Source organism: Cornus florida, unplaced genomic scaffold (genome assembly GCF_030987335.1).
Source record: "Cornus florida cultivar Cherokee Brave unplaced genomic scaffold, ASM3098733v1 CherokeeBrave_3.0.0_Hap2_Chr01, whole genome shotgun sequence".
Taxonomy (NCBI): Eukaryota; Viridiplantae; Streptophyta; class Magnoliopsida; order Cornales; family Cornaceae; genus Cornus; species Cornus florida.
The window spans coordinates 3,752,663-3,824,751 of NW_026775571.1; the positions used below are offsets into that span (position 1 = coordinate 3,752,663).

A 72,089-nucleotide genomic window follows, 5' to 3' on the forward strand; every position below is an offset into this window, starting at 1 on the left:
CACGATACACCTATCCACAAGGTCGCCACATTATAGGTCCACTTTAACTTTTTTAGTAGTAGGAACTGCAACCTTAGTTAAACACCCCCATACTTTTAAGAATTTATAGGAAGGTTTTCGATTTTTCCATAATTTATATGGTGTCACGTTAGTTTTCTTAAGAGGTTTTTTTATTGAGAACATAATTTGCGGAAAGCAAAACTTATCCCCACAAATTTTGAGTGAAATCAGAACTTATCAACATAGCATTCATCATTTCTTTGTGAATGATATCATGTTCTAAACAAATATCAGCACATGGTGTTTTGTATTCACCACCTCTAGTTGGCACAAATTTAAGATAATATAATATACTACATAATATCATATTATAAAATTAAAATAATTCAACCAATATTGAATTATATAAATAATTCAATAATTTACTTATATAACGTCCTTCAATTTCACATAATATTGAACACATCAATATTTAGCATATTATCATATAATAATGTATGTAACATTATTTTATTATATCTCAATTATTAGTATAATCTCTACATGTTTATATCTTAAATAGAAACATATAATAAAATTTACGCAAGGAATAAATTGTCTTAAGATTGTTGGTAAATATATACTTCATATGACATTTAAGATATAACTAACCTTATACTAATATGCCATGAGATAATTAATAATATAAATAAAGAACCTGGGCCGAGGCTAGTATTGGATATTGTGTCCTTAGGACAATTTAAGCCCTGCATGGTGCTAATGGGTATGGCATTTGTCTCCCGGGATACAACAGTCTATATACACCAGTAGCAGCACTACAAATTCGTGGATACGGCAAACTTCTTCTGTGTAATACTCTCTCTGACTCAAAAATGCATCTATACTATATAAAAGCTGAATTGGGTGTAATTCGAACCAAATGGTTCGGACCAATCTTAATATGGCTCGATAAAATTGGATTAGAGTCTAAGTGGCTCAGACCACTTGACCTATGGTTTGAACCCACTTGGGTTTGGTTCAAGTGTAGAGAGGAAGAGAGAATGAATTGAATTGAACGAATTGCAAATGGCAACCTAATGGGGTATTTATAAAAATAGAAGTGTCTTTTCGGATTGGATATGTCTCTTCATCATTGGACACAACCATTTATATGGGTCTTTTCATTACTGAACACAATCATTTATATGTGTCTCTTCATCATTAAACACAACCATTTATATGTGTCTCTTCATCATTAGACACAACCACTTCAATTGGTTGCAATGGTTGTTCACCGCTAGACACATCCATTTCAGTAGGTTGCAATGATTCACATGGTGTCTATTCGCCACTAGACACATCCACTCTAATAGGTTATGTCTATTCGTTTTAAGTTGCATATTTTTATCCCATAATCAACAAGTAATCACACATGTTCAACCAAAGACATTTATTGATGACTAATCAAACAATTTTCATTCACAATTTCTAACATTAAGCCACTTAATGATGCCCCAATGATAGCCTTCTTCACCATCTCACTACTATAGCATACACTTTAGCATCAATGAGAGAATTATTTGGAAAATAGTTTGTTTTATTTATAAACATGAAACAGGAGGAGTGACTTGTCTTCAATCACAAAGTGCTAGCCATGTTTGACGAAAAGAGAAGTGCGAAATGCAACCATCTCTGAATCCAAAATCCCCATCTATTTTTGATCCCAACTCACCCAACATATTTTTGAGACTTGTTTGGAGCCTGACCACCATAACTTAAATCATTTTAGTTCTCAACTATTTGCAAGCACCCAAAGGAGGTTTAGAATAACTAGTAAAACTTGCAAAATGAGTTCATAATAACCTCCGTAGCCTGTTAACCTCTCTAATACAGACATTCAAAATCTCATTTACCTTGATTAATTTGTCAAACTTTAACCCCTGAAATAGACCCCTCAACCGCTACACTCACACTTGCATATTATAATCTTATAGATGTTTATTCTTTTAAAATTCATAAAGCTCCTTTCATGTTTAAAATTAAATCAATATTCGTCAAAGAAATTAAAATAAATGTACACATTTCCTTGCTTATATTTCTTTGAAAATAAAAATACAGTATACCATTTATATTTTATAAAAATTTATTATAAATTAAGTACTACAATTCTGAATGTTATGTATTTTTGTCATTTTGGCAAGAAATTCATATACCTACATTTACTTCCACGCCGACTTAAACCGTGGACTTGGAAGGGGTACCACTAAATTACAATCTTTGATGGTATATTATATAAACATCATATATAACAGCATAAAAACTGCAAATTTGAGTAAAAGTTACAGCAAATTTGAATTTTTTAACTCTCTCACTCGCACTTCAATTTCTCTCCCACTATTCTATATTTACTCACCAATGTATAAAGTCAGCCCGCCAGCCCCAGTTGGAGTGATATCCACTATTCCAAGTGAAGTGATCTACACCCACCCTCTCTATGTACCAGAGAGATTATCCTTCTCTCGAGGAGCACATGTGAAAAGAAAAAATATTTTTTATTCAGCTATCTCAATACATCATCTAAATTTCCCAGAATATTATCTTTTTAAAATTGTTATTTCCTTTCAAATTCAGATTAATTAGAATATAAGTATATGTGACAAATGAAACCTAGGATGAGCACTCTACCCTAGTCCCACCACACTCGTAAGCTTAGTTGTGAAGGTAGAAGCCACAAGAACGACCACCACCACACTTGTATGCTCAGTTGTGAATGTAGAACCACAACAATAATTGAGGTTTATACACTAGTATCACAAGACAAGTGCAAAGTCGTCTATATGCATCCATGACACTCACCTTCTAATGGGAAAATCAATTAGACTAATAATCTAGACTCTCACTGATCTGCTAAGCAACATCATGTAAAAATGTTCATCAATTGAACCTCACTTCTTGGCATCACAATATAAAGAGAGGCAGAAAAACAAACACTCTTAGACTTGGTGCAAAAAGAAATGCGTCTTCTCTATGAATTATCAAAACTGTTTGGTATTTCTTTCGTTCAGCAAAACATAATGGACATTGATATATTAGATCATTTGAAATTTCTGTCAAATGTCGACTAATCTAAAAACATAGCAAAAGGGAGGGAAGTGTGTTCCCATTACAGTACAGATACGACTGAGAAAGAATAAGAAGTGCTCTCCCCACAAAAGCACACCGAAAAGCACCCTTCTCCGCAGTAACAAGTGAACTTCCGAATAACTAAATCTCACTTCCTCGTACAAAAAAGATTTCCCTACTCCTCTCGTGTTTGCATGTTCTCTGTTTTGATGATGTGAAATATTAAGTGATGAAAGTAGACAACCATTACTTTTAGTCAAGGGACCAGTGTATGGATGCATTGCAGCTTCCAACTTGTTAAGGTTGAGATTTCTCCCGCATTTTTGCCTTAGCAAAAAATACTCCCGCCAACAGACCTACAAAAGACAGTTCAAGCCTCTGCTCTTGAGTTTTCTCAAAGAACCCAACATTTGGAAGTAGTTAGAAGGACAGAACTTACCGAAGAAAATGCTTGCAGAGTTCTCTAAACTGGTAGGGACTTTGAAAAGAAGGATGCCGGCAACAGAGAGAGGTATCTTATTTAGTGATCCCACAAGGCTGCAGATAGGAAAGCATGAACAAGAAACAAAAGAATTCAAATACGTTAAACCTATGAAAAATTAATTTAATACGCAAAATATAGTGACAACTTCCACCATCATCTACTAAAACACAGCCAAGCTCTAGTGCACCAAACTCATAGCTTACCCAGTACCCAGCCAGAGTCCCAATATAACATTCTACCCAATCCCCAATGAATTATAAATTTCAGCTTTTGCTATGAATTACTGCAATACTAAAATAAACCAAGGAAAAACCAAAAAAAAAAAAACAAATTCATGCCTGGGATTGGGCCATCTAAATGAAATTGGGACTGGCACAAGTTGCAACTGCTGAAAATAAACATAGAAACCACACACCATAGTTTGAACCATTTAGCATATATACTTACCTGTATGTAGTTGGCCCAGTTTGACGAAGAAACCACATAGATGTGAAGCTGATTGCCATGCCCAAAAATCCACTGAATGTCACCACGAACCAGAAGATAGGCATCCTCAAAAGTGGTCTGCCATTCATAATATAATGCATGAATCAATAAGATATATCGAAAATGAAGAGAAAATAAGAGGGATTAAGCACAAGAAATGGGTGACAATGTTTAGCAGCAGATACAGCTAATAGAACATTTAATGTAAGTAGAAAGAAATTCAAGAAAAACCATTGTGATGTCTTCAGCAAGAATTAAGACAAAAAGATTGCAATTTACATAGCAGGGAAAGCTTATAATGTGGGGAAAAGAATGCACTAGGATGAAAAATGGAGATTTAAGGAGAAGAAAATACCAACTCAGAGAAAGAGTAGTTGAAGTGCGGAGGAGGAAGACGAGGTGATGTGATATGCATAATCCAAAAGGTGGGGTATAATGTACGGCTTATTCAAATCTGAAAATGTTTTACAGTTGAAAAATCGGGGCCCGGGGGGGGGGGGGGGGGGGGGGGGGGGGGGGGGCGGTGGTTGTGGGTGTTAGAGTATGGGTATATATATATACATGAAAGTGGTGGAATTCTGATGCAAATCAGACTTTATTTTATCACTATTTTCTCCTCTCACTTCTTTTCCTCCTCATCTTTTTCTTCTCCTTTCTCCCAACCCTAGAAACACAGTTTCACAATCTCAACTTGGTATCAGAGTAGTGTATTGAGCCCAGAATTCATCCATATCAAGTTGCAGAACATCAGATGAGGTTGACATCAGCGATCCAACATTGATGGCATGCTGATGTTAGCAGATACCGTTCAAGAACTATACAGCTGAGATCACCTGAATTTTCTGGGATTTGTGGTGGTGTTTTTGATTCATTTTGAAGCTATTTGAGGTGCTTTTAATTTTCAAAACTTTCTATACTTTGGCCCGTTGGTTTCAATCTGATTTTTTAATTATTATTATTATTATTATTTTTGTTGTGGGGGGGGGGGGGGGGGAGGGGAAGTGGTGGTTAGTTTCTTTTGTTGGTTAAGATCAACCAGATTCATCTGAACCTTGCCAACCAGTTTTTGCACTCTATTTTTGAAGTTACTGATCCAATTTTGAACCTGTTCTTTGCTTTAGGTCCAAATTTTTATTTTTTTACCCATGGATAACAATAAACAACAAACCCTCGAGGATGACAATATGCCCAACTGGATTACTTCAAACAAATTGAATGGTGTTAATTACTTTGCTTGGGCCCATGTTGTGCAAGTTTTCCTGTGTGCTCGAAGAAAATTTAAGTATTTGACTGGAAATCACCCTGATAACACAAAGGTTGGGGAGTATGACGATCGAATGTGTGAGGATTCTATTGTTATGGGATGGTTTTAGCATAGCAACCCCATATTGCCACTATAGTTGAATTTTGTGATCCTTCTTTGAAGATTTGGGATTCTCTTGCAGATGCATTGTAACAACCATGCCGCTATCTTACCTTCCAAAAAAAAAAAACCATGCCGCTATCTTTAATGCTAGCAATCCTGTTTTCCACAAGCGCACCAAGCATATAAACGTTGACTCGCATTTTATTTGAGATTTGTTGTTGCGAAAACAGATTGTTACTCCCGATATTTGCTCAGAATATCAGTTGAAGGATACTCTTACAAAATTGGGATTCTTGTGGTTCATTTCAGCGATTGTGTTTCAAGCTAGGCATGTTTAATCTATAATTGCTAACCCCAAGGGGTTGGCACAAGTGGGTAAGAACTTGGCCCTGGTGCTTCAAGAAGCATCGGATCTAAGGTTCAAATCCTCTTGGGTGCAAACAATTCCTTGGGGGGTGCGCGAGTATCAACTAGGAAAAAAAATTTGTATTTGTTAATAGCATGAGCTTTGTATAGTATTGTTTAATGGCCAAGGGAATTTATGTAATCTTGCTATCTCATATATATGAGAGTGGCGTAGAATTCCTGATGTTGATCAGATTCTATTTTACAATTATTTTTTCTCATCTCTACTTCTTCTCCACCTCTTATCCTCCTTTCTCCAATCCTAACAAAATTCACAATCTCAACTGCACTCAAATAATGATATCAAAATATCTAGCAAAAGCTATATTCAACTGAACATAACATAAGCCAAGGTTGCATCTCGGTATTGGAAACTCTCCGGAGTTGGAGACCTTTTCTTATAAAAGTACGGTGTAGTTCTTATGAGTTGGGACAGTTGAAAACTTGATGGGTTGAAGTTGTGTGCTTTTATCTATTTATACAAATAGTTAAAAAAGGAAAACCTGCATTTGGTATGTCTTGAAATGTTCTAGAAGTTGTTTTTCATATCTATGCTAAAAGTTATATATATGTATACACGTATGTATATATAAAGGGCTAGGACAATGCACGAGGCCCCACCATTACGGGGTCTAGGGAGGGTCGAGGTACATAGCCTTACCTCCACATGCGGAGAGGCTGTTTCCTTGATTCTAACATGTGACCTTCAGGTCACAATATAGCAAGCTAACCATTGCATCAAGACCCACTCTCATATGTGTAACATATATGTATGTATATAATAAAAATGAGACAAATGGACTAGGTCCATTGAAGTCATTGGAATTGACATCCACATTGAAATCATTGAAAGAGCATACACCGATACATCACAAAATAAATTTGGAAAAGGAGAATGACAGCAAAGAATTTATTTTGCAGGATACTCTTAAGCATCAATTTAAATGAGTTACCATATAGAAGAAAAAGAAAGCCAGAAAACTCACGTTCTAGAGAGATAGTCCACCTCGTTAAACATAAAAATAAGAATAATTCCAAGGGGCAATGAGAGGGTGTTATTGAGTAAGACCATTGAGAACTCGTTCAAGTTTCCAGATTTCGTGACTTGCTTTGCTGTATCCATGACTCTACGTAGTGTTAACTGAAACAGAAAGTTTTGATGATAAAAAAGACATCAGCCACATTGAGGTGAAAACATTAAAGAGATTGAACAACAAGAAGGTAACGAATATCTGAGACAGCTGGTAAACAGATATACCCAACTAAGAGAAATCAGCATACAAGGATTCATTATAGTACCCCAAAAGCAAAGTGACTCCCATGGATCTGTTGAGTACCCCCTCTTTCATTGGAGGTGGATCCCAGTTGAAGGGAAAAAATAAAGCAAGTGAAATAAAAAGATGTCAATTATATTAGTGGATCCACTTAATTGCTTGAATTACTTGAATAGTGGGGCTGGTGAGTAGAGGTGGCAATATTTGACACGACACGCTAACACGACATGAACACGACACGAGATAAGCGAGTTAGGGTTTGGACTAATCGTGTTCGTGTCATAATCGCGTCGACACGGATTGACCCGCAAACTAAACATGTCGTGTTCGTGTCTGACCCTGTAAACACGATTATGACACGATTAACCCGATTAACTAAACGTGTCGTGTTCGTGTCAAAAATGACCCATTTAGCAAAACGTGTAGAATAAATATGTCGTATTCGTGTAAAAAATGACTTAAACGTGTCTTTTTGTGTCGTGTCAAGTCTTGATCCATTTATTAAACAGGTTATGCGTGTCGTGTCGTGTTACATGTATAATAATTGTGTCGTGTTCGTGTCAAGGGTCTTAGACACGATTAATAATCGTGTCGTGTTTGTGTCAACCCTAATCGTGTCCGTGTCGTAATCGTGTCGACACAAACACGACACGCCAATACGAATTGCCACCCCTACTGGTGAGAAGCATCAAATGCAAGATTTATATTGGGGAGGTAAGTGTAGAAAGACTGGCATGGCCACATTGCCCAGTAACTTCTAAGTCCATCCTCTGTGGTTACTCTCCTATGAGAAGCAAACAAAAATTTTGACTACCTGAAGGCCCGTTTTATACCCCATTTGGAATCAAATTTTTGGAAGGAAATCTAGCTACAAAGCTACAAGTACATGGTTTTGGATTGATTAAACTATCTAGTGGTTTGTTTGGGAAATACCATCCCATTTGCTTGTCTTTATGCTTGATTTATATTGCAATCACACACTGGTGTCAAAGTGGTATCCAGTTGAGCCCTCAATGACGGCTGGCTGAGCGCTGAAGAACTGAGGCCAGTATGCATATACACATAGGAACAAGGAGTCATATAAACTGGAAGCTAATTAAATTGTAATGCACAAACAATTGCACCTAAATATGTACTACAATAATATGGATAGATATATACACACCAACTTGAGTGAGAGTGTTGGAATATTCGAATATTCGGGTAATTAGTGCTTGGGGTATTTTTGTAATTGTTGCTTATTCAATAATATAAATAGATGGGGTGTAGAGATGAGAAATTACTCTCTTTCTATGACTTCTCTCTTCTTCTCTTTCTATCTCAAACCCTAATCTTTCCAAGCCTAGTAACATTTTCAACTATGCTACACTATGAACTTCAAGTATCAAAGTGCCACATAAGGAGGCTCTTCCGAAGGCAGTTTTGAGTTGCTCGTATTGTAGCTTCTTTTGAGTACTATAATATTCAAATAGTAGTTATTTTCAAATAATTGCTCCTGTGGAGAGAGCACTTTCAGATTGGCATCGTCTACGGCTGTGTCTACCACAAGAAAAGAAACACCAAATCTACAAATGTCTTCCCAGTTTAATAGCTTCAAGCAAAACTTAAAGTGTGTTGAGACCTAAGGTTCAAACCAATTACAATTAATTCATTGCCATCTTGTAAATCGAAATATAGTCTCTGATTTCCTTAATTCACTTACAGCTGGTAAGCAACAAATTTGATACGGTTGAGTCAAATTTAAATGTTGTAAAGAAAACAAGGGACAATTTTTGGAACATGAAAATCTCCACCACTCAATGCAAGGTATACATTGAAAATAATATACATATTGCATGACAATTTAAGGAAAGCAAAATTGGAAGAAGAAGAAAAAAAAAAAAAAAGCATTTATCGCTGTGCTCAATGATAGAATAGGCAACTATTATAAGCCAAGCCATAAAAGACTGACAAAGAAGAAATGGAATCCTATAGCTTCGTGTATAAATGAAATCGAAATAACCAACCAAAATACTCACAGAGTATGACGCTGTTAAGAAACAATTAAAAATCTGCCACATATAACCAATAGCATGGAAAGATAGATCTGTGATTCCTCCGGAGATCGCTGAAATAATCTGCATAATAGAAACATAATGCTTCATCAACCTTCCCCAATCAATTATCAGTCAAAGAAAAGAGGTAAACTTTATGTGTGCATGTGTGATAGATTAAAATATAAAGCTTCAAAGAGTACGTGGTAACAAAGGATTTGGATTTCTTATTAAGTAAAAAATGAATGGAAGTTGTTAGTGAAATTTTACAAACACTCTTCGGAGAAGTATGTATGTTGTCAGGGGCTTATTTGTTATTACTTATATAATATTGGGGCTTATGTGTAATTTCTGAAACTTGTTAGTATAAATAGAATGTGGTGAAAGGATGAAAGTATTCTTTTCATTCTTTCTCTCTTTCCTCATCTCTCTCTCTCTTTTTCTCTCATCCTCTTTCTTCTCTTTTTCTTCTTCTTCTTATACTTTATTCTTGATTTGATTCTCTCTTAAAGTCAACATGGTATCAAAGCATGGTTCATTGGTTTGTAAAGCTCTAGGTGTGTAGTTAGACCCCAAGGGCAAGTTTGTGTAAACCCTAGTGGGTGTGAAGGGTTTTGAAGAGATTCCAAGATGGAATTTGTTTACAAGGAAGTAGTGTTAATCACACCCACACGTACCGTGGACTTTTTGGATCTGTTTTTGATCTGTTGCAGTCTCGATTGGTGTTTTTTACGTGTTCGCGTGGTTCTGCAATAGCGGCTTTTTCTTCACTGCTCACGATTCTGGTATGGTCAACTTTGTTGCTTTCTAGGGTTTGTGTGGTGACTGCGTGGTCTCTATTTTATGCATCTTTATAGTTGAAGTTTGCGTATTAGAGAGGTGGTTCTCTACGTATTTTGTTGTTGCTTTTGTTTATGAGGATTGTATACCCAGAAACTGTTTGATAAAAATGTCTGGCTCAGAGGTGACTTTAAAAAAAGTTGGGTCTTCTCCTAGTCTAACTCCAGTATTGGGAGGTAGTAGTGATCACCATCCAAGGCCTTTCTATTACGACTGTTAGGCAGGATGAGACGAACTATATAGAGTGGGTTCAATCTGCTCGTAAGCATATCACTGGTCGTAGGATGATTGACCATATCAAAGGGACTGTCACGTATCCCTTTAAGAGTGATCATGAATTCAAAGAGTGGAGTGCAAATAATGCACTAGGTATAACGTGGTTGTTGTAGTTAATGCAGCCACAGATCAGCAAAGGGTTTCTGTTTGTGAAAACAGCTAAAGAGTTACGGACGATTATGGAAGAGATGTATTCCTCGGTTGGTAATTTTGCAAAACTGTATGAACTCCAACAACAGATTTCAAGATTCAAGTAGGAAGACCAAACTCTTGCCACATACTACCACACTCTACGTGGTAAATGGGAAGAGTTAGATCACTACTAAGACTACATACTTGTGTGTGCAGCTGATGTTAAAGCATTCATGCTATGGTAGAAAGGAATCGAATCTATGAGTTCTTAGGTGGTTTGCATCCAAGATACGAGTATGCTAGGGTACAAGTGTTAGGCAGGTATCCAATCCTTACTTTTGTTAGAGATGTGATTTCGTATATCCAAGATTAGGAGAGTATAATGAAGGCTATGTCTGCACCTGTATACACTAAGCCTAAGCCAGAAGTACCATTATCTGAGAGGTCTGCTCTTGCCACACAACAATGGAACAAACCTAATCCTCTAAAAGGAGGGAAGCAGGATGACAAGAGCAAGTTAAGGCATGATCACTGTGGGCGTACGCGCCACACTAGGGAAACATGCTGGAATCTACACAGTCGCCCTACTCTAGCTCCTACTCATGCAAATGCTAGGTCAAGGTCTGGTCCATTTAGAGGGTTATCTACGGCACATACTGCAAAGCGCGAGACTACTTCTACTGGTCAAGCTTCCCCAAGGCCACCGAGTTCTTTATCCGGGGCTGAACTTAATGCTTTCTGACATCTACTAGCACAACATGCCTCCATTTCCACCTCTATTTTCACTCGGACAGGTTTTTCTCATTCGGCACATCAGGTTTCCACATTATCTAGTGGGCTACCCTAGATTATTGACCCAGGAGCCACTGATCACATAACTGGTATGGCATTTGATTTTTCTTCAGAGTTTATGTTCTATTAAGAATAAGGTTAGAGTGGCTGATGGCACCTTCACCTCCATTGCGGGGAAGGGCATTGTTTCTGCCTCTTTGTTCTTCATGTCCCAAAGTTTACCAATAACCTCCTTTCTGTCAGTCACATTACAAAAGGCTTGAATTGTAATGTAACCTTTTTCCATCTCACTGTGTGTTCAGGACTTGGACAGGAGGAAGACGATTGGAAGTGGATGTGAGAAAAATGGTATGTTGTCTTTGTCGTTCTCTGTATGGCCTCAAGCAGTCTCCTCGAGCTTGGTCTGATCGCTTTGGCACTGCCATGCTCAAGTTTGGTTTCCATCAAAGTGCAGCTGATCATACCTTGTTTTTACGTCATTCAGGCGGTAAAACAGTTGCTATCATTGTGTACGTCGATGATATTGTTCTTACCGGCGATGATACTACCGGAATTGCTAAGGTTAAAAGCTATTATGGCCGTCAGTTTGAGATTATGGATCTTGGTCCCCTACGGTACTTCTTGGGCATTGAGGTGGCTCGCTCCAAGGCTGGCATTTTCATCTCTCAACGCAAATATGTTCTTGACTTGCTTTCTGCTTCTGGTCAGCTTGGCGCTCGTCCTGCTGATACTCCGATTGAGCAAAATCATCTGTTGGCTGATTCTGAGGGGGAGTTGTTGTCAGATGTTGGTCAGTATCAACGACTTGTGGGGACGCTCATCTATTTATCCATGACTCGACCTGACATTGCTTATACCGTGAGTGTTGTGAGTCAATTCATGCACTCTCCTCGTACTCCTCACCTTGATGCAACTATTCAGATCCTTTGCTACTTAAAAAGGTGTTCGGGCCGTGGTATTTTGTTTGCCAATCATGGTCACTTACGTGTTGAGACTTGGACAGATGCTGATTATGCAGGATCAATTTCAGATAGGAGGTCAACTTCGGGTTATTGAACCACAATTGGTGGTAACTTGGTTACTTGGCGTAGTAAGAAGCGGGATGTTGTCTCTCGATCTAGTGCAGAGGCAGAGTATAGGGCTATGGCTCTTGGGGTATGTGAGTTGCTATGGTTGAAAACCTTGATGACAGACTTGTGCCTTCCAATGTCGCTTCCATTCTCACTCTACTGCAACAACAAGTCTGCCATTAACATAGCAGCAAATCCCGTTCAGCATGACAGGACTAAGCATATAAAGGTTGACCGCCACTTCATTCGAGAGAAGATCATCTCTGGTCAAATTTGCACTCCATTTGTCACAAGGTTTCAACAGCTTGCAGACATTCTTACAAATAGCGTCAGCAAGATTGTGTTTGAGAATGCATTGTCCAAGTTGAGCGTTTCAGATATCCACGCACCAACTTGAGCGGGAGTGTTAGCATATATGATATTCACGATTTATGGAATGACTAACCATAATAGCACAGATTTGATTATGCATATGTTAACATATATGATAGCCACGATTTATGGAACGACTTACCATATTAGCAGATATTTGATTATGCTATAGAATATGCTTTAGAATATGTTGTGATTTGATTTTGATTTAGTTTCCTTTCTTGTAATATGAGCATGTGCTCTTTTTATCTATAAATACTAGAGCTGTGAATGAGTGATTCATCTCATTCAAGCTTTTACACAATTCTCTCCTTTTTCTTCTTTTTATTTCTATTGTTACCATAGCAAATCATAATAATATGTACATTCTATGCAAATTGTTGGTGAAATTAACAGTAATTTGCATTCCATTTGGATTATTGTAACACCAGAGAATGTAAATATGTTATTTGTATATTCTTAATAAGTAATCCTCCTAGATAAGCTGAGCTTTAGTCCCCTAAATCCTATTCAACTTTAACCCCTACCCCCCACCCCCTCCTCAAAATCGACAAGAACACATCTTGAAAAACAAATTTTGCTTGAATGAATACTTTCTTCTTGTCAGAACTTCAAGGTGGACCTCTCTCACTATGTCACATTTCATGAGACCATAATATAACATCCAGATTATATTTTTAACCCAAAAAATAATATAGAAGACTGCTTTTATAAAATAACAAACAATATACAAAGACAAGGTATCAAATTTAATCAAATACGCAGCAGATGAGAAGACCGGTTAAGTGACCATGCCTGTTTAAAACTGCTAAAAGGGTTCAAAATAGACAGAAAGTATCTTCCAAAATTTGTATGTTTAGCCATTCAACATACCATTAAGAAAAGGGAAGCCCAGACTCTGTTGTCGTGGTACTTATGAAATAAATACATTTCACCAACAGCAGTAATCACATTTGTAACATTCTTCAAGACTGTGACCATAGCAACATTAATGTACTTCAGACTGCAGCCAAAAAAAAAAATGGATCATAGTTAAGTAACATTCTAAAATGGGAGTGCTGTAAGCTGTTCTGAGAAATTAAGGGACATTAAGGGCACGGACAAGCATAAAACTTGGACACATAATGCAGCACACAAGTTGTTCAACACCCTCCATTAGATGTGACTGAACAAGACAACAAGAGATCAACTGGGAAAAGCTAAACTCAGATAACTCAGTAAATGTTCACACCGGTATTAGAAAACTTCAACTATCAAACGGAACAGAAATAATTAAGATTCTCCAAGATTATCCCAACCATAGTGATATTCTGCATTCACCTACATATCACCAACGGGATGCATAGTCCTAATACTCTGGCTTTCACATCTGCACAAGATAACAAAAGGCTAAAACACCAAATCCCCCAGTGAGAGATTTGGTCCTGAGCAGCTCTATTGGTCTCAATATAAAAGGGGTTATGCATTATGCTCCCCATTAATGAAGGGTATATGGAGGAGCAAATTAGATACAGACCTAACCTTTGGCATTATTTGCACAAAGTGACTACTCTTACGATTAAAATCCACATTCTCATGCTTGACAGCTTTTACCACTACACTAGGCAATGGCAAGTGCAATTTTGAAGCATTTAAGCAGTCTATCAAATTTTCTTAACAAAAGTCAATTATAAACAACCCTTGCATCTAGGCTTCTTGGGGCAGTAAACCGTTGGACTTCAAATTCCAAGGTCTTATCTATCCAAAATCCATGATTGCATGACTGGTGCTAATGGTCTGAATTCAGCACAGAAATCATTGGTGGATGTACCCCAGTAAGCTAGTTAACCAGATGTCTAAAATAATAATAATAAGGTTATGTCAAATTTCACATAAATGAGCATTTTGGTTTTAACTTTCAATTAGACCACAAATCAGCTTTTCATCTAAAAATGTGTGAAATGTCATTTATGCCCTTACTTATCTAATATATTTTAATAGCAAATATCAAATTTTTTAAAAGACGAAAGTGCCCATAATGAAAAACCAACTGTATACTTCATCGACTTCACCAGCCCAATCTTCTTTCTAATCCTCATATACCTCTCTGCTCTGATCTGATTCACCTCATCTTTCATCTCCTATGTCCGTCCTCCTTAACAACCCCCAATTAAAACCCCACCACCAAAACCATAGTAACTTCTTTCTCTCTCTAAAATTGGTTTTTGCCAAAGTTAGGGTTAAAAGGTTGCGTTTGCAGCCGGAGATGGAGCAGCCGTGCCGCCATGGGCCGCCGGCTGCAATGGTCACCAGTGTTGGTTCCGATGTCCTCTAGATTTACAAGGCGAGCGGCGTCGATGGGAGGAGACGGCAGTGTAGAGGAGACCGGAGAGGACACCTATGTTGGCTCCGATGTCCTTGAAGACGGAGTCTATGCTCGATCTGAGACCTTCCATTGATGATGGCAAAGAGCAGCAGACGGGACGACGGCGAGGACCAGCAACTACTCCAAATATGACAACGACCAGCGACGATTCCAACGATGGGGCCAAAAATCAACAAATGGGATTAGACTTCTTCCCTCCTCTCGCTGGCCATCTCACCACCCTCAAAAACCCAGATAACACCACCTCCTTCTTCATACACTGCAATATTGCCGAAGTACAGTTCATTTATGCCGTGGCGCCAAGTATTACAGTGGCCAACATCGCACACCCACACCGTCATTTTTTTTTATAAGCAAGTTCATATATTTATGATTTCTGCAGATTGGGTCACTTGTACATAGACTTCCTGTAGCAGAATTAGGGATTAAATTGTGTGAGGATAGATTCGAAATTGAAAGCACAAAAAAATCTATATAATTGAGAGACAGAGAATTCAGAGGAGCGCATGGGATATAGGGTTCAGTGCAGAAAACCCCCCCTATAATATATGTTTTGTGCACAAATTGTCCCGCCTTTTTGAAAATGTGCATTTCAATCCATAAAATTCAAAAAAGGTGAAAATAAGTCCCTCTAACCACTTTTTGGCAAAAAATAAATATTAAAACCCAATTTCCTATTTTGCCCCTAACAGAATGTGCATAACCCCAACCCCCTAACCCATTTCCTTACGCCCCCTCTTTTTTATTTTTTGTGTCATTGTATCCAACAATTTATTTTTTTTATTAAAAAAAAAAAAAAAAAAAAAAAAAGCACATTTTATTTGTTTGTGTCAAAAATTGTATTCATTCATTAATTTTTTTGGAAAGTTTTTTTTTATGGAAAGGAAAGAAAAGTTACGGGTGTATTATATAGTTTTGGAGTGTTTGGTTTGAATTTTATTATATTGGATTTTGGGTCTATTTGGTTTAGCTTATTCCATTCTTAGGCAAAACGAGGTTTATTTTATTGAGTATATTACAATGACAACCCCTAAGGTTTGCCTTATTGACAACCAAATACAACTTGATCTACAAATACAACTTGCCCTATTTTTTAACTATGACACCCCTCACGTTTGCCAAAGTTAGCAAAGACATTATTAGCATATATGATACCACGATTTATGAAATGACTTACCATAATAGTAGAGATTTGACTATGCATATGTTAGCATATATGATAGCCACAATTTATGGAATGACTTACCATAATAGCAGAAATTTGACTATGCTTTAGAATATGTTGTGATTTGATTTAGATTTGATTTAGTTTTCTTTCTTATAATATGAGCATGTGCTCTTTTTATCTATATATACTAGAGTTGTGAATGAGTAATTCATCTCATTCAAGCCTTTAGAGCATCTCCAATGCTCTTTCATTTTGGGCTCTCAAACTCATAATTTGAGAGAGGGAAAAAAAAGGCTCTCCAATGGCCTTTCATTTGGCCTCTCAAAATTTGAAAATCTCAAATTTTCTCTCAAATGCAAGAGTTGCCAATTTTTTTTTGACCAAGTCTCTTTAATGGCCCTATGACGCCGTTTCTTCCTCTCATCTACAACGACCCTTTCCCTCTCATCTGCAACGTCTTCCTATCTCCCTCAATCACCTTTGTTGCTTTCTTTGTCTCTCAATATCGCTATCTCTGTCGTCTCTCTCTCCCTCTCATCTGCAACGACTAGTTGTGGCTTCCGCCATTGCCGGATTCTGAACTTCGGCGGTGGATTCAACGATCTGGGCCCACTGGAGGACTCCAGGGTGCTGCTCAGCCGTGGTTCTGGGTGGTCCGATCGTGGCTCCCTCCGCCGTTGCCGTGGTTCTGGGTTGTGGCATGAGCTCTGGTGAAGAGGGCGGCGGTGATGATGATCAAAAATCGACCGGAGATCGGATGAATATGATGAAATAGCAACGCCGATATGGGTTTTGATATAGGTAATAAGTTTTGAACTTTGGATTCTTGCAGACAGATAGATAAACTGAAATATATGGGTTTTGAACTCTGATTCTTCTAAATTTTGTAGTCTGTAGTTGCAGATAGAGAAAGAGGGGGGCAAGTTCTCAGAGTTAAGAATGAGATGGAGGCAATTGGGGAGGCTGAAATGATTTGCCCTAAAAAAATATATATTTTTAATAATAATATAATCATATATATATATATAATATATATAAATTTCCGAAAAAGAAAAAAATTTATATAAAAAAATTAATTCACAAATAGTGGTAAAAAAATTATAAATTTTTTTTTTTTTTTTTTTTTTTTGTCCTTTTTTGACCAGGTATTTTAGATTTTTGCTTCTTTTTAATTAAGTTTAATTTTAGTTTCCTTCTAATGTCTATAACTTAACTTGGAATGTGCCTAATATTAATATTACTGATGCAAATATGAATGGTGGGAATGGTAATTGAAAAAGAATGGTGGTTGTATCAAAAAATATCATTTTGTATGAAAAGCACCATTGGAGCAGAATTGCTAAAATGTAGCATTTTAACACTGTAGCACCTGTCAAAATATAGATTTGGCATCCGAATTTAGCTTTTAGCATTGGAGATGCTCTTACATAATTCTCTCATTTTTCTTCTTTTTATATTTCTACTTGGTATCAGAGCCAACACCTTTCCACACCTTTCAGCAGCCTTGCTACTTGTGCGACAGCCACCTTAGGTTGTTTGTGACATCGTGTAACGTTCCCTTCATATGTTTTTCTGTGTTGCTGTTTTGTGATCGAAAACAGATTTTTTTAAGTTTTACAATTTCTTTTTTACTCTTCTAGGGTTGGGTAAATTGGGATAGTTGGTCTCCAACACCTAAAAGGGCTTGGGTAAAAAAACAAATTAATCTACAAAGAGCTTCCGAATATTAAGGAGGAGGCTGTCTGGCTATATGTAAGCGCACAGCGCTCGTTAAAAAAGGTATGTATTTGGATTTTTCGAGAATGGTCTGAGGAGACAATGTTATTTATTTATTTATTTGATAAGTAATAATAAATTAAAAAGGCGTTCAATAAGGGAACGCGTCCCATAAACATTAGAGAAACCGGGGTCTAAGGCCCCAAAGAATCTAAAAAAGAAATTAAGTTATCAGAAGAGGAACAAAAACTCCTCTTCACATAACTAAAAAGAGAATGAATAATAAAAAGTTTCAATGTCGTTATAGACGACTCTTTCCCTTCAAACATTTTACTATTTCTTTCCTTCAAGATGCACCACCAAACACAATGTGTGACAGATCTCCAATAATCACGAACACTCCTACTCACACAACAACCTCTCCAGGCATGAATCAACTCCTTAGTAGAACGTGGCATTACCCAACACATGCCAAACAAGCCAAGAATAAGATTCCAACAATCATGCGCTACAGAGTAATGCATTAGGAGATGATTAACTGACTCCCCATCCTGCTTGCATAGGCAACACCAATTAGCAAAATAATTTTCCCTTTTCCTCAAATTATCGATTGTCAGAATCTTCCCTCAAACAGCGGTCCATACAAAGAATGCCACCCTAGTAGGAGCCTTAAAGCACCATATGGTCTTCCATGGGAAATCATAGGATACAAAATTAGACAAACATAAGAACAAAGATCTTACTTCAAAGCGACCGTGAGAAGAGGGAATCTATGTCAAATTGTCATAACCTCTGCTAATTCCTTCCTGCCGATACAATTGGTCCAATAAAATGCTCACCTCTTCCAACTTCCAGTCCTGAAATGAACGCCAAAAATGAACATTCCACGTAATCCCACTATTATCAAGCTGATAACAGTCAATTATGATGGCATGTATATCAACTGCAATACTGTATAATCTGGGAAATGTACGACATAAAGGTTGATCCCCACACCAAAGATCTTCCCAAAAGCGAATGCAACTTCCATCACGAACTCTGAATCTGATATGAGAGGAAAAGGCATCACATCCCTCCCGAATGGATTTCCAAGCCCCAACTCCTCCCGCAATAGAAACCGGACGTGTAGTCCATCTGCCGACATCTTCCCCATACCGACAAGAGATTAATCTACGCCAAGGGCGATGTCTTTCCTTCCCGTATCTCCACAACCATTTGCCCAAAAGAGCTTGATTAAAAGGAATCAATCATCTAATACCAAGACCACCCAACTTTATAGGCTTGCATACTTGCTTCCATCTAACAAGGTGATACTTGAAATCTTCTCCCCTTCCGCCCCAAAGGAAATTCCTTTGAATTTTTTCAATTCTATCAGTAACGGAGCATGGAATTTGGAACATAGAAAGAAAATATGTGGGAAGGCTTGATAAAGTGTTCTTGATAAGAATTACTTTGCCCCCCTTAGACAAATATTGTTTCTTCCATCCTGCCAACCTCTTTGCATATGTGGGAAGGCTTGATAAAGTGCTCAAGATTGGAAGAGGAGATAATGTTATTGTTTATGATTTGAGGGGACCCTTTGATTTATTAACAGAATTTGTGGTGTTTTTGGAGTTTTTTTATTGTCGTGTGACAGATTATGGCAGATTCAGGGTCCTCGACAGTTAATTCTCTTAGTTCAAGTTCTGTGGATGGTGGTGCTATTTTTCCCACCAACTCATCAAAAAATCCAGGACTTCAAATCACCACAATGAAGTTGGATGGTTCTAACTATTTGATTTGGGCACAATCTGCCAAGATGTTCATTGGTGGCAAAGGTAAGATTGGCTATATTACTGATTCTGAGAAAGAGCCAGTTGAGTCAGAGAAGGCATATCCATAGTGGTTTACAGATAACGCTATGGTTATGTCTTGGCTAGTTAATTCGATGCAACCAAACATAGCTGTTGGCTATATGTTTATGAAGACTGCTAAGCAGATTTGGGATTCAATTCAACGCACTTATTCTAAGAGGCAGAATAATACACGAATTTTCCAGTTGGGGCGAGATATCAACAGGATTTCTTAGGGTGACTTGACAACTTTAGGTTACATCGCCAAGCTTTGTGCTATTTGAAGGAGATGTCATATTATGATTCCTTCCACTGTTGGAAGGATCCAAATGATGCAGTTTTATATGCAGGGATTGTGGAGAAGAATCAAGTGTTTCAGTTTCTTGCCGGGTTGAACGACAAGTTTAAGTATGCTCGTGTTCATTAATTGAGCTTATCTTCATTCCCTACTCTTGAGGATGCATACTCCTATGTGTTGTCAGATGATTCAGTTTCTTGCCGGGTTAAACGACAAGTTTGAGTATGCTCGTGTTCATTAATTGAGCTTATCTTCATTCCCTACTCTTGAGGATGCATACTCCTATGTGTTGTCAGATGAGAGTCGTCAGACTCATCCGTTAGGTGTTGCTTCTGTTGATCGTTCTGCTATGGCAGTTCGGGTCCCCAACCTTTCAGGAACTGCACCGTCCCAATCAGTTCAGAGCTCTACCATCGGTCCTCCTTTAAGACAACAACGCGAACACCATTGCGGAAAAATTGGACACATCAAATCTCGTTTTTATGCTCTACATGGACACCTACCACAACAAAAACAACATCCTCAATCCTCTGCACATTCTGTTACACAACCAGTCTCATTATCAACTCCTGACAACTCTGCTTCTACATCTTCTGCCACAGTTACCTTGACTCGAGCTGATTTGGACAAGTTCAAGCAATTCCTCAACCAAATGGAGGCGTCATCTAAGCCAATCTCCACTTATGCCCACTTAGGTACTATTGCGTCTGCATATAGCGTATCTACATCTTCAGCACCATGGATCATTGACTCTGGTGCTTTAGACAATATGGCTGGTATATCCTCACTCTTCCAATCTTATAGTATCTGCTCTGGCCATCACAAGGTACGCCTTGCGGATGGCTCTCCATCTTCCATTGCTGGGAAGGGTCACATATCAGTTACTCCTTTGTTAACTTTGTCAAATACACTTCATTTTCCACAGTTGACCACAAATCTTATTTCTGTTAGTAGTGTTACCAAACAATTAAATTGTAATGTAACGTTCTTTCCCTCTCATTGTATTTTTCAGGATCTGGTGTCGAAACGGACAATTAGCAGTGGGAGTTAAGTGGACAGTCTATACCTGTTGGATGCTCCTTTGTCACCTCGAGCACATTCAGTTTCATTTTCTAATATTGTTTCATCTAATAAAGCCCAGCTTATGCGTTGGCACATGCGTTTAGGACATATTTCTTTTGGTTATTTACAACATTTATTTCCTTCCTTATTTTGTAACGTAGCAGTGCCAGATTTATCCTGTGAGACATGTCATATGGCTAAACATGTTCGTTCCAATTATCCTGTTAGTAGTAATAAATCTGCTTTAACACCTTTTGATCTTGTTCATTCTGTGGGGTCCTTACCCAGTTACTTCTAGACTTGGATTTCGATATTTCGTGTTGTTCATTGATGATCATAGTCGTGTTACATGAGATTATCTTATGAAAACCAAAAATGAGGTATACACCATTTTTTAAAATTTTATGACAATGGTTCAGACTCAATATGGTCGTACCATTAAAAAATTCATATTTGACCAGGGTACGAAGTACACTTATGGGGAGGTACAGCGGTTATGTACAGAATTTAGGATTGAGCATCAGATGGCTAATGTGAAAACTCCACAACATAAGGGTCGTTCTGAGAGAAAGAATTGCCACATCCTTAACTTAGCCAGAGTAATCTACATTGGCATGAATGTTCCCAGTCATTTTGGGGAGATGCAGTTCTTACAGCTGTTTACATCATTAATAAGACTCCTTCTAGGGTTCTTAACTTTGCAGCCCCACTCACAATCTTACATCCCAATTCATCTCTTTTTTTGATTCCTCCGTGAGTCTTCGGGTGTGTGCGCTTTGTTCAGCAGTTGGGGCAGACTCGTACAAAGCTTGACCCAAGGCTTTAAAGTGTGTGTTTTTGGGTTATTCTCACTCTCAAAAAGGTTATAGGTGTTACCATCCTCCCAGTCGTCAGTGGTTTATATCCATGGATGTTTCTTTCTTTGAACATACACCATACTATAATGGTTCAATTGGTTCTCAAAGTGAATAGTTCCCATTGAATATAATGGATGATCACCTTCTTCCGTCTTCAACTCCTCTACCATTACTTGTTTCGTTTTCTATGATTCCTCCTCGTGATACCCCTCCAACAAGGGGAATTGTTCCTTTTTCACAGGTTTATAGTCAGAGACAACAGGTACAAGCTTCTACTCCCATGATCGATTGCCCTGTTCCTTCGGCACTAGCTCCGCCTTCTCAAGCTATTGTTTCGCTTGATGATCGCCCCATTGCTCTTCGAAAGGGTAAACGTTCTTGTACATACCCTATTTCTAATTTTGTTTCTGATTATGCTCTCTCACCCTCCTATCGGAGTTTTCTTGTTTCTATTGCCTCGGTTCCTCTTCCTTCTAGTGTTGTAGATGCACTAGCACAACCTCAATGGCGTGATGCTATGATAGGAGAACTACAAGCACTTGAGAAAAATCAGACTTGGGACATGGTTCCGCTTCCTATTGGACGAAAGGCTGTGGGTGGTTGTTGGGTGTTTACAGTTAAGCATTATCCAGATGGGTCAGTTACTCGTTACAAGGCCCGGTTGGTTGCCAAGGGTTATGCTCAGACTTATGGCATATATTATCAGGAGACTTTTGCCCCTGTTGCCAAGATGAATACCATCCGTGTATTATTTTCCATTGCTGCCATTCGATCTTGGCCTCTATTTCAGTTAGATGTCAAGAATGCCTTTCTCAATGGTGATTTGCAGGTGGAGGTGTACATGGTTCCTCATCCGGGCTTTCGTTCTCCTGCTCATTCTGGTATGGTATGTCGTCTTCGTCGTTCTCTGTATGGCCTCAAGCAGTCTCCTCGAGCTTGGTCTAATCGCTTTGGCACTACCATGCTCAAGTTTGGTTTCCATCAAAGTGCAGCTGATCATACCTTGTTTTTACATCATTCAGGCGGTAAGACAGTTGCTCTTATTGTGTATTTCGATGATATTATTCTTACCGACAATGATACTACCGGAATTGCTGAGGTTAAGAGCTATCTTGGTCCCCTACGGTACTTCTTGGGCATTGAGGTGGCTCGCTCCAAGGTTGGCATTTTCATCTCTCAACGCAAGTATGTTCTTGACTTGCTTTTTGCTTCTGGTCAGCTTGGCGCTCATCCTGCTCATACTCCGATTGAGCAGAATCATCAGTGGGCTAATTCTGAGGGAGAGTTGTTGTCAGATGTTGGTCAATATCAATGACTTGTGAGGAAGCTCATCTATTTATTTATGAGTCGACCTGACATTGCTTATGCCGCAAGTGTCGTGAGTCAGTTCATGCACTCTCCCCGTGCCCCTCACCTTGATGCAGCTATTTAGATCCTTCGCTACTTAAAAGGGAGTCCAAGCCGTGGTATTTTGTTTGCCAATCATGGTCACTTACGTGTTGAGGCTTGGACAGATGCTGATTATACAGGATTAATTTTAGATGGGAGGTCAACTTCACGTTATTGTACTACTATTGGTGGTAACTTGGTTATTTGGCGCATAAAGAAGCAGGATGCTGTCTCTCAATCTAGTGCAAAGGCAGAGTATAAGGCTATGGCTCTTGGGATACGTGAGTTGATATAGCTGAAAACCTTGATAACAAACGTGTGCCTTCCAGTGTCACTTCCATTCTCACTCTACACTGGCAAAAAGTCTTCCATTTTAGCATAGCAGCAAATCCCGTTCAGCATGACAGGACTAAGCATATAGAGGTGGACCGTCACTTCATTCGAGAAAAGATCATCTCTGGTCAAATTTGCACTCCATTTGTCACAAGCTCTCAGCAGTTTGCAGACATTCTTACAAAGGGCGTCAGCAACCAGACACCCCCACCCGTTATGTCAGTGAGTAAATTAACCTTATTGACCTTTGACTTTAAAATTGGCCATGAAGTTATCATTTTAACCTTACACACGTATACACAGGTCACTGCCACCCCCACCCCCACCCTCACCCACCTTGGCCATCCGCCACCATCCCCTCTCCATACAATTCACCGAAATTTCTTTAAGTGGTTCACACATTCATATACGGTCACCACCACTCTTCCCACCATGGCCACTGCCACACCCACTCTCTCCTACATATCTATCTTTTATCGCTGTCACCCCACCAATTCCACCACCGATCACTGCCACCCAATCAAACCCATAACAAAATCGTACCCAAACAGAGTCTAAACTAGCAAATTCGAATGCCTAAATAAAGATTTGAAACAAGCCATGGTGGTTCTGGATCGCAAACAGAGTCTACCTGAATCGAACGCTCATCGTCGATGATCAATGAGTTCCGTTGGTGTCCCGACGTTGAAGCATTAGTTGGGTTTTTTTAAGACTCACAAATGAAGATGGAAAAGAACCCATCAAATATGCGATTCTAGTGATGCAATAGTGATAGACAACGGCATATCAAACAACGGCTTTCATCTGTGCCGCTATACACACGTACCTCATCGGAAACACAAATAGAGACCCGTTCGCCGCCGCCGTCAGCTCCGCTATGGATAGTATCTTGGGAATCTTTCAACAATGCCCTCATCTACTGCATAACATCCTTAGGCAATGTCTGGATCTCTCTGTAAAGATCTGTTTGTGTTGCATTTTGGGTAATTTGAGGAATTTGGTTTTGGTGGGTTTGGGTCTCTGGGTGGAGTGTGGACAGAGGGGTGAGCTTTAGTAGAGAGGATGAACGATTGAAATCGCAAAAGTGTCTTTTTAGAGTTATGGTATTCTATAATTAGAGTGAATTAAATATTGATGGGTAATTTTGTCTTTTCAAACCTTTTAAAGGCCTGTTTGGATCAAAACTCTAACGGGTATTATTGTTCAAAAATTGCCCAACTTATATATGGTCGTCATTATAGCAAATCTCAGGGGGTGTCATTGTAATTTATTCTCTTTTATTCTTGTCCCAAACAAACAAAATCTTACACAAATTGGACAAAATGGTCATTTTACATGGCCTGTACTTATACTTACTAATTTATTCTACTAAATCGAGGGTATTATCGTCATTTTAAGTCTCCAGGGGGCTATTTGCACCAAATCAATAGTATAGGGGTGTTTTTCACTACACAGAGACTAATTTGCACTATATCGATAGTAGAGAGGGGTTTTTTGCACTTTACCATAGAATATATCTATAACTCATAAAAAATGTGATATATATATATATATATATATAGATAGAGAGAGAGAGAGAGAGAGAGAGAGAGAGAGATGCATGGATAGATTTTAATCATATTTAAAATTCTTGATATCTTTCCCATATTAAGTGAGCCCCCATTCAATGAATGATCCAGAATAGGGGAGAGAGAACTGATGAAGAATGAGAGAGGGCAGAACGAAGAAGAAGAAAGAGGGATCACATGGCACAGCCACGTCTAAATCGGACCAAAATCGGCTGTATGAAGTCGGACTTGTATCCCTACTCAAATATAATATGTATAATATAAATTATAAAATATATAATATATATAGGTATATAATATACATTTAGTGAGAGAAGAGAGGGATTAAATTTTAGGATATTTTTGTAATTTAAAGTAGGTCTCGGGGTAGTTTAGTCATTTTACATCTGCAACAAAGTCAATGCAAAGTCAAAAGGGTAGCATAGTCATTTTACACCTAAAAGGTAGTCTGACACCACTAAAAAATGACATTTGGGGTCTAAGTGAAATGCGAATCCACTCTTCTAAATATGAATGAAAGTAAAAACCAAAATGTTTACTTATGTGAGATTTGACCTAACCTGAAGGGGTGTTAGTGTAATTAAGCCTAATAATAATAATAATAATAATAATACTGATAAAGCAGTTGGAATGTAGTATTCACGTAAAGGAAAACTGTAAAGCTAAAAGATCTGATCTGGTACACAAGACTTAAGCGAAGCGTTCTATAAAACCAGGAGGTCTGATAGCAACTGGTTTGGGGGGGAAAAAGAAAAAAGAAAACAAAGAAAAAGATAAAAGGGAAAGAGAATAAGGTTAAGCAGGAATTCAAATCCAATAGCATACATACTCAGAATGCATATAGAAGATACGCAGAACTATTGGATTTTATATATAGCAATCTACCACTGAAGTGCATGACAGTGACAAAGATCATAATATCATTAACTTCATGTACAGAAGGTAAAAGCTCATCCTGGATTAAAAATAAAGTTATCGTTAAAAACAATTATCGTTATCTAATAAAACTATATCGTCATACTTAAAACTGTTTCTTTCGCGTTAAAGATTACAAGTTTGAAACCCAAAAGTTTCCTTGTGGAGTAATTTTTTCAGTACATGCCATCTTTTAGAGAATAGAAATAAAGAAAAGATACAAAATGGATAAAGCATGCTTCATATAAAAATAAATACCTCATCATCCAGTCCCAATAATATATAATTTTGACGAAGAAAAAGGACTGACTAGTTGCTCTATACAACTAGTGCACAACGTTAAAATAAAACACATAAAAATCTTTTAAAATTTCAACCTCATGGAAGCACTAAATATAAAACAATATGGTAGTGGTTAAATAAAATAATTATTATATATACTAGCGGAAGAAAGAGAATTAGTTAGCACAGCTAACTTCCATTCTAAATTAAGAACCAGAAATTCAAGTGAAAAGTTAAACTAGTTAAGCAGATTTGAAAACTACTATCAGCTTAAAGATCAAATCAGTTATCTTCAAGGTATTAAATCTCATTGAGAGCATTGTTATGTTATGCCAAAGAATTGAACGTGTTGAAAACACAAAAAAGAAAATAAAATTAAAGAGAAACAATGAAATACTTGAATTACAAAAAAAAAAAAAATTACATAAAAGCATATATAATACTATATTTGGATGCAAAGATAAGCCTGGCAAATGACTGATTTAGCATGATGGATTACCTAAACATAAGCTAATGGCTAACGCAAACTAAGATAACCACCTGGATGGTGAAAACAAAAGAAAAACTTCATACCTAAACATGCTTGTGATTAGCATCCCAACAAATATAACGTTCACTGGTAGCCACACCTTAATCAATCTCAATGTGAGTGGTTCTGTTGATATTACACCAGAAAAGCTCAATATAAGCACAATCACCACTGAAACGAAATTCTGCACCCAGAAAATAGAACACAACAAGAAATTCATTAGTTACAAAATACACACACACACACACATATAAATATATTATATCAAGTCAACAAAATGAAATCACCGTTATATCAGAATTCCTATCTCTATAAGAAGATAAATAAAATATACTAAATAAAGAAAGTAACCTGATAGAGCATCAAAGATATCCCAGCATTAAAATCATAGCTGGAAAGGACATACTTGTTAACAAGTATCATGCTACAGGATGAAATGCAGTACGCAAGGCCAGATAACAAGGCCTGGTTGTGTATTTTAACTACCCTGCTACTTCGTTTTGTTTTTTCTGTGTCTTTTTCCAACTTACCACCTTCCAAATCAATCTCATCATTGCCAAGTGTCTTCATTGCAAAAGATGACCTAAACATAGAATAAAACTAATTAAGAAACAACATTTGAAGTTGAAAACTGCATCTTTTGTAAGTATGCTAAATGCATAATGGACAAAAAGAGAATAAATGGAAGCTACATAAGAAAATACAGCATAAGATACTCTTATGTTATCTCACAGGTCCGGTAAAAACTGAAGCAAACAGAAAAAGAAACACAAGTCTTCTTACAACTGTAAGGGAGACTAGGAATACTCCAATCACCGTCGGAGCCTAGATTTCTAAAGGGAAATCTGGGAAACGCCTGAAGAAACTGTTTATAACTCTGAAAATAACTCAAAATATATTGATAAAGACTTTATTACAACAGATATAGAGGTCTGTCCTTTTATAATAAGACTATTAATGACTCCTCAATTCTCTCTAGACTAACTTTTGAACTATCCAGACTAACTTTTGGACTACCCACAGAGCATTGATAACAACTTCTACTCCCAGGACATCTTCAGATTTCCACAGCATAATTACTTTTATGCTCATCTCTTGTTTTAGAGAAAACTAAAATATCATCTATGTAAACAACCACAAAATCTTTAAGATCATTAAAGATAGAATCCATCCAACGCTGATAGATTTGAGGTGCTGTGTTAAGACATGCGGAATTATAATAGAACTTTACAAGACAAGGGGAAACTGAGAGATTTACAAAAACATAGAAACTAAAACAGATGGTGAAAAACAGATACCTAAACCATGCTGAGGCTTCGGTTTAAATAACATTACAAAAGGTAAACAGTTCCGGAGAAGATAAGAACGAATCTTTTCTTTTACTGTTTGAAAAAGAGTGTCGGCAACTTTCACTGTTGATGAATAGTCTGTCGGCAGCTTTGTGTATTCCTTGTTGGACATCATCAAAAGAGGAAGCCATATGGGTGTTGGTTGCCTCTAAATTGTGCTGGAAATCGATTTTCCAGTCTGTAACCATGTCGACAAGAAAGTTGATTCCTGCCCCCACTTGAGTAAAAGAAACAGGTTCTGTAGTGGTAAAATGGGAGATATGGCGATAGTTATCTACATTCTGACCGGTAAGGTTTCGGATACAGTTTACAGAGCTATTTTGTGCCATAGTGATAGAGTTTCAGATGGTTTGAAATCTGTTCTGGTGCCTAAAACCAAGGGTTCCTGTAAACAGCTTAATAATTGTCACAAAGGTCATACAGACACTGACATATAAGCAAAGACAGGATAATATGGGCTTGCAACAGTATTCAAACATAAGAGATATATAACATAAGCACAACGTAGATACTGAAAACTTTATTACATGGAAACATAAAACTTACAGTGGTCCAGATTCGAGGTAGGCTCTGATACCAATTACTAACACATGCGGAATTATAATAGAACTTTACAAGACAAGGGGAAACTGAGAGATTTACAAAAACATAGAAACTAAAACAGATGGTGAAAAACAGATACCTAAACCATGCTGAGGCTTCGGTTTAAATAACATTACAAAAGGTAAACAGTTCCGGAGAAGATAAGAACGAATCTTTTCTTTTACTGTTTGAAAAAGAGTGTCGGCAACTTTCACTGTTGATGAATAGTCTGTCGGCAGCTTTGTGGCTACTTTTGCTTTTGGGAAAGTAGACCTGACAACGTCTTCTGTCGTGTGCTGAATTATTGGTGCAGTCGAGTGGAGAAGAGTGTCGAATCATCCTTCCATGGCATTGATGATATTATGGAGTTCATATTCATCAAGTGGAGGAGTACTGGCAAGCGATTGTGCATCGGCAATATCCCATTCAAGATTTAGTCGTTCAGCGCCATCTTTGACACGAGAGGGGATATCCAGTGTAGTCATGCTAACGATTTCTTTTAAAAATGCGTTAGCAGTCTGAATCTGGTGTTCACCATTCATATCAGGACCATAGTAACAGGTGATTGTAGTGATGAAGAGTCTGCGTCCGTCACAACAATAGAAAACTGGTTCTTGGTTATAATAAGAACCATCAAGGAACCGTCTCGCAGTGTCTTGTAGATGTAAGAAACTGTGGATTTCAAAGTAATAAGGAACAATACTGTTGGCCAGTTCCTCAGAATTTAAAAGTCGATTATGCTCGTACTCATCATGTGCGGTGAGTTTGAGATACCATATTTGATAGGGTTGAAAGAAACGAGTTTTTTCGTAACTTCCAATAGAGCTGGAAATCCAAAAAGTCAGATGACGACTGTATTGCCAGTGTTTGCTTACTTTGTAAATCATGGATTTTATCATGGCTGGGAAAAATTGATAAGAATCATGGGAGGAAAATGTAATTTTGTTTACTAATCCCCAATCAATAGGGTCCATTGACCAGTCAATCCCAGGAATGATAAAAAAGGTAAGCTTAGGGACTCGTTTACCGTTGTAAAGCATATCAAAGGTATTGATATCTTCATGAACATTGCATAATAGTTTTTTATTATAGCATAGTGATCTTCAATCTTGCGATAGATAATCCGAAAGAGATCTGGAGGAAATAAGTCTCTTGCTTTTTCAAGAAGACAGATACGATTGATTTTTGCAAACGTATTGTGAGGAAAATCTTGTTCTCCTACCAACTGGGCAAGTTTGAGAAAATAATTTATTTGAGAAAGTGAAAAATCTTTTTCCCAGTCAATAGTAAGACAGATCTGTATGCAGAGCTTTTTAAGCTCATCCGTCATAGCTGCTTGTTCAGCTATAAGGGCAGTAAGAGAACTCAGATGTTGTCTGAATTTCTTGTTGGCACAAAGTTTATGTGCTTTCCAAACATTGTTAATTTCATCATAAAAATTGTTTGGAAGTCCAGGATCATAGAAATTGTTAATTTCTGTAATATCTGGAGTTTTGGAAAACATTTTTTGTGAAGCTTGTCCCACATTATAGAAAACAGTTTGGGCTTCTATAAGCGTGTCATAAGCTTTAAAGCAGGAGCCTGTAAACGAACGAAGCTGTTTGTGACAGTCATTCCAGGTTTCATAAATGCCAGGCTGGTGACCTGCAAAAACCACAAACCATTTGTTTGGTTGTGATGGAGTTGGTAGAGATGGAGTTGGCTTGGATATAGCTTTTTTAGCTATGGTAATCCAACCTTCTGTATCTGTAAGTCGATCAGCCATCTGTATGCATAGGGAGAGATAAATCTTTGTTAGATATCTCTGGAATTCTGCTCAGGAAATCTGCAAGAAAATTATTAGTGCCTTTGATATGTTCAATAGCAAAGGAATATTGAGCAATGACATTATACCATTTCAATCGGCGACCGTCTAAGCAATTTCTTTTATTGATTAGAAAATCTTTAACGGCTTGGTTATCCGTTCGAATAATAAAATCTTCTGGAGCGAGATAAATATGAAATCGTTTGATTGCCAATTTTATTGCCAGAAGTTCTTTTTCATAAATAATATAATTCTGTTCATTTGGTTTAAATTTACCAGAATTATAACCGCAAATTAACTCTTCGTTTTGAAGGCGTTTGGAGATGGGAGCTTTTCGAGCTCGGATCATGGGATACGATGGGGTGTCATCAATCCATTGTGCTTGAGGAATTGCTTTTAAGACACATCCCCAACAGAGCTCGGAGGCATCTGTTTCAAGAATAAGTTTATCTCCTGTTTGGGGAAAATAAACTTCAGGGATATGGACCAGATCGGCTTTGATCTGTTGGATAATGGTGGTGTCATTATCAGTCCAATCAAAAGGGACATTTTTCTGTAGCTTCTTTAATAAAGGGAGTTCTTTTTGAGCTAACCCTTTAATAAAAGAGCGGCCATAATTCAAGATTCCCAAAAAACTTTGAAGTTGCTTTTTATCTTGAATAGTGTCAGGGAAATCACGAATCTTAATGATTATATGGTCCTGTAGTTTTATACCTTTGTGAGTTAAAACTAATCCCAGAAAATCAATAGATTCTTGTTCAACATCTATCTTGGTTGGAGATAGAATGATGCCGTACTTTTTCAGTTTTTCTGAAAGACAGAGTAGATGTTTTTTATGCTCATCTCTTGTTTTAGAGAAAACTAAAATATCATCTATGTAAACAACCACAAAATCTTTAAGATCATTAAAGATAGAATCCATCCAACGCTGATAGATTTGAGGTGCTGTGTTAAGACCAAAGGGCATAACGGTCCATTGGTAGTGGCCGTGAGGAGTACTGAATGCCGTGAGTGGTTTGGACTTCTTTCGCAGTTTGATTTGCCAAAAGCCTGCTTTACAATCAAACTTACTAAAGATGGTGGATCCTCGAGTTTGATTAATGAGAACATCTTTGCGTGGGATAAAATAACCATCGAAAATGAGATGTTCATTGAGCCTTTTATAGTTGATGACCATGCGGGCTTTTCCACGTTTAACTTCACTATGGTTTCTAACCATAAAAGCAGGGCTGCTGTGTGGACTGCGAGTACGCTCAATGAGTTTTTTCTCAAGGAGGTCTTGAAGTTGTGCATCAAATTCATCAATGTCTCGGCGTAGATAGATCATGGGTTTAACACGAATGATGACATTGCGATTTTTGAGTTGCAGTCGACAGAAACGAGGACTTCTTTTCCACAAGGTAAGTGGATTTTCAGCGAAGTTTTGCCGAAGTGAGTTGTAGAGCCAATGGGTGTCTTGTAGCACCAATAAGTCTGAGTCTCTTTTGGGTGGAGAGAACTTTTCATTACAAACAGAGGCTAAATTTTCCTGAATAGGGATTTCAACGACTGTTTGATCTTTTAGTGTTAACGAAATGGTTTTTTCGTTTAGCTGTAAAGGAAGATAACTATAGATAAAGTTACATCCTAAAATAAAATCACCGTGCATGTATGGAAAACACAGGATTTTTGGGATAATGAATTTTTTATCATTAAGCCAGATTGCTACGTCTTTTGCTTTAAACTGAATCACATTTAAGGGTGCTTCAGCATCAATGCCCTGAACGCCAATGGGGTGTTTCATTTGCTGCCATTTTTCGGATGGCAGAGCATTATATCGACAACAACTGGTAGTTGCACCGGTATCGATTAAAACACAAAGGCTATAGGGTTTATATCCTTTGAAGTTGAGAATGCCGTTAACATATGTATACTTTCGCTTTTTGCCTTGCGAAGGAGCAATTAAAATTTCATCTTTTCCGGTGCGGAAATGGAAGAATTTTGCAGAGTTAAGTTTATGAGTTGATCCAGGCAAAAAGGGAGCATCATGAGGATCGACAGGAGCTTTGCCTTTTTCTGTCCAAGTGAAACGTCGGTGAGGAGGTACCTCTGCGGACTTTCGTGGGGGAAGGATTCGTTCCCATCCAGGATTTCTCTCAAATACAGAGCGTTGTAGCTGAGGCGGTTTTGCTTTATTTGTAATATAAAGATTAGAACCGGAAGCATGTATTGTAGCCATAGTGGGTTCTGTGATACGTAACTTGGGTACAGAATTGATGTTATCAAATAACCAAGTTTTAGGGATCTCAAGATCTGTCCAATTGAGAAGTTTAGGCTCAATTATAGTATCGAAAGGTCTTGGTTCAAACAGGGTGACTAGTTTGGAGTCAAGTGTAGGAACGGTAGCAGTTTCGGGTTCTCTAGTGAGTTCATAGAGCACTTTCCACTGGATTCCAAGGCTAGGTGAATCATAATCCATTTGTAGTTTGGACAATTGGAGTTTAACTTGGAGGACCTTTTCGATGTTTGGGTCCGTCAGGGAAATGAAAAAATTTGGTTTGATTTTAAACCAGATGAGGTTGTTAACCAAATTCGATTGAACACCGCCAATAAGTGCATCAACGGGTTTATGAAAACGATTGTCCATGAGGAGTGCAATTAGTGGTTGATCAGTGCCGCGTCGAAACAGCGAAGTGATCTTGATTTGCACTAGTCCAATATGAATATAACGAGCAATAGGATTTTGTTGTTTCCATCGCTCAACCTTATCCTTGCTGAGGATATTAAAACCGCATTGACCATTTGCTGTGTAGTCAATGGTTGTATTTCCACTGAATTGTTCTAAAATTCGTTTGGAAAAGATAGCAAAACGGGAAGTTTTGTAAACTTCTTCTTTTTTGATTCTTTGAAGTTTATCGAACTGAATCAATTGTTCATTTGTGAACTGAACTTCTTCGCCAATGATGTCACTAAGCTTGATGTTAGTAGTTTCATCGGTGTTGGCAGGAGTGTGGTTCATCATGCAGATAGTGTCAACATCTGATCCGGCTTCTGTATCACTGGTAGGGGTACTAGAAGAGCTACTGGTATAAACACTACTTGAGAGTTCATACAGAATGGTAGAGGGATCGGTGATGTCGCTACCATAGACTACACAGAGGTTATCTGTCTGTAGTCGTTTTACCATTTTGGAAGCCTTTTTGCCTTTTTGGGGGCAGTTAGTGGCATAATGACCAGCTTCATTGCAAATATAGCATTTACAATCCTTTTTTGTTTCAATGGATTTTGAAGCTTTGGAGGATTTTTTGGATCCTTTTTTCTTTTTCCCTGGTGTGGGTTTTGGAGAAGTAGTGTGTGTAACATACTTCTTGGAGGCTTTAGGGCGCCTTCCTTTCCATTTTTTCCAACGAAATGTTTTGCGTTGGGCGCGTCTAGCAGGAGTAGCCTTATAGGGAGCACAACCAATTTTCCAGGTTTCCTGGAGAATCTTGTCGCAACAACGTTGTCCTTCAGCAGTGCCATTGATCTGGTTTTTGGCCTGTTTTTTGGCTTTGGTCTCAAGACATTTTTCATTGATGAGACGATAGACAAAATTTGTTCGGAAACCGATGTTATCAGTTTTTTGGATGCGAACAAGGAAATCGGGATATCCTTTGGCTGCAAGTTCATCCCAGGGATTCGGAAGTTTGTGAAAGAATTGGGGTAACCAATGTTCGATCGCATTAGGTGGGAGTCTACGAAAGTATTTGGTAAATAACTTGACGTATTCTGGAAATTGGCAAATGTTGCATAATTCGATTTTCGAAAGAGCACATGTTGCGTCATCAGTGAGGAGTTGCTCACCGGTATGCCCAACCAATTCTTCTTTAAGGATTTTGACAAAACCCCGTAAAACACCATCGATTTTATCGAAGTTATTTAAGAGGGCATCCTTTTGTCGTTGGCCTTAAGGAGTTTGATCCCATTGTCGAAGCCAGTCGAGAGCATCACCTTGGAGGGTTGCTGAAAGGTAATCAAGGAAGCGGTCACGTTCCCAGGTTCCTTTGTAGTTATTGACTAGAATGGCTAAGGACTGTGCCCATTCGTCTATAGTTTTCAAATGGTCTTTATAGGGAACATTTGTGAGGTCCAAATAAGTGCCATGTTGTGAAATGGGGAACTTATTGAGGTCATCTTTTCTTGTCCAGGTGGGGACGGTAGAAAAGTCGTATTTATACGAGGAGGTATAGACTTTGGGTTCAGCTGGTTTGGCTTTTTCGTCGTCAGTCTTTTGGCCTGAGCCAGAGACTTCTTCGGCTGGGAGAAAGTCTTCAGTAGGAAAGTCGCCATAGAAGGATTCGTCTAGAATCGTCTCAGATGGACGTTGTTTGGTTTTTCCTTTTGTAGGTTTGGGGACTTCGTCGAGGGTGGTCTCGGAAGAGGAAGTCGGAATAGGATCGGCCTCAATGGTTTCATCGAGTTCTTCAGAAGAGTCGGACTTATCCGAAAAGGCGTAAATTTGTTCGTCTTCGGATGTATTTTCTTCGTCAGAGGAACTTGAGCTGTCGTTTGGTGTGTAACCAAAGTGCGTAAGTAGATTCTCATTTTGTAATGAGATCTGGCGCATTCGAGTAATGATATGAGCGCTTTCGTCGAACGTAAGTTGTGGGTCGACATATAAAGCTTGTAAACAATTGAGCTGATCTATGATGCTTTCATAATCATCTCCACGATAAGTAGAAGAAGAGGGTTCAGAGAAGACCTTAAGGATTTCGACCTTGTCTTCATGTCCGTAAAACAAAGGTTTAACCTTGTAACGGGTAGGTTTGCCAACAGAGGGGTTAACTGGTGGAAAGGTATCGTCGGAGGGAAGCGCCGAATCCTTTGATGGAGGATCTGGTGGATCTGGTGGATATAAATCAGACATTTTAGCTTTTTGAAGTTTGGCTAAATCGATAGTCATTTGATTTATTTGTTCCTGAAGAGCTGCATCAGGGGTGGAGGAAAGGGTGAAAATCTGGGTAAGAGTTTCGAGTTTGTCATTCAAGGAGATTATTCCTTGTTGGACATCATCAAAAGAGGAAGCCATATGGGTGTTGGTTGCCTCTAAATTCTTTTCAAGGCACCATTGACTGCCTCAATCCTAACTAAAGCACCATTACTGATTTGCATCAGACCCTCCTCCTTGAAGAAAACTCAACCTCGAGTTTGAAGCAATTTACCACGATCTACTAAAAACCCGGATAAGGTCTTCCATCCTTGCCTTCTTCTTTTCCTTACTCGAACAAAACACAATAATTTTCTTTCACCAGCAAAAAGCATCTTATCATGAATTTCCCAAGCTCTTTCTTTAAATTTAGAAGGTTTCTGAAGCTTGCTTGAACACATATCATGAAACAAAATCCGAATTAATCTGATTTTTGAATGACAACGACTCCAAGTCATGTCACATCAAGAAATCATCCCAAATTGAGTCATGAATATGGAATCCATGATTTTCCAACCTCATGAACAAAGTAGCTTCATTTCTTACGAAGTTATTCCAGAAACTTGAAACTGATGTAATGCTTGTCGTGCCATGTACCACGGCAAGTTCATTGTTTTTATCTTCAGATTCTCCTCCATGAGAAGATATTGCCAAATCAGATTTAATCTTTTTACCCTCAATAGCTGCTGAAAAGATGCACTGAATTTTTTCCTTATTGTGTGCGCATACATAATAAATAGCATCCTCATGACCCTCAAAAGTAGTGTATTGCCTAGAACCAGTAGCAACATCCCAAACCTTAGTTGTCTTGTCCTCTCCAAAAGTTCTGAAGCATAACTGTTGGTTTGGATCAGAGAAAGCAAGATCAACATGAGCATCAATCTCTAGATTCTTTTGGACATCCTCACCAGTATGATAGGAATATAACTGCAAAGTGTGCTTGGAATGTGCTACACACCCAAAAGGATGCCATCAGGACTCCATATCACTTTGTTCACTGATGCAGCATACTCATTAGCCAAAGATGCCTGCAAAGTCATTGAACACGATCCAATGTCATAGACCTTGAAATTTCTAGAAGCACACTCCTCCCTACCACCAGCTTCCCATGATGCAACATTACCAACATTCGTCGCAAGAAGAAACAGAGTTTGTTGAACTGGATGGAAATCCATGCTCTTGACAGCAGATGCCCTGATTCAGATTTTCAACTAGAGTTTTAGGCAAATCATCATAAGAACATAAGACTCGGGCATAGCCCTGACCAGGAAATGCAATAGGCAAGATTTTAGCAGAGCAATTGTTGAGAAATCCATGAAGAGCAGGTTGACCAGTGACAGCTTCTGCAACTTTAGACAAGTTGATGGTTGCTTCCTTAGATGTCCTCCGCCTTTTTGTCGTCTTCAATCTCAGCTTCGTTGTAGGCTGGTTGATTTTCAGTTGTTGCGCTATTCGATTCAATTGCATCATTCACGAAAGAAATTTCATCTTTATGTTCCTCCTCCTTTTTGTCAAATTCTTCAAGTGAAAAAGTTGAGTTTTCCTGCAGTGTCTCACCTTCTTCATCATCCCATCCAACAAATTCATCCCAAGCTGATTTGGCATTGTCAAAATCAGCATGATTTCCAATGTCTTCCTCAGTGATGAGTTGCTTTGCATTGATTACACGATTATCTAAAATTATCGGACACTTGACAGGTTTGAATCTCAGCTCCTCATGTCTGTAGTACCAAAATTCAGACTCCTTGGTATTGTTCTTTGTTGTCCAAGTGTTCTGCGGCTGTTTAACCAATGTGGCAGCACCCTGTTTTGGTCTTCTAGACAACTTATGATGCTGACTTCTTTTTCCAGTAGTCTGTTCTGTCCAATATTCGAATTCATATGCATTCATTTGTTGATTCCTCTCTCTCCTACTGACCAGATTTAGAGGAGAAATTTGTTCTAATATAGTGCTCAATCAAGAAATTTGACGTTGCAGATTTTTTTGCAAATTTTGAACATCTTCTTTTGTGGCTATCGTGCTTCCTTGCCTAGCCATAGATCTGCAATAATCACAGATCTTAGAGGAAAGGCTCTGATATCGCTTGAAGCAAACAGAAAAAGAAACACAAGTCTTCTTACAACTGTAAGGGAGACTAGGAATACTCCAATCACTGTCGGAGCCTACATTTCTAAAGGGAAATCTGGGAAAAGCCTGAAGAAATTTTTATAACTCCGAAAAAAAATTCAAAATGTATTGATAAAGTTGGCACATGTGTTTAGGACATATTTCTTTTGGTTATTTAAAATATTTGTTTCCTTTCTTATTTTGTAACATGGCAATCTCAGATTTATCTTATGAGATGTGTCACTTGGCTAAACATATTCGTAACAATTATCCAACCAGTAGTAATAAAACTGTTTCTTCAACACCTTTTGATCTTGTTCATTCAGACGTGTGTGGGGCCTTCCCCAGCTACTTCTAGTCTTGGATTTTGATATTTTGTGTTGGTTCATTGATGATCATAGCCGTGTTACATGGGTCTATCTTATGAAAACAAAAAATGTCTAGAACATTTTGAAAAAAAAAAATTGACAATGGTTCAGACTCGATATGGTCGTACCATTAAAAAAGTCATATCTGACCAGAGTACGAAATACACTTATGGGGAGGTACAACGGTTATGTACAGAATTTGGGATTGAGCATCAGATGTATAATGTTAAAACCCCTCAACAAACTGGTCGTTCCGAGAGAAAAAATCGCCACATCCTTGACTTAGCGACAGTAATTTGCATTGGCATGAATGTTCCCCAATCATTTTGGGGAGATGCAGTTCTTACAGCTGTCTACATCATTAAAAAGAGCCCTTCCAGGGTTCTTAACTTTGCAGCCCCACTCTCAATCCTACATCCCGATCAATCTCTTTTTTTGGTTCCTCCACGAGTCTTTGGGTGTGCGTGTTTTGTTCAGCAGTTGGGGTAAACTTGTACAAAGCTTGACCCTAAGGCTTTGATGTGTGTGTTTTTGGGCTATTCTCAATCTCAAAAAGGTTAAAGGTGTTACCATCCTCCCAGTCGTCAGCGGTTTATATCCATGGATGTTTCTTTCTTTGAGCATACACCATACTATATTGGTTCAATTGGTTCTCAAACTGAGTGATTCCCATTGAACACAATTGATGATCACCTTCTTCCGTCTTCAACTCACCTTTGTCTGTTTCTTCTTCTATTATTCCTCCTCGTGATACCCTCGAGCAGGGGGAATTGTTCCTTTTCCACGAGCTTATAGTCGGAGACAATAGGTACAAGCTTCTACTCCCACGATCGACTACCTTGTTCCTTCGGTAACGGCTCCGCCTTCTCAAGCTATTGTTTCCCTTGATGATCGCCTCATTACTCTTCGGAAGGGTAAACGTTCTTGTACTTACCCTATTTCTAATTTTGCTTCTGATTGTGCTCTCTCACCCTCGTATCCGAGTTTTCTTGTTTCTGTTGCCTCGGTTCCTCTTCCTTCTAGTATTGCAGATGCACTAGCACAACCTCAGTGGCGGGATGCTATGGCAGAAGAATTGGAAGCGCTTAAGAAAAATCAAACTTGGGACATGGTTCCGCTTCCTGTTGGACGAAAGGTTGTGGGTTGTCGTTGGGTGTTTACAGTTAAGCATAATCCAGATGGGTAAGTTGCTCGTTATAAGACCGGTTAGTTGCCAAGGGTTATGCTCAGACTCATGGCATAGATTATCAAGAGACTTTTGCTCCTATTACCAAGATGAATACCATCCGTGTATTATTTTCCATTGCAACAATTCGATCTTGGCCTCTATTTCAGTTAGAAGAATGCCTTTCTCAATGTTGATTTGCAAGAGGAGGTGTATATGGTTCTTCCTTCGAGCTTTCATTCTCCTGCTCATTCCGGTATGGTTTGTCGTCTTCGTCGGTCCCTGTATGGCCTCAAGCAGTCTCCTCGAGCTTGGTCTAATCGCTCTGTCACTACCATGCTCCAGTTTAGTTTGTACATGGTATTTTGTTTGCCAATCATAGTCACATACGTGTTGAGGGTTGGACATATGCTAACTATTCAGGATCAATTTCAAATAGAAGGTCATCTTCGGGCTACTATACCACTATTGGTGGCAACTTGGTTACTTAACATAGTAAGAAGCAGCATGTTGTCTCTCGATCTAGTGCAGAGGCAGAGAATAGGGCTATGGCTCTTGGGTTATTTGAGTTGCTATGGCCGAACACCTTGATGACAAATTTGTGCCTTCCAGTATCACTTCCATTCTCACTTTACTGTGACAACAAGTCTGCCATTGTTGCAACAAATCCCACCCGTTTAGCATGACATGACTAAGTATATAGAGGTGGACCGTCACTTCATTTGAGAGAAGATCATCTCTGGTCAAATTTGCACTCCTTTTGTCACTAGCTCTCAGCAGCTTGCAGGCATTCTTACCAAGGGCGTCAACAAAATTGTGTTTGAGAATGCATTGTCCAACCAAGTTGGGCATCTCAAATATCCACATACCAACTTGAGGGGGACTGTTAGCAGAGATATGTTACCATGTTAGCATAGATATGTTAGCTGATATAATAGCTATAATTTATGGAATGACTTACCATATTAGCAGAGATTTGATAGCCATGAATCAAGGAGTTTTGACTTTATTTACGCATATAGCTATAGAATATGTTGTGATTTGATTTAGATTTGATTTAGATTTGATTTCTTGTAATATGAGCGTGTACTCTTTTTATCTATAAATACTAGGGTTGTGAATGAGTGAATAATCTCATTCAAGCTGTGACGTTATAGCCTGAATTTGGTGCTGGCTCACGTTGTAACCATTTATGACCCGTTTGTTAAGCTTTATATGGACCCAAGCCCACCAAAGCTTTAGGGGTTTGGGGGCTTGCCTCGAGGAAAACTTTTTACCCCTTTCTATTCATGGGTCGTGGACCTTAATTAGTACTCTCTTGTAGCCCAATATATAAGGGCATTTAGGGTTTGGAGTGGGGTGTGAGAGAGACTAAAATTCGTACAGAATTGAGAGTGAGGGGCTGAAACATGTAATCTCCATTTTTACACATAGTGAAGACTTTCGCCGGATCTCCACCGTAGACGTAGGCTTTGCCGAACCACGTATAAATCTTTGTGTTCTTTGTGTGATGTGTTTATTTTTTTGTCGTGTTCCGTAATTGTTGCTTGGTTCACTACGTTTGTCATAACAAACTAGTATCAGAGCTTTCGGTTCGAAGCAGGGATGGCGTCCAAGTTTATGGAAAACGAGAAGTTTAACGGCAAAATAATTTCAACATGTGGCAGGTTAGGATATTGGCTATGTTGGTTCAACAAGGGTTATTCAAGGCGCTGAAGGGGAAGGATGCACTGCCAAAAAAGATTAAGGACAAAGATAAGGTTATGAAGAAAGCACACAGTACAATTTTGTTGTGCATGAGTAACGAGGTTCTATGGAAATCCATTCGGAAGGGATAGGATGCCTTTTCCTCTCATATCAGATTCAAAGTTCGTGATGGCAGATGCGTTCATTTTTGGGAAGATCTTTGGTGTGGTGATCAGCCATTATCTCGTACATTTCCGAGATTATACAGTATTGCAATTGATAAAGATGCCTATGTAGCTGACTGTTATCGGCTTGATAGTAGTGGGATTACGTGGGACGTGCATTTTCAGCGTTCATTTCAGGATTGGGTGTTAGACGAGGTAAGTGTTTTTTTTTTATCAATTGTTTTGGCAGGAGGGAGTTGGCAGGGGTTATGACAATTTGACATGGATTCCCTCTTCTCACGGTCATTTCGAAGTAAGATCTATGTTCTTATGTCTGTCTAATTTTGATAGCCTTGACTTTCAGTGGAAGACCATTTGGCGTTCTATGACTCCAGCTAGGGTGGCATTCTTTGTATGGACTGTTGTTTAGGGTAAGATACTGACTATTGATAATTTGAGGAAGAGGGAAAATTGTTTTGTTAATTGATGTTGCCTATGTAAGCAAGATGGGGAGTCAATTGATCATCCCTTAATGCATTGCCCCGTGGCGCACGACTGTTGGAATATTATTCTTGGGTTGTTTGGCATGCGTTGGGTAACGCCACGTTCTTCTAAGGATTTGACCCATGCTTAGAGAAGATGTCGTGTGAGTAGGGGTGTATGCGATTACTGGAGAATTGTCCCACATTGCGTTTGGTGGTGCATATGGAAGGAGATAAATAGTAGAATGTTCGAAGGGAAGGAGTCGTCTACGGCAACGCTGAAACTTTTTATTATTCGTTCTCTCTTCAATTATGTGAAGAGGAGTTTTTGCTGCTCTTCTAATGATTTAATTACTTTTTTGGATTCTTTGGGGCTTAGCCCCCAGTTCCACTATTGTTTAAGAGACGCGTTCCCCTTTTGAACGCCCTTTTATTTCATTATTACTTATTAAAAAAAAAAATTTACTGTAGAGACTACAGCGGATGGGCTGTGGAATAAGTTGGAGTCCTAGAATATAACGAAATCTCTTGCAAACCGCTTGTATCTAAAGAAGCGGTTGTTCACTCTTCAGATGCATGAAGGTTCGTCTTTGAAAGAACATCTCGACAAGGTAAATAGTATCATCATGGACTTGAATAATATTAATATCAAGATAGAGGATGAAGATCAGGCTATTATTTTGTTGTGTCCTCTACCACCCTCGTATGAGAACTTTGTCAATACGATAATGTATGGTAGAACTGCTTTGTTCATGGAAGACGTGAAGGCAGTTCTGAAATCAAAAGAATTGCAGAAAAGGGCATTTGAGGCAATACAGAAAGTTTGGCAGAAGGGCTGGTTGTTAGGGTGAGAACGAATCAAAAGGAAGGGTTTGGCAGCAAAAATCATTTTAAGTCTAAGAACAAAACGAAGGTGTTGAGATGCCAAGGAAGGGCACTTCAGGAAAGACTATCCGCAGCGTAAGAAGGATAAGGAAAAATCCTCTGAAGTTGATAGTTTGGCTGTTACAAAAGGTAATGATTCAGATGGTGGTAACGTTCTCACGTTTTCAGTCCGCAACTCATGCGATGAGTGATTCTTGATTTGGGTTGCTCGTTTCATGCTTGTCCAAATAGGGACTGCTTTCCCTCTTATCGATCTATTGATGGAGGGGAAGTTCTGATGGGGAATGATGCGGCATGCAAGATTGTAGGTATCGGTACAATTCGAATCAAGATGCATGATGAGATTGTGAGGACATTGACTGATGTCATGTATGTACCAGAACTGAGAAAGAATTTGATTTCCCTGGGTACGCTGAATTCCATCGGGTGTACTTATAAGGCTAGAGGTGGAGTCATTCGAGTTTCAAATAGTGCCCTTGTGGTGATGAAGGGACTGAAGAAACATGGTTTATATGCTATGCAGGGTAGCACAGTCACGGGTTTAGTTGATGTATCGTCCTCAGATCCAGATTCAGAAACTACAAGATTGTGGCATATGTGGCTTGGGCACATAAGTGAAAGGGGGATGGATGTTCTTTGCAAGCGGGGTTTGCTTGGTGGTCAGAAAACTGGGAAGCTGGATTTCTGTGAGCATTGTGTCTTCGGAAAGCAATGCAAAGTGAAGTTCAGTATAGGAATTCACAGGACCAAGGGTATGGTGGATTATATTCATTCTGATCTTTAGGGTCCCTCTCAGGTTACTTCACATAGTGGTGGTAGATATATGATGGCGTTGAATGATGACTTTTCTCGAAAAGTTTGTATTTACAGTCTAAAGCACGAGAATGAGGCTTTTGTTACATTCAAGCAGTGGAAAACTTTGATTGAGAAACAGACTGGAAAACAGGTAAAGCGCTTGAGGACAGACAATGGCTTAGAATTTTGTGATGGAAAATTTAATAAGTTCTACAAGACTCACCAGATTGTGAGGCACCACACAGTGAGGAAGACTCCACAACAGAATGGAGCTTCAACAAAATGCTATTGAAGAGGGCACGGTGTATACTATCCAATGCAAGGTTAGACAAAGGGTTCTGGGTTGAAGCTGTTTCTACAGCTAGTTACTTGGTGGACCGGTCTCCATCGACTGCTATCGACGGTAAGACTCCGGAGGAGGTATGGCCTAGTTCTCCTACTAGTTATAGTAATCTGGTAATATTTTGGTGTCCAACGTATGCTCATGTGAATCAGGGAAAGCTTGAACCGAGGGCTAAGAAATGCATATTTCTTGGTTATCAGCCCGGGGTCAAGGGATACAGATTATGGTGCCCAAGGGCTTCAGGAAAGAAGATACTTGTTAGCAGGGATGTGACCGTTCACGAGTCTGTGATGCTTACTCCGCAGAAGGAAGTAGTTGATTCAGGAAGAGCTCAAGGTGTCAGTGGGTAGGTGGAGCATGTAGAGGTTCAATTAGAGGATAGTCATGATCGGTCGACTAATAAGCAGTTGAAGTTTCAGGTTGAGGGAGATGCACAGTTGCAGCAGTATAATGTAGCTAGAGACAGGCCTAGGAGGGATATTAGGCCACCTGAGAAGTATGGGTTTTTACATGCTGATTCGGTTGCTTATACACTTAGTGTGGCAGAGGATATCGATGAGCAGGTACCAAGTACTTATCATGATGCCATCATAGGTGGAGAGTCAGCACAGTGGTCTATTGCAATGAGTGAGGAGATTGAGTCTCTTCATAAAAAAGAGAATTAGGAGCTAGTTAAGAAGCCTTAGGGACTTTAGATTGTTGGTTGTTAATGGGTCTTCAAGAAGATGGAAGGACCTCCAGAGGTGGAAGATGTGAGGTACAAGACACGCTTGATGGCTGTACACAAAGGGAAGGGGTAGACTTCAATGAAGTGTTTTCTCCTGTGGTGAAACATAGTTCAATCCGGGTGTTACTTGCTATGGTTGCTTTGTATGACTTGGAGCTTGAGCAGCTTGATGTCAAGACTGCTTTCTTACATGGCGAGTTGGAAGAGCAGATTTATATGCATCAGCCTGAGGGGTTAGAGATTCTAGGAAAGGAAAATCGTGTTTGCCTGCTGAAGAAGTCCTTCTATGGGCTGAAGCAGCCCCCTAGACAGTGGAGGCATGTGTGTGTACCAACTATGAAAAAAAAAAAAAAAAAAAAAAAGAAAAAAAAGAAAAGAAAAGAGTGATGTAGCCCTAGTGGCTGAACCACGTAATATCTGTATTTTTTGCTTGTTTCATTTCTCTCTTCACTTCTATTTCATTATTTGCAACATGGTATCAGAGCCTAATTTCTCTTCCTACGTTCAGACCCCTATGTTGGGGTATTCCCTTAGCATCTGAAATGTTGCTAAGGGTTTCTCAATGCTATTTGTGACTTGTTTAGGCTGCTAATTTGTTCAGCAGTAATGTTCTTCACCTATGCCGGGTCTCCGGCAGTTTTTATTGACTTGTTTGGGTTGCCAGTGTGTTCGGTAGCATTATCTTTGTCTTTGCCGTGTCTCCGGCAGATTTTATCAACTTGTTTGGCTTCCAGTGTGTTCGGTAGCATTGCTCTTCGTCTTCTCACTTCTCTCTTCATCATTTACACTTGTTGTTACTCATCATCTCAATGGCAAGTTGGGCATTCATACTCCAACTTGAGGGGGAGTACTGAAGATTTAACGAAGGAATCAGTGGAGGAAAATCTTTCAGTAATTGATATTGTTTCCTATTATTGAAGATTCGGTGTTACTAGAGGAATCAGTGGAGAAAAATCCTCCTTGTTGCCTATTTTCTAATTCTTTCCATTCTCATAATTTATTCTACTATATAAAGGAACCTCCACCATTGTATTGTGTATGTATTGAGAGAGTATTATAAAAGTGATGTAGCCGTAGCCCTTTGGCTCTTTGTGCCGTGATGTGGGCCCTAATGGCTGAATCACGTAATATCTGTGTGTTCTACTAGTTTCATTTATCTACTATTCACTTATATTTCATTATTTACAACAGTGTGTATCATAGGAGGCTCTTAGATGGTTTGTATTTGTACTTCTTGTTGTATGTTGATGACATGTTGATAGCTTGCAAGAACATGTTTAAAATCAACTTGTTGAAGGCTCAACTTAGTGGTGAATTTGAGATGAAAGATCTTGGTGTTGCAAAGAGGATATTTAGTATGGAAATTCACAGGGATAGAGGAGCAGACAATTTATATTTGTCACACAGGAAATACATTGAGAAGGTGCTGGAACACTTCGGTATGCAAGCGTCAAAACCTATGAGTACTTCATTGGCTACCTACTTTAGACTTTCAGCACGATTGTCACCATAGGCCAAATAGAAGGTGGAGCACATATCTCGTGTTCCTTATGCTAGTGCAGTTGGTAACCTCATCTATGCTATGGTGTGCACTAGGCCAAACATTTCATATACAATTAGTGGAGTAAGCAAATACATGGATAGACCTGGAAAGGTCCATTAGCAGGCTATGAAGTGGATATTACGGTACTTGCAAGGCACTGCAGATGTTAACTTAGTCTACAAAAGAGGCAGTAACACATGTGGTAGTGTTGCTCGATATGTTGATTCAGATTATGCTAGAGATCTTGATAGAAGGAGATTCTTGACAGGGTATGTCTTCACTCTTTGTGGGAGTGTGGACAGTTGGAAGGCAACTTTGCAGCCCGTAGTTGCATTGACTACTACTGAAGCTAAGTACATGGCAGCTACACAGGCAGTGAAGGAAGTTATACGGTTGAGAGGCTTGGTTGGTGATTTGGGCTTGCAGCACGATGATTTGACAGTGTTTTGCGACAACCAAAGTGCCATACATCTAATTAAAAATCAGATGTTCCATAAGAGAACCAAGCGCATTGATGTCAGGTTTCACTTCATCAGAGATATTGCACAGGATGTTATTGCAGTAAGGAAGATTGGGAGAGCAGAGAATCCGGTAGGTATGATGACTATGGTCATTCCTACACTCAAGTTTAGACACTGTTTGGACTTAATTGGTACTTGCAATTGCTAGGCCCTTAGGGGCATGTGGAGGAGGCAAAAGGAGTAGCTGGAGATTGTGGAGCTTGGCGTAATTCGAGCCAAGGTGGAGATTTATGATGTTGTGGCCCGAATTTGGCGCGAAGTCGCGTTACGACCCGCTTATGACCCGACAACCCGTTTGTTAAGCTTTGTGTGGGCCCAAGGCCACCAAAGCTGTGGGGGTCCGGGGGTGTTAAAATTGAATAAAGAGACAAAGTATGGAAAACACAAAGGTAGGGATATACATGGTTCAGCCACCAAGGCTTACATCAACGACACACAAAATTTATAGGGCTACATCACTTTTATTATATTCTCTCTTTTTATTCACAATACAATTCTGGAGGCTCATCTATGTCGGAGAACAAATGATGAGAATGAAAAGAGTTAGAAAATAGGAAACACCATCAATACTAGATGATTTTTCTCCTCTGATTTCTCTAGCAACAGTAAATCTTCAATAATAGGAAAGAATATCAATACTAGAGGATTCTCCTCCACTTGTTCCTCCAGTAAATTTTCGACACTCCCCCTCAAGTTGGAGCATGAATGCTCAACTTACCATTTAGATGACAAGTAGCAGCAAGTGCAAATGATGAAGAGGTGTATGATAAAGAGGTGTAACAAGATGACCTCAATAAAAATAGATTCAGAGATCTAAGATGAGAACAGCAGCCTTAATTGATGAAGAGGTGTAAGAAGGCAACCTCAATAAAATTAGATCCAGATATCTGAGAAGAGTAGCTACAATTCACCTCAATTAATGAAGAGGTGTAAGAAGTCGACCTCAATAAAAATGGATCCGGAGATCCAAGACGAGAACCAAAAATGGCTTAAATGAAAAGAGAGAAATGAACACAGGACCTTGTCTGCTCTGATACCATGTTGCAAAACATAAAACGAAAGCGAGGAGATAAATAAAACAAGTAGAACACAGAGATATTACGCGGTTCAGCCACTAGGACCTACATCCACGGCGCACAAAATCTAAAGGGCTACATCACTTTTATTATATTCTCTGTTTTTTATTCACAATACAATTGTGGAGGCTCATCTATGTTGGAGAACAAATGATGAGAATGAAAAGAGTTAGAAAATAGGAAACACCAGCAATACTAGATGATTTTTCTCCATTGATTTCTCTAGTAACGGTAAATCTTCAATAATAGGAAAGAATATCAATACTGGAGGATTTTCCTCCACTGGTTCCTCCAGTAAATTTTCGATATTTTTGACCCGTTTCTACTCATGGGTCACGGACCCTAATTAGTACTCTCTTGTAGCCCGATACATAAGGGTGTTTAGGGTTTGGAGTGGGGTGTGAGAGAGACACTAAAATTCATACATAATTAAGAGTGACAGGCTGAAGACATTTGCCGGATCTCCACCGTAGATATAGGTTTTGCCAAACCACGTGTAAATCTTTGTATGGTGTGTTTATTTTTCTATCGTGTTTCATAATTGTTGCTTAGTTCGTTGCGTTTGTCGTAACACAAGCTTTTACACATTTCTCTTCTCTTTCTTCTATATTGTATTTCTTCTATTAGAAAGAGGTAAACCCAATCAAATTTTTATTTAATGAGAAATAACACAAATTTTGAAAACAGAACCGTAGGTCATCCTGGAAATTTTTCAGCGGACATTCTTTGATTTAGTGCTAAAGTCATGAGGACACAGGATTGAATCTGCGTAGCCACTTCCTGAGAGTAGTGCCAAATTCTAGACCATTACCAATCTGTTCCCCAAAACTCTCTGATTGAACTTGGACCACACTATGCAATGACATTCCCAAAACTTGTCAATTAAAATCAATCAGCTGCATAACCTAAATACAAGCAATGATAAAGGATATCCTAGGTAAGTAGAAAACTGTACAAACCCACCCATGAAACGGTCATGCAATTTGTCAGAATCACCATTTAGATAAATCAATAATGTATGCCATTCATTACCTACATAAATGACAAAAAAAATAAATAAATAAGGTTATAGAATTAAAAATAAAAATTATTTGTTTTGCTGAAATAAAATGTAGATTACCTCAAAATGCAATCCAATGAATATGACACTATAATACCTTTTACAGTAATCAGCCCCTTCACACTAACAGTCAAATTAAGCTCCTCCAAGTTGCTCAAAGCACAAAAGTCTACAAAAAATGAAAATTTTGTTGTTTATATGTTAATAAATTTTGTTACTTTATATTGTACTTTGTTTCATATACAATTGGGTGCCCGTATTAATTGACAAATTTATGCTTTATGCGGTTATTAGCATGAAAAAAACTGGAACAAATATATATATATATATAGAATAATTGAAGAAATGACTTACCAGTCTGAAGTGATGAAAGCACTCTAAAAGATGGTAGGGCCGTAGGATGCTGTAATTGTAAAAATTATAATGCACGATAAGGGCCTTCAGCTTGTTCAAGACTCAAGTTCAACCCAAATTGACCAATTAGTCTTTCAAATCCTGCAAAGGGATACCCTGTTTCAGTCATTATCTAATATTTATAACTAAAATTCATACAATAAAAATATATATATTATATAAAAAAGATCATAAAAAATTTCACCAAATAAGATTTAGTTTGCAAAACAAGAATTACAGACCTTGATTAATTGATTTAGAAAAAAAAAAAAATTTAAAACAAAACACATACATACAAGTTAGCAGTTGCAGAGAGAGAAGCTTGGGAGTTGAGAGACAGCGGCTGAAGCTTGCGATCGGCGAACCCGAACTGGAACAGCGGGCGATGGAAACTGAAAGATATTGGTTTTGATTTTTTGAAGAATCTGAAATGATATGCCGATAGATAATCTGAAATATATGGGTTTTGACTTCTGATTCTTGAAGATTTTGTAGTTTACAGCTGCAGACAGAGAGAGAGTTGAGAACGAGAATAGAGTAATAAAGATTTGAAAAGAATAGTCTTCTCCCTAGTCCACGCTTTATTGTGTGAGACAACGATATATAAATCATTTTTTTTTTTTTTTGCTTTTTTTCTTTTCTTAACAAGGAACTCACGCTATTTGAACGCTCAACCAATTTGAAAGGTGAAGAAGAATTAGCAATAAACTATTTTATTGTTATATAAAAATCAAAATAAAAAAGGAATAATTTAATAAAGGACAAGTTTTTTTACTGGATTACAAATATGATTGTATTCAAATAGTATGTAAGTGAAATAGTTAATAAACAAAACTAATTACTAATACGGTAAATATAATGTCCTTTTTACTCTTCTCTAATCTCTCTTTATCACCACTTTCTCTCTCCAGACTACTTTCTATGCCCTATGTCATAGCGGATCAAAAAATTTTACCACCACTCTCAGCCTCCCCAATCCCGCACCCTTGTTAAGTAGGTTTGATAATGCTATTTGAATATTATTAAAAATGTTAAAATAAAATTTTAAATGGCACAAATATCTCTTATCAATCAATGTTAAACAATTAGAATTTAAAAAATTTATTTTTTAATTACCACTTAAATATTCCGCATTTAATGTTCAATATTATCAAACACCTCCTTAATTCGGTATACAAAATCATAATTTACTATTTATTTGATCAAATAATTTGTGGGAACTTAATGATTCTTGTACCAAATAGTTGCAATGAATTGCTAGACGTACTTTTTTTAATTGGTCAATTATTTAATAAATAAGGAAGTAAAGCCCTTTACTTAGTTGTATTAGGTATAAATAGCTAATTAAAAATTATTTGGTTAGATAATTTATTACAAGTATTTGGTATGAGTATAACTACTCCCTTAATTAAAAATTATTCTATTAGGCAGTAATTCACTACTCGGTGTGAGTATCACTGTTCCTTCATAATTCGGTCCTTATTTTTATTTTTTTACAAAATTATGCAATTTGTTTTATTAAATTTTTTGATTCAGCATGATTTTTTCTTTTAAAAAAAAAAAGGTGTTCTCAGAAGATCTTTAACTAATTTTATAGAAAACTTGCACAAATTCTCAAATTGTGTGTGTGTGTGTGTTTTTTTTTTTTTTCAATTCTCTAGTAACAGAAAATCCTTAAAAAAAAAAACGAACTTCTTTTTTCAGCGTAATTCATTCCAAAAACGCTGGCCCAACTGTCCATTTAAAATTCCTTCTCTCACGTTATCTGTACCTCTTGGAAACTATCATTAGCCTAAATTTTTTTATTTTTGTATAGCAGAAATTATCATTAGCCTAGATTTTTAGAATTTTTTTGGTCAGAGTCAGATTTTGTTCACACACACATGTAAGTTTGGCCAATTTCCATTCGGAGGTGAAAATGCCAACAAAAATAGCAGACCAAGTTCCATATACTAATTGTGGAGGCTCACCAAACCCATTTTAGCTTACCTTTTGAACTACAACCAAGTCCAAAATGGCTGTAGTTTGATATATATATATATATATAGCCCACTACTGTAGTGCGTATAGTGGGAATCTGCTAGATATATATACCAAACCCATTTTAGCTTACCTTTTTTGAACTACAACTATCTAAGTCGTAAATGGTTGTAGTTTGATATATAATTATATATATATATATATATAGCCCACTACTGTAGTGCGTACGGTGGGAATCTGCTAGATATATATATATATATCCAAACCCATTTTTGATTACCTTTTTTGAACAACTATCTAAGTCGAAAATGGTTGTAGTTTGATATATAATTTTATATATATATAGCCCACTACTGTAGTGCGTATGGTGGGAATCTGCTAGAAATATATACCAAATCCATTTTAGTTTACCCTTAGAACTGCAACTATCCAAGCCTCCAAGGCATTTCAAAAAGGTGTTCACTGAGATACTCCCACCACCGCCACACACATTAATGAATTGATTGATGAGGTTTAAAGGAAAAGAATAGCAGCATTAGAAAATTTGGGATAGCAGTTTTCTAAAACAAACAAATTTATTCAGAAATTCATATTAAAATCTGTTTTGCAGCTCTCTGTGTCTTCTTTCTAAAACCCGAAGTCTTGTAATTTTGTCTTTACTCTAAATTTTTTAAAAGACCAAATTTTGTTGGCTACTTGCAGTAAAAATTTCAAAACATTTTGAGAACAGTCTAAGAAAAATGAACTCACAACATGCAAATTTTTCATTAGCAGTGTCTATTTTTAATTTTCTTTTCAAAATATATCAATCCCTAATATAAATAAGCTAATCGGTAATATACAACCTATTTAAAGGGAATTGAACAACTATTATATATTGAACCTTGGGTTTTCTCAACTTGAAACTTCACTAGCAGATTCTCCACATGGTTAAACAAATAGATTGAAAACAAAAAGGTGCATATCAATTTTATCAAAATGTTTCAAGGTTCGTCAAATGTGTTTCATTATTTTTTTTTCCCTGAATAAATGTATTTCATTATAGCTAAAACGTAAACTATATATTTTTTTTATTTTTGTTTTTCGGTGTTTGACAAAGGTTTAGGTCAAGGTTGAAGTCGAATCCATCGAGTCGAGCATATAAAATAACTTGCAGAAAATTGATAAATAAATTATTTTGTTAGGTTTTTAATAATTTTTTCTTCATAAATATTTTACGACAACCAAACACCAAAAAATATTTTATGCCCAAACAAACGGAATTTGGATCTTTAACATACAAAATAAGATCTCGGACCACCACATCATACAAATAGGAAACCGCATTTAGAAAACAATTGTGGCATTATGGCAGACCCAATGAACCCTTTCCGAGATTAAAGTATGAAGGAAATGAGTTATGACAACGTCTAGGTCGCTTCACAATTGTCAAACTAGGTGAGAGTGGTTCAAGAAGCCTTTAGTCAAATTTAAATTTATAAAACCACTACAACTACTACTACTAATGTAGCAAAGGGAGTAGGGATCGTCCCAAGAGACCGCAAGCGTATTTTGGAATCAAATTCGAACTAGTAAGTCGAATGATCAAAGATCGGGTCAGTTGGTTTAATTAAACTACAATTGGATTGAAAACATGTAATGTAAACAAGCGAAAATATGATTAAGGTGAGAGAATATGAGAGAACTCTAAGGGCATTGGAATCACCGCTAAGCTCTTCTTCTAAACCACTAGTCTTTGACAAATTTGGGAAAATTAAATATTGTAAACCAAGTGTGTGCTAACAATTGAAACAATGAGCATGGATGACTAAACAAGTGTGAATTGTCTACTTAGGCTAGTGTGTAGCACAACCCATCAAGTGAAGACATTAACCATTCAATAAACCCACAATTGTGGCACACAACAATCTAGAGAAATGTACATCATGTAACAAAAAGCATGAATTATCAAATACAAGTATGGATTGTCTACCTATCTAGGAATTTAAATGCAATTACACTACAATTATACTAATGACAAGAAAATTAAGTTAATTAACTAAGGTTGTAGAACAATTTATCAAGTATAATCTATCAAATCAATCACAAGTGTAACCAATAAGCACTATGCATGACCATCACTAGATTCACAATTCAAACACGTATAGACATGCATCAAATTTATAAAATCTAATGTAGAGACATAACCATCCATTTCATCACATAGACATGTAAATAAAATTGGAAGATTAATTGGAAGAATTGAATCATGTAAATCACAAGATTTATTAAATCACAATATCGACACATTATTTACAACAAAAATCCCCAAAAATATCAAAGAGCTAGAGATTTAGAAGGCAAGCCTAGGGGCTTTTCCAAGTCCCAAGCGGAGGATCTAGCCACTCATGGATGTTGTATTGCAACCCTCAAGGGCTATCTTCATAGTTAATTCATCTTCTTGTTCCTTTATTGGCTCTTCTCTTGCTCAAGAAACCCTAATCTAGAGAGAGAAAACTATTTCTAAGGTAGCTAAAAATTAAGAACAAAACTTAGAACAAAAAGTGGAACTCTATACACTTGGTTCAATTTAATTTAAATACAAGCCCCTTTGTGTAGGCAACAAGTCAGAAAATAGCTATTTCATTGGTCTAATTCTGCAGCCAAAAGTTAGGTGGAATTTGAGTGCGCTCGGGAATTAAACAGCTCACTGCTAGCAGGATTTTCGATGGATCCAAACGGCCTTCAATGGATCGTAAAGTACTTCGATCGATCGCAAATAACGTGGTATGCTTATCTTGACAACTGGCAACCTTATCTGCTTAGCTAGCGCTGACGTGGCACTGCGATCGATTGCCAAAAGCTTCGATTGATCATAACTTTGGTCGAACGATGAGGTGGCAGTCTTATCCCTTTGCTGGCGTGGCTTCAAAGGATCACCAACCTTCGATCGATCATAGATGAATTTTCAATCGATCGAGATTGCTCCAGGGCAAATTTTCAGAATTTTTTTGGATTTTCTTCTTGTAACGACTTGGTCATTTGCCTTCCTTTCCTTTTTCCTAAAATTTTACGAATGAATTTTTTTCGTTTAATTTTCTTTTCTGAGCTCTGTTTCGTGTCGCTTAGTGTCATCTCGAGTGCTCGGAATTGGTTCCTGAGACTCTTTTCCGTAGATTGACAACTTTCTTTGAGGACCGAGTCATTTCTGCATTTTCACTTTTCGGACACTATGCGCCTTTCGTCATTTTCCCTGTTTCGTCTTTTTCCCTATTCTGTCTTTTCCCCATTTGTCACATTGTTAGCACAACCTCACTTCTCATGCTTGGAGTTGGTTTTTGACTTCACGTGCCTTCATCTTGAGTGGTTTCCTCGAAATACGTATCTTTACTTTTGCAAGAAATTACTCTTGTTGCTCCCGGTGTCCATAGGGGCATGGATGTAAAGTTCTTTGAAATTATTTTCTTTTCTTGGGGTGTTTTTCGTAAATATCTTTTGAAGATATTTTAGTTCAGGGGTTTTTAAGAAAATATTTTTGGAAGATATTTTCATTTTGGGCCATAAGTGCAGTTTTCACTTTTTGGAGGGGCCATTGTGCAATTAATGAAAGTTATTGCAAAATGTCTTGTTTTGAGCCTGGATCCTCATACGGGATTCATTTTCACATTTCGTCGAGTTGTGTACTCTTGGAATTTCCTCCTGATCGATATTTTCCAGTTTCAGGGTTTCTGGCCCCGGTTTTCGCCAAACTTGTTTTGGGCATAACTTTTTGTTCGGGACTTAGTTTTTGACGTCGTTTCTTCCGTTATTCATATTTTATCATTTTAAATCTTTTTCGTTCACAAAGTTTTGCCATTTGAGCGCGTCTGCTCAAATTTTACTTTTTGGACCTGGCGGGGCCCGTTCGGGACACTTTTTGAGATTTCTATAAAAGGGGGGTGAGATATTTCATTTTTCATCTTCTCCCCTCTTCATGCACGACCTGAAGCTCCCATGGCAGCCCAAGGGGTGCTTCCATCTTCTCTCTCCTCTTTTGGTTCACTTTTCCTTGATGGAAAGTCTTTGGCCTTAACGTTTGTTGTTCCCCTCGCCGTGCTCTACCTTTCCCCCTTATTAGAATTCAGTTTTGACCATTTCTTGAGTTTGGTTTTGAGGTCAAGTTATAATTTTGATGGGGCTTTGATGGGGGTTATGTTCACGGTGTTGTCCCCGACAAAACCTCTCTGTATCGTCGAATTCGAAGCACTTTTATTTTGGTGGGCCTTTGGGATTTTCATCTCAAATTGAGGTAGGAGATGTTTTAGGTTTAAATTCTTGTTATATAGCATACTTGTGATGCTTATACTACTTGTTTGCATGATTAAATATAAAATCTAGAGATTTTATTATTTAATTTTCTTGTACGGGATCTAATTTTCCCGGTTGCTCATGACTTGGTTTAAACATGTAGCATGATTTTATATTACTCCTTGGTATGCTCATTGTCGTGTATTAAAATTGGAATATTTGAATAAGTATTAAAGATTTTATTTAATATTTATCTTAGGTGAAAGATTAATTCACATGACCTTAACTAGCTTAAAATTAATATGTGTTAGCATATTATATTAGGCCTTAGCATGCTCTTCAACATAGTTGAATTTGAAAGTAATTGGAGGTGTTTTGAAAATTAGTAATTATTAATTAATTTGATTAATTAATTTGCCCCGAGTGCACTATTCACTCTATTTGAATTCCGACTTGATATTCTTGATTTACATGCCATATAGTTTCATATATATTTGATTTAGAATATTCGGTTAGGTTTTTGAAACCTTTTATTTAATTAAATTCCATGTTTAAGATTTAATCCTCATGGTGATATACAACTTGGAATTGTATTGTGGCATGCTAGAAAATTAAGCTTTGGTGTGGTTGTTCACATATATTAAATTGGGATTGATTGCATGAGAATTGCAACCTTTATTTTATATTTAACTTTAGTGAAAGTTTAATTTACATAGGTGTAATTTGTATGAAATAAACTTGTAATGTGATATTACATTAGTCCTTGGCATATTCTCTAAGATATGTTAAATTGAGAGCATTTGGTTAAGTTTAAAAATCAAGAGATTTTAATTAAAAGAATTAATTAAAATCTATTTTGTGGTCCCATTAGCTTAATTAAGGTTTTAACTTGATATTTGTATTGGCCATGACTTGTTTACTAGTATATATTAATTTGGGACTATTAGAAGTTGTTTTAGAACCTTGGTAATTAAATTAGCATGATTTAATTAAAGTTCTACTTTGTTGTTCCAACAACCTAATTGAGTTTTAGAATGGATATAGGTGATGACCATACCATATCCTTTAACATGTATTAAATTGAGGTTATTTGGAATTGAATCGGAATCTAGAGAATTTAATTGTGTTTATCTATTTAAATTCTTTCAATTTGCTCCATGATCTAGTTGTGTTTTAGGAGTGGTTTCTATATTCAAATCATGGACTTAGACTTGTTGTATATTCATTTGATTATGTTTTGAACATTGGATAACATAGTTGCTATGCTTGTATTCATGAGAATATATTTTCCTTATTGAATATATTGTTGCCTTGTGTAATGATTTGCACACTTCGTGTTTAACATCTTTCATGCATAGCGTGTAACGAATCGCATACTGAAGATTCGACATTCATCATATCATATTAGTCGTGGATTTAGAGCATGTATTGTATAGGTTTCCAAATTTGGTTGTGCTTAGTAGATAGTTGATTATCTTACATATTCCTGTTGATACATGCGTTGTTGCACAACTTATTGATTTTGAAAACTTGGGAATGTCGTTGTTTGACTATGGCTAGGACGTAGTTCTAGTACGGGGGATAGTCCCTCTATATGGTCTAGTGCGCACATAGGGAGGTTACCCATGGGCTAGTAACCCTAAAGTAACTATGTTGTCGTTCTGACCCGGCGTGACGTCCGAGTATCCACTTTGTTTGATTTCGCATTTCATTTTCAAGTTGATAACTAAATAATGTTGTAACTTGTTGTTTCTTATTTGTCGTTCCATTTTAAGTTACAGGATGTTAACTTTGCGAAATTATGCTTTATGCGTTGTATTGGAAGTTCCAATGTTGGTTAAATTGCATCGATATTGAAAATCGTGTTTTGACGTTCTAATAAAGCTTAGGATTGCTCCTATTGATTCATTTATAACATAGACGTTAGGTGGCATGAACCACTACTGTTATTTTGTGCTTTAGATTATAAGTTGATGGCTTTAAGAACTTAAACCTTGTTGCATTGTATAACATGCTCTTTTGTTGTTGAATAACATGGATAATGTGATTCTTGTTTACTTGTATTCAACTATGCTTTTGTTATGTTGTATGGATTACTCTAGACCTAGTTCAATTGTATTGAAAATGCAATTCATGTTAATATATGCTCAAGCATTGTTCTTGTCGTGTTCTTTAGATTATCCCAACCATGATTCATTTCATACACATATGTATATCATGATTCTTGTTGCTTAGACTCTAAGGTAGCTTAGGATGCTCCCCGAGTTTCACTTGGACATAGACGTTAGGTGGCATGAGCCCCTTTAACATGTTTCACCTTAAGGTGATAAATTTGTAAAATGCTAGGTCGATGCATGCTCATCTCCTACGAGTAGCTTTATGTTACTCACCCCTACGATACTGGGGCATATTTCAGGTACGAAGACTTGGTTCGTGAAGCCTAGCATTCCTTGGATGTCGTGTAGCTTTCAAGTTTCCATTTCATGCAAATGTTAGCATGAAATGTCATTTTGTAGACTTATATGTCAAAATATGTATATTTGATTCCATGTATGTAATATGTACTTAAGTACACTCCTTTCAATGTATTTGATATGTATGAGATGAGGCCGGAGGCCAATGACATGTATATTGTATTCTATGCAACTTTTTAACTTCATGAAATGTTATGAAAAACTTGAAAAATCGCAAATCATTGCTTCACCACGGTTGCATCAGGTGTGGGAATTCCATTTTCATTCTTTTATGGGGTCTTATTAATCTTGTATGAAGTGTGGCCAAGGGCCAAACGGTTATTTGATCCCGTTTTGTATTTTTGGATTCCATGTTTTCCATTCTAAGTCTATTTTTGCCTTTTTGCCCTTTGGGGGGTCGGATTTTGCATCGGCTATATTTTTAAGTCGTGGACCATTGTAGCATGTCCAAATAGGTAAGTTACGTTTGCGTGTATGGTTGTTTCCGGGCAAAACCTCATCGTTTGTGTTTTGAGCCTCTTGTGAATTCATTTCGCATTTTTTTTTGCATATTCTGATCTAGGGGCATTATGGACCTTTCACCTCAGTTTTATTTTCTTCTTTCGACATGGTCGCTTAGAAAAAGTGATTTTAGGGGGGGTTTCTCTTTCGTGTTTTTCCAGAAAAGGTCGTCTTGGTACCGGAAATCCCTCGTGAAGTTTCAGCTTCCAGTTTTCATTTAGCAGCTTTATGACCCTCTTGTTCAGTTCTGATCTAGGGGCATTTTGGGAATTTCGTAGTGAGTTTTTTTCGATTCCGTCCGCACTGTCGGGTAGAAAACTCGATTTTAGGGGGGGTTTCTTCTTCGTGTTTTTCCAGAAAAACTCGTCTTGACCTCCGTTTCAAGCCTCAGTTCTGGGCAAATCAAAAAAATGTAACAGCAGCCAAGGGCTGCCACCAGCCATGTCTTTGGGCGCCGGCATGCACGCCGGTGGGCTCATGTATGGGCGCCGTATGCGCCATGGCCCCTCGTTGGGCAGCCGCGACGTCAATTCTTCTTTTGGGCTTTTCTCATTCGTCTGGACTCCGATTCAAGTGAATTTTTTTTTTTTTAACTTGACTAATTTTTCGCTATCTTTCCAACGGTGTATTCGGTTGCACCCGGTTCTTCCTGGATAATTACCAGTTTACCCTTTTTGCTTTAAGTGCTCGTTTTTCTTCGTCATGTCGTTTCTCCTTCGTTCGGACTCCGAATCATGCGATTCTTGAGTCCATCTTGATTAGTTTTTCGTTGTCCTTCCAGCGGTATGCTCGGTGGCACCCGAATCTACAGTTTTCAGAAATGACTATTTTGCCCCTGGGGGCTTATTTGTCATATTTTCGATCTTTTGCTTCCGCATCAGTTCTTGTTGAGTTCCACGACCTCATGGAAGGTCACTTTGACTTCTGAGAGTCTTGTTTTCTGTTTTCGCTTCCGCATTCGGATCCGTTATCGGATCATCCTTACGGTTCATTACAGGACACGCTGGCCTAAAAACCAGGGTCGTCACACTTCTTGACTCCAAAGAGGGCTTAATAGGCTATTTTTAGCTCATTTGAACCTTATTGGCCTGAAATAGACAAAAACAAGAATTAGAATTAAAATGAGAAAGTAAGATAGATGAATGAACTAAAATACCCTAGCTTAGGTGTTAAAATGTGTAATATTTGAGCACTTATCATACCCCCAAACTTAGATAATGCTAGTTGTTGTGACCGTTTTATTACCACTCGTAATATTACGAATCTTTGTAGGATAGGATTATATAGAGGGTGTCAATCCCACAGGGAGATGAGTGTTCTTTGTTTTATTTCTAACTAATCCAATTTATTTCTTGGTTTACAGGTAACTGATTGAATTAATTGATTGGTTATCATGAACATAAAATAAAATTAAACTGAATTTAAACTAAAGAAATCAGAGAGAGAAAGGTCTTAGGGCTTCGACTTCACCACGAACTTCGTATTATGTTCAACTCTGGGATTTTAACAATTTATATTTCAAATGAATTGAACTCAATAACATTCGTTCAATTCTGTTTTAGAGTAAGATGTTTTATAAATTTCAATTAACTATAACCTATCTGCGGTTAGCATTGACTATCCACCTACCTACTTTAACTAATTTTGTAAACAATCCATCTTTCCTAAGCATAGACTATGAAAACATTCATTTATAAAAAATATTGGAACACCATTACATGATCTCCATTCTTATGTCCGGTAAGGCTCCGCCAGATACCGTCCAATAAGAATGGGTTGAGAATAGTTTAAGAGCAGTTATATCTAAGACAAGGTAATAAATTTTCAAAAACTATTTAAAACATTAAAATCCAATTGAGTTGTCTCAATTGCTCATAATCATATAATAAAAAATATAATATATTAAAAATATCCAAAGTTGAAACAATCAAACCATAGTACTTAGATCGAATCAGATGACCTTATTCTTTGTAAAGAATATTACAGAGGATTGTACTCTAATTATTCCAATTTAATAAAATATTATTTTTGCTCCATATTTTGTTCTTATTTGCAGACTACACAAATTTCTGGCACGCCCGGTGGGACATCCTTTCCCTCTCATATCTTTCTCCTACCATCAAATTTCTTCTCTATCAGATTCTATGGCTCCCCCTAAGATTTAGACAGACAAGAAAGCCCAAAAAAACATCGTTATTGCAAAGGTCAACTCCAAAGCCACCATGAAAAGTGGCACAAAGGCCAAATCAAGTGATGGAAGTACCTTGGTGGGCCTGTGACATGTAGCAAGTTCCAGGCAATCGCGTCATCCAAACATCAACAAGACTTAGTGAAAACCAATCCTGCAAAGCCGACGAATGAGAAAACTCAACATGTCAAGAACCCTGACGTTGTTCCAGAGGAGATTCCGCCACCAAATTCACCTCATTCCGTCTATGATGGTCACTCTAGTGTCGGCTCACCCCCAGAGTCACCACGTCAGACTTTAGAACAATCAATCACTTCAAGGAACGTTGACTTTCAAGGCCTATCATACTCAAACGTGGTTGCTGCGATGATGACCGGAGCTGCCACGATGGAGGAACAACTAGCAATTATGGCTCGTGCCATTAAGAACCTCACAAAGACTGTTGAAGTGAAGGACTTGCAAATCGCTACACTGATGAACAAATTAGAAGTTCAGACTTTCGGTGAATCACCAGTATAGTCTAGGAAATCCTACAGCTTCCACAGCAGTGCCATCTGGGAATCCTACATCTTCCACAGCAGTGCCATCTGGAAATCTCGCAACTTCCACACCACCACCGTCTAGGAATCCTAATTCTACAGCACAAGGTACTCGCACGAAGGACCCCAAACAGACGCCAGTAACAGAATAGGCGACTAGTCAAACCAATCATGCTTCTTCAGTCTCTTCATTATCTGTCGAACAATTGCAAGATATGATAATGAATACAATCCGAGCCCAATACGGAGGCGTCTCACAGAGCACTCTCATGTACTCAAAGCCCTATAAAAGGAGAATCAATAGTATGAGGATACATGTAGGATACCAACCTCCGAAGATTCAGCAATTTGACAGAAAAGGCAACCCCAAGCAACACATTGCCCATTTTGTCGAGACTTGCAACAATGCCAGAACTGATGGGAACTTACTTGTTAAACAGTTTGTCCGCTCCCTTAAAGGAAACACGTTCGAGTGGTACACCGACCTAAAGTCAGAATCAATTGATAGTTGGGACCAAATGGAACGAGATTTCTTGAACAGGTTCTATAGCACTCGTCGTACTATTAGTATAATAGAATTGACTAACACGAAGCAATGGAAGGATGAGCCTATAATCGACTACATTAATCTGTGGCGAGCACTCAGTCTTGATTGCAATGACCGATTGTCAAAAATCTTTGCTGTAAAGATGTGTATGCAGGGAATACATTAGGGCCTTCTTTACATTCTCCAAGGCATAAAACCTCGCACAATCGAAGAATTGGCTACGCGTGCCCATGACATGGAGATCAGTATAAAATCCCACAACGACAAAGGTCCGGTGGCCATAGAACCAAGCAAGGATAAGAAGGACTGGAAGAAGAGCGACAAGTCATCAAAGAACACTGCTAAAGAATCCATGACTATCTTAACTACCCCAGTCAAGAAATTTGTTAAAGATAACAAGAAAGATGATAAAAAGTCCCGCCAATTTCAAGAAAGGGAAAGACAACGTCCTATGCTAAAGGAATTAGAGAAGAAGGAATACCCATTCCTCGATTCCGATGTTCCTGGCATATTGGAATGCTTACTCGAAAGTAAAATTATAAGAAAGTCTGTGATGTTATTATTAATAGTGGCAGCAGCGAGAATATTGTGTCAAGGGCGATGGTCTAGAAGTTAGGGCTGAAAACAGAAAAGCATCCAAGTCCCTACAAAATTGGTTGGATTAAAAAAAAAAGGCAGAAACAAGGGTTACAGATATCTGCCGGGTTTCCTTTTCTATTGGTAATAAGTATATTGATGAGGTGTTGTGCGATGTTGTTGATATGGATGTTTGTCACTTGATTCTGGGCAGACTATGGCAGTTTGACGTCAACGCCACTCATAAGGGCAGAGATAATGTTTACATGTTTGATAAAGGAGGGCAGAAGATTGTGCTGGGTCCTATGACCGAAGGGGATTTTTCCAAGGTTTCACAAGCCAAGGGAAAATCAGCTCTTTTAATTGGCAGTGAGCAACAGTTTTTGGCGCTGGTGGTTAGAGAAGAGATGTCTGATACTCCTTCTACAATTCCAACAGTGATACAACTTATGCTTGAAGAGTTTTGGGAGATTATTCTAGACGATTTGTCTAGTGGTCTACCTCCTATGCGAGATATTCAGCACCACATAAATCTTGTGCCTGGTGCTAGTCTGCCGTATTTACCGCACTATCGTATGAGTCCAAAGGAGTGCCAGATTTTGCTGGACCAAGTTACGGAGTTGGTTCAGAAGGGTATGGTAAAGGAAAGTATGAGTCCGTGTGGTGTTCCAACTTTGTTAGTACCAAAGAAGGATGGTAGTTAGCGTGTGTATATCAATAGTAGAGTCATCAACAAGATCACTATCAAGTACAGATTTCCAATTTTGAGAAGCGGCTACCACCAAATTCGTATTAGACCAGGAGACGAATGGAAGACTACTTTCAAGACTAAAAAGGGTCTGTATGAATGGTCAATGATGCCATTTGGATTGTCTAATGCTCCAAGCACTTTTATGAGGCTTATGAATCAGATGTTGAAACCTTTTATTGGCAAATTCGTTGTTATCTATTTTGATGATATCCTAATTTATAGTCAGTCAGATACGAAGCATCAATCGCACTTGAGGGAGATTCTGACAGTTTTACAGGCAAACAAGTTGTACATCAATCTGAAAAAGTGCACTTTTATGACCAACAGTTTACTGTTTTTGGGTTTTGTGGTGAGTGCTAAAGGCATTCGGGTTGATGAGTAAAAAGTTAGAGCAATTCGAGAATAGCCCACGCCAAAAACAGTAGGCGATGTGCGCAGTTTTCATGGTTTAGCAACGTTTTATCAGAGATTCATAAAAAATTTCAGAAGTATTGTTGCTCCTATTACAGAATGCATGAAGAAGGGAAAATTTAAATGGGGGTGAAGAAGCAAAACAGAGCTTTGTGTTGATCAAAGAAAAACTGTCCAATGCACCTATTCTAGCATTACCAAGTTTTTAGAAATTGTTTGAGGATGAGTGTGATGCCTCAATCGTTAGAGTTGGTGCTGTTCTTTCCCAAGAGGGCTGACCAGTTGCTTTCTATAATGAGAAGCTTAGTGATGCAAGGAAGAAATGGACTACCTATGAGCTTGAGTTTTGTTCAGTGGTACGTGCCTTAAAGGTTTGGGAACATTATCTGGTACAGAGAGAGTTTGTTATTTACACTGATCATCAGGCTTTGAAGTTCATCAACAGCCAGAATAATATTAACAGGATGCATGCTAAATGGGTTTCTTTTCTACAATGATTTACCTTTTCCTTAAGGCATAAGTCAAGCCAGTAAGAACAAAGTTGTTGATGCACTTAGCCGAAGAGCAGCACTCCTAGTGACTTTGCAAGCTGAAGTTGTGGGTTTTGACTATTTGAAGGAGTTGTATAGGGAAAATGATGACTTCAAGGAATTTTGGGCTAAATATCAGACTGAACAGGTTGCTGAGAGTATGCACATACATGAGGGATTTGTTTTTCGTGGTATTCAACTTTGTGTTCCGAGGAGTTCCCTTCATGAGCAGATTATTCATGAATTACATGGTGGCAGTCTAGGTGGACATCTTGGTTGAGATAAGACCACAGCTTTGGTCGAAGAGCGATATTATTGGCCACAACTCAAAAGGGATGTTGGCAACCATGTGCGGCGGTGTCCAATCTGTCAATCTGCTAAAAGTCAGTCTCAAAACACTAGTCTTTATATCCTTATACCTACACCAGATTGTCCGTGAGAAGATTTGTCTATGGACTTTATCCTAGGACTTCCACGCACTCAACGAGGGGCAGATTCAGTTTTTGTAGTTGTTGATCGTTATTCTAAGATGGCTCATTTCATATCTTACAAGAAGACTTCTGATGCTACACATGTTGCAAATCTGTTCTTCAAAGAAGTTGTTCATCTTCATGGCGTTCCTAAGTCTATCACTTCTGATAGGGACACCAAATTTATATCCCATGTTTGGAGGACTTTATGGAGGCTTTTTGATATATATTTGAATTTTAGTAGCACTAGTCATCCGCAATCTGATGGTCAAACAGAGGTGGTCAATCGAACTTTGGACAATTTGATTCGTTATATTTCTGGTGAGAAACCAAAGCAGTGGGATCTTGCGTTATCACAGGCAGAATTCACATATAATAGCATGGTCAATCGGTCAACAGGCAAGTTGTCTTTCGCTATTGTTTAGTATCATCCGCCAAAGCATGCGTTGGATTTGGCCCCACTTCCGAAGCTGCCTGGAAAGAGTGTTGCTGCAGAACACATAGCAGATCACATCCAAGCCATTCAGGATGAGGTTCGAATGCATCTTGAAGAAGCTAATGCGAAATACAAGGAAACAGCAGATAAGAAGAGGCAGAAGAAAGTATTTCAAGAAGGAGATTTAGTTATGGTGTTTCTACGCAAGGAGAGGTTTCCTGTTGGTACCTACAAACAAATTGAAGAACAAGAAATATAGGCCTTATCAGATTCTGAAGAAGATTAATGATAATGCTTATGTTGTTGACCTTCCCGAAAACATGACCATTTTTCCTACATTTAATGTTGCAGATGTATTTAAGTATTTTCTGCCAGATGAGACGCGTTCTTTCAGTCTTAACTCGAGGACGAGTTCTTATCAAGTAGGGGAGACTAATGTAGAACTGATTGTTGAAGCCTTTATGGCCCGTTTGGACCGCTAGGGAGCCAAACGAGTATATTGACAGATTTTCTGGACTGATCCCGAAGTGAACCCGAAAAGAACCCAGATTTATCAGAAATGGCCCAACTCGCATATATCAGCAGCTTTGCTACCGAGTTAGGGCGTCTTTTAGCCAAATTCAATCATTTAAGGCTCGGGAATGGCGTTTTCTCATTTTTGAATATTTCAGGATTTTCGTTAGAAGACTAAAAGAATTCGATTTGCTTTCTTTTTTGGTATTTAGTAGTTTTTAGTAATTAAGTTTCTTTCCTTATTTTTTTAAGAATATTCAGAGCAAGTTTGTTTTTGAGCAGTTTCCTTGTGCTATTAGTTTTCTTACGTTTTTAGGATTTTCTTTATGCAGTTTCCTTGCGCTACTAGTTTCCTTACGTTTTTAGGATTTCCTTTATGTTGTTAGGGTTTTTATTTATAAATACATGTACTACAAAGCAGATCATTGATTCAATTATTAAATAATATATCAGATTTATCTGAATTCTCTTTTCATTTTGTGGATTCAAAACACCCACTTTGTGGATTCAAGGTAACCTATTCCTCGTGAACAAATTTATCACTTCCGCTTACATCATAAGGTTTGGATTCTATAATGATAAGTTTTGCTATTTTTTCGCTCTTTCCTATATTAGGGGAAAAACAAAAAAAAAAAAATCCACATTCTAAAACACATAAAGCAGCCAAATAAGCTGACAAATAAACTGCAACCTAATTGGAGATAAAATTACAAATCCAAATTTGTGAAGTATAGAATTTTCCATAATGATTTGAGAATGAAGGGAGTAATATTTAAATTCAACCATGAGATGTTTAGGTTGACTAAATGACCTTTTCCAACCGAGTTTTGCATGTTTAAGTACGGGTATTGGATTACTACTTCTACTTACTGGAATATGGTGGTTGTATAAATTGGTGAAGAGGAGAAAGAAACTCATGCTCAAACGAAAAATCTTTAAACATCTGTTATTGCAACAACAATTGTCTTCAGGTGATCAAGGTAATGTTGAAGAACCAAACTGTTTACCTTAAAGGAGTTGGAAAAGGCGACTGACCACTTTAATGATAACCGAATCCTTGGTCAAAGAGGTCGGGCAAGGTACTGTATACAAAGGAATGCTGATTGATGGTAGAATTGTAGTAGTTAAAAAGTCCAAGACAGTGGATGAAGGCAACCTTAAACAATTTATTAATGAGGTTGTTATTTTATCACAAATTAACCATAGGAATGTGGTTAAGCTGCATGGGTGTTGTTTGGAGGCAGAATTTCCCTTACTATTTTATGAATATATCCAAAATGGAACCCTTTACCAGTATATCCATGAGCAAAACGAAGAGTTTCCACTTACCTGGGATATTCGTATTCAGATTGCTACAGAATTTTCAAGGGCTCTTGCCTATCTTCATTCAGCAGCTTCCTTACCCATTTATCATCGGGACATCAAATCCACAAACATTTTGTTGGATGAGAAATTCAGAGCAAAAGTGTCAGATTTTGGGACTTCAAAATCAATTGCCATTGATCAAAGTCATATGACCACACTAGTACAGGGGACCTTTGGATACTTGGATCTGGAGTACTTCCAATCAAGCCAATTTACAGAAAAAAAAAAAGTGATGTTTTTAGCTTTGTAGTAGTTCTTGTTGAGCTCTTAACTGGACAAAAACCAATCTCATCAATTAGATCTGAAGAACGAAGTTTGGCAGCATATTTCATATTGATAATAAAAGAGAATTGTTTATTTGACATTCTTAATGCTCGAGTTTCCAAAAAGAGTGGGAAAGAAGAGATCACGCGAGTCGCAAACCTTGCAAATAGATGCTTGAACTCAAGTGGGAGAAAAAGGCCTACAATGAAAGAAGTTGCAATTGAATTGGAAGGGATTAGAACGTCGCATGGAGTATCTACTATTCAACAAAATTATGAAGAAGATGAATGTAAATGAACTCACAATGTGTTGGGATGTTGCTTCAACTTCGACACGGTCTCATTTGGGTAGTAGTGTTGCTTCAACTTTGACACGGTCTCATTTGGGTAGTAGTGTTGCTTCAACTTCAACATGGTCTCATTTGGGTAGTAGTGTATCATCATCACAGGATGTCCATCCTTCGTTATTTAACTAATCATGATTGTTAAGAATGTTTTTTTTATTTATTTTTGTGTGATTTTTTTTTTTTTTCATGTTTTATATCAGTCTGGTTTGAATAAGTTGTGTATTGATCATCACCCTTATATTTCCTACTTTTGTTGTTTAAGAAATCGTGATATGTGTCTGTAACAAACTTTGAATTTTATACAAGACGTACTTTATTGGTTTTGTTGCTAATATATATTATCCATCTATTACATGAAGCCATCTGAGTCATTAGAATTTAGAGCTTACTTTTATTGTTCATCCATATGTTCTTCAAACCATGAATAATTAAATAAATACACAATGACATTCGGAAACTTACTTTAAAAATATGTGTGTTCTGAAAGATTGGATACTAATAGCCCTTTTGGACTGTTTTATTTTCGGAATCTACAACTACCGGGCTGAATATTATTGGCTAGCAATAGGCAGTTTTCTTTTTTTTTTTTTTTTTTTTCCAGAAAGTCAATAGGCAGTTTTCTGTTTGCATGTAGTGGTGTTGTAGTTCTCAAATCACAATACTATTTAAATGTGAATTTAATTTCCTCACCTTCTAACGTGGAGGCAATATTTCTGTTCAGGGGGCAGGCAGTGTTAAGAAAAAGAAGAAGTATTATTTAAAGAAGAAGGAAAAAAAAAAAAAAAAAAAAGGAAAGAAAAATATCAAAACTTAGAGGGAAAAAAAAAAAATTAGAGTTTAATTTTAAAAAAAAAAAAAAAAAATTTAACATTTTTGTAAAAGGAATATATGTATTTTTCTTTTCTTTTTTTCAATAAAGCAAGAAATGTTATATGTTAGATTATGTTAGTAGGTGCAGCGTCTCTAGCTTGGCCACTCCAAATTTCTCGAGAAACTCTTATCCAACTAAGTTGTGAGGTATTTGCTTTAAAATAAATTTAAAGAGTAAAAGAGAAAAGAATGAAAAAAACCAAGGGATAATTCTAAAAAAGAGTTTCTCTTTTTGGGAACCGTGACTCAATTTTTGAGAGTCACGGTTCTTTAAAAGAGACTCTTTTTAGGATAGAGATAGTAGATAATTTTAGAAACTAATAATTTTGTTCTCTTTGAATGAAATTTTGAATTTTTTTAATGGCTTCCATTGATAAGGAAAATAGAGATTTTCAAATCTAATAGAACTCTTATGGCAAGTTATAGATGGGGATATATTTTTGACTGGCAAAGGGACTCTTCTTAGTTGAAAGTTTTTGCAGCTTGTGCTAAGGTGACTAAAGGCATTCTACCAAGTGCTTAGAAGACTTTTCTAATTTCCTATGAAATGAACTTTGATTATAAGGCGTTCATTACTAATCCTCACACTCGATGGGCTATGAAATCCTTTAGTTATAGGCACCTTCTGCATCTTATGGTTCCTATTACTCAGATTGCTTATCCTCGTCTTATTCGATTGTTTTATCTCAACTTTGTTTATAGTGAGAATGACCCTTGGGAGTTTAGAACTGTGATAGATGGGCATGAGTTGATTGTTAATCCTAGTGCAATTGTTGTAGCTTTGGAGTGTTATCATAAGCTTCCCTAGGTGGTAGATGAGAGGCGTAGTTGTCCTAATTATAAGCCTTTTCCTAGGGTACGAATTGCAAAGAATTTGATTCAAGAATTGTGTGATGGTAGTTTTGCCAAGAGAAAGCACAGTAGTACTACCAAAGCTAAGATTTCAAAGAGGTTATGGATTTTGGATTCTATTATCTCTGCTAATGTTTATCCTCTTGGACATAAGAATATTAGGAATACTGATTTTCTTCAGGCACTCTATGCTATTCAGTTTAAGCATTGGTATTCGTTTCCCCGGATGATATTCTGCCAGTTGCTTGAGTTTTGGTCTGAGATTGGACCGCATAAGAATGTTCCAACCCATAAGCTACCTTTTCCATATATGATTACCAGGATATTAGAGCTATAGGGTTTTATAGTGGATAAGAAAGAGTCATGTGACGAATCTCCTCTGTTTGGAATGAAGGAATGGAATAAGATTTGGGCACATATGCCGGTAAATCACTGCAATGTAGTGGAGTTTGGAGATGATGGTTATGTAGCAGTTACTGCTATAGTTGAGGATGAAGATGATGATGAGGCCACAGAGGATGAGATGGATACCTCTGATGGCTAGGCACCATAGAGGAGGTAGGCAGCCCAGCTTGAGAGTACTTTTTAGGCTGAGATTCGAGAGTTACAAGCTAGAGTGGCAGAGCTGCAAGCTAGCCATACATTGCTGTGAGAGATGCTGATTGAGCAGCAGAGCATTCTTGCTGAGCTATTACGCTGCACTCCGTCTGCCAATTCTACTTCTACAGACCCTCTACCATCACATATAAATTAGCTATCTAGGGCTTTTCTATATTTGTTTTTGATAGATAGGCATCTTTTGTTGACTAGGGCAATATTTTTTATTTATTTCATTCTATATGTTGTATTTCTACCCTAAGTCTGTTATTCAAAGCATTATACTAATCATGAATATATACATACATGTTTTTTGCCTATTATACACTTGTGCTGATATACATGCTTTCTCTGTTATTACTTCATATACTTGATACTCTGATGTGTGTTGGAATTTAATAATTTTGTCAGGTACTAAGGACTAAGTTTAGGGTGATTTCTCTATTTTGACCTTCTACGTTTCATATTAGTATATCTTTGCTGGTCTGGTGTAGTATGGTACTATCTTTTTAACTCTCTTTTGTTTTCACACATTGAGGACAATGTACACACTAAGTTTGGGGGTAAGGGAATTTCAAATTTTTGATGAAAATATATTGAAAACAAGGTCATGAATTGTTAATGTTAAAAGCATGATTTTGAGTCTGTTGATTGTCATGATTTCTTTATACAGTCTGATATTGGTTAAAGATGGCTAGTATGCCAAGGTTATGTTGAAAAGAAATTTTTGAAAATTTTTGAAATCAGTTGGTGGCCTATGGTCCACTTTGTTAGGATGATTATTATTTAATGATTTTAATCTCTGAAATACTCCACTTTGCACATATTTACACTTACATGAATTCTGTGGGGTATAAACTGGAAGTCTTATTTTGTTTTGAGTTAAACTGAAATGAGCAGGTGAATTTGATGATTTTGATAACCAAGGCATAAAAAAAATTAAAAATAAAAATAAAAAAAGAAAGAAAGAAAGAAAGGAAAGAAATGGTATATGTGCAATAAAAATAAAAATAAATAAATAAAAAATTCTTCACCAATATGAAAGAAATGAGAAGAAAAAAAAAAAAAATGAAGAAAGAAAGTAAAAAAGGGTCAAGTTTAGGTCTGTACCTAAATTGCTTGAGCAATTAAGTCCTTAGGGGTGTGTTTTGATACCTAATGCCCTAAGATCATCTGGTTTGAGAGTCATTGGCTGAAAGCTTGTTACATTAGGGGTTTAGGTTGCCTAGATTACTTGAACAATTAGGTCCGGAGGGGTGCTATAATACCCTTAATTTTACAAGGATAGTCTCGGTATTTGTTTATTTGTTTTAATTGCATTTTTAATTATTTATTTGATTATTTGACTACTTGTTTATATGGTTAATGGAATTAATTGTTTAAATTAAATTATGTGCTTAAATTATTTAATTGGTTGATGTGTAATGTGGGTTTTGTTTGTGTGTATCTGTGTAATGTGATCTATATGACTTGATTGTGTACTTGTTTGTAATTATGTGTTAGTTAAATAATTAATTATTTAATTTTAATTTAAAAGGAACGGTTTTGGATAGTAGTAATGGACCAACCAAATAGGTCTCATGAGCTACTTGGATAGGAGCCTAACTGTGTAGGATTATAACCCATGGGCATTAGTTTAATATATATATATATATATATATATATATATATATATATATATAGATATTATGATGATTAGTATTATTATTATATTATTATTAATACTAATGGAGGAATGAGTTATATATATAAATATTAATGTATATATAGACACACATATATACGTGTATTATTACGGTATATATTAGTAGTGTTTTTAATTATTAATAATACATGGAAGTTTTAGTATCATATATATATATATATATAGTTGTGTGTATATATATATATATAAGTAGATTTATTGTTATTATTATTATTATAGTAACTATATTATTTTCTTTTATTTTCTTTCTTTCTTTCTTTTTCCTTAAATTACGTGTGTTGCAGTGTGATTAAGACTGGGGGTGTGTGTGTGTGTGTGTGTGTGTGTGTGTGTGTGTGTGTATACTTATTGGTCTATAAAAAGGGTTGCAAACCTTTATAGCAGACAGAGAGAAAGACACAAGAATTAGAGAGAGAAATCGGGAGAGAGAAGAAGGAAGGAGGGTGCCGGCCAAGGAAGAGATGAAGGCCGAACTCTAGGAGGTCTGTGAAGGAAACCAAAGGCCGCCGGAAAAGAGAAAGTTGATCGGAGAAGAAGGAGATAAGGTTTTCATTCCGGAACCTTAAAGGCAAGTTCTTTGTTCTACTCCTCTTCTTTGATCTGGGGTTCAATGCATGTCTAGGACTACTTTAGGGTGATAATATAAGATTAATTAATCTGTTTGCATGCTTTAATTAGATTAAAACAGGAACTAATTATGTGTTTATTATGAGTTCTTGATTGTATGTGATTCTATAAACTAATGCATGATTCTTTGTTTTAATTGTTGGGGCTTATGTATTTTTGTATTAAATAATATTGATAATCATATTAAACTTCAATACAACAATTTAGGACCCGAACAGTGGAGTTACAGGTCTGGAACAACCGTCGCGAGGAAGAAGACGACCTGTTTCGGTCGACCGATGTAGGTATTTCGGTCGACCGATGTGGGTGTTTCAACCGACCGATGAAGTGTATTAGTCAA

At 37.5% G+C, this 72,089-nt stretch overlaps 2 protein-coding genes across 12 annotated transcripts; one reads left to right on the forward strand and one right to left on the reverse strand.

Moving 5' to 3' along the window:
* Nucleotides 1-2,978: 2,978 nt before the first annotated feature.
* LOC132281056 (GDP-mannose transporter GONST1-like) lies at nt 2,979-49,810 on the reverse strand. Of its 11 annotated transcripts, none has more exons than XM_059783255.1 (12): nt 49,238-49,524; nt 48,903-49,043; nt 48,609-48,717; nt 48,452-48,520; nt 27,477-27,529; nt 26,991-27,130; nt 13,506-13,635; nt 9,136-9,234; nt 6,830-6,984; nt 4,034-4,150; nt 3,542-3,639; nt 2,979-3,458 (listed from the first exon to the last, which is right to left on the reverse strand). In XM_059783255.1, the coding sequence occupies exons 5-12, from the start codon at nt 27,498-27,500 to the stop codon at nt 3,400-3,402; spliced, it is 822 nt and encodes a 273-aa protein (XP_059639238.1). In that variant the 5' UTR covers nt 27,501-27,529; nt 48,452-48,520; nt 48,609-48,717; nt 48,903-49,043; nt 49,238-49,524; the 3' UTR covers nt 2,979-3,399. The 11 variants fall into 11 exon arrangements, with proteins under 11 accessions (XP_059639238.1, XP_059639030.1, XP_059638981.1 ...); XM_059783047.1 differs by having other exon boundaries at nt 27,298-27,529; nt 48,646-48,717; nt 49,238-49,523; XM_059782998.1 differs by having other exon boundaries at nt 27,298-27,529; nt 49,238-49,523.
* A 16,355-nt stretch (nt 49,811-66,165) lies between these two features.
* Nucleotides 66,166-69,364, forward strand: LOC132277314 (wall-associated receptor kinase-like 10). Its single transcript, XM_059779185.1, has 4 exons — nt 66,166-66,717; nt 68,621-68,754; nt 68,869-69,100; nt 69,215-69,364. The coding sequence occupies exons 1-4, from the start codon at nt 66,166-66,168 to the stop codon at nt 69,362-69,364; spliced, it is 1,068 nt and encodes a 355-aa protein (XP_059635168.1).
* Nucleotides 69,365-72,089: the final 2,725 nt, after the last annotated feature.

Excerpts from the sequence above, each read along its gene's own strand:
- LOC132281056 (XM_059782860.1), bottom strand. The coding sequence starts at position 35,728 with ATGGCTTCCTCTTTTGATGATGTCCAACAAGGAATAATCTCCTTGAAT.
- LOC132277314 (XM_059779185.1), top strand. The coding sequence starts at position 66,166 with ATGATAACCGAATCCTTGGTCAAAGAGGTCGGGCAAGGTACTGTATAC. Across the intron at positions 66,718-68,620 it reads AATTTACAGAAAAAAAAAAA|ATTGCTTATCCTCGTCTTAT; the intron begins GTGATGTTTTTA and ends CCTATTACTCAG. Across the intron at positions 68,755-68,868 it reads GCAATTGTTGTAGCTTTGGA|TTTTGCCAAGAGAAAGCACA; the intron begins GTGTTATCATAA and ends GTGTGATGGTAG.